Source organism: Nyctereutes procyonoides, unplaced genomic scaffold, assembly GCF_905146905.1.
Source record: "Nyctereutes procyonoides isolate TBG_1078 unplaced genomic scaffold, NYPRO_anot_genome, whole genome shotgun sequence".
Lineage (NCBI taxonomy): Eukaryota > Metazoa > Chordata > Mammalia > Carnivora > Canidae > Nyctereutes > Nyctereutes procyonoides.
The window spans coordinates 34,496,554-34,568,642 of record NW_026575126.1 but is presented as its reverse complement, the minus strand read 5'-3'; the positions used below and the strand labels follow the sequence as shown (position 1 = coordinate 34,568,642).

Here is a 72,089-nt window from a genome sequence, read left to right as displayed (position 1 = left end):
TGTTTAACCATTGAGCCACCAGGCATCCTTATTATTCTTTAATTTTCTTAAAAATATAACTTTAATCTCTGCTTACTTGTTTATATTTTAATTTCAGTATGTTTAACATACAGTGTTATATTAATTTCAGGTATACAATATAGTGATTCAATAATTCTACATTCTCAGAACTGATCAATGATAAGTGTACTCTTAATCCCCATCACCTATTTCACCCATTTCTCCACCCACCTCCTGTCTGGTAACCATCAGTTTGTTTTCTATAGTTAAGAGTCTGTTTCTTGGTTTGTCTCTTCCCCTACCCCTTTGTTCGTTTATTTCTTAAATTCCACATGTGAGTGAAATCATGTGGTATGCAAATGGAAAGATTTCATTATTTTTTATTGCTGAGTAATATTATTGTATATATATATGCTACTTTTTCTTTATCCATTCATCTCTATATGGACACTTGGACTGCTTCCATAATTTGGCTATTATAAATAATGCCGCAATAAATATAGGAATGTATATATCCTTTCCAATTAATGTTTTTGTATTCTTTGGGTAAATACCCAGAAAAGAAATTACTAGATCATATGGTAGTTCTACTTCTACTTTTTTTTTACTTTTAATTTTTTGAAGAATCTCATCACTGTTTTGCACAGTGGCTTGTACCAATTTGCATGAGAGTTCCTTTTTCTCCACATCCTTGCCAACACTTGTTATTTCTTGCGTTTTTGATCTTAGCCATTCTGACAGCTGTGAGGTGCTATCTCATTGTATATTTTTTAAAATATGCAGTAGAGGGTATTATGTTGAGTGAAATTAGTCAATTGGAAAAGGACAAACATTATATGGTCTCATTCATTTGGGAAATATAAAAATTAGTGAAAGGGAATAAAGGGAAAGGAGAGAAAATGAGTGAAAATATCAGTGAGGATGACAAAACACGAGAGACACCTAACTCTGGGAAATGAACAAGGGGGAGTGGAAGGGGAAATGGGCGGGGGGGCGGTTTGGGGTGACTGGGTGATGGGCAATGAGGGGGGCACTTGGCAGGATGATCACTGGGTGTTATGCTATATGTTGGCAAATTGAACTCCAATAAAATAATTAAAAAAATTATTTATTTAAGAAATCTCTACCCTTAATGTGGGAATTGAACTCACATCCCCAAGATCAAGATTCACATGCTTTTCTGACTGAGCCAGCCAAGCAACCTTCTCATTGCAGTTTTGATTTGAATTTTCTTGATGATGATGATGTTGAGGATCTTTTCCTCTTTTGGCCATCTGTGGTCATTTGTATGTGTTCTTTACATATACAAGAATAACCCCTTTGAGTACTAACCCTTTACTGGATATGTCATAAGCAAATATCTTCTCCTATTCAGTAGGTTGTCTTTTTGTTTTGTTGATTGTTTCCTTTGCTGTGTAGAAACTTTTGATGTAATCCCTATAGTTTATTTTTGTTTTTGTTTCTGTTGCCCCGAGAGCCATATCTAAAAAACGTTGCTACAGTTGATGTCAGAGAAATTATTGCCTATGCTTTCTTTTATGATTTTTTAATGGTTTCAGGTCTCACATTTAGATCTTTACTCCATTTGCATTTATTTTTTGTATGGTGTGAGAGAGTGGTCCAGTTTCATTCATTTTCATGTAGCTATCCAATTTCCCCAAAACCACTAGTTGAAAGAGACTGCCTTTTTCCCATTGATTATTCTTGTCTCCTTTATTGAAGATTGGTTGACTGTAATATCATGGATTTCTGGGTTCTCTATTCTGTTCCATTGATTTATCTATTTTTGTGCCAGTACCATACTATTCTGATTACTAGAGCTTAATAGTATATCTTGATATCTGGGATTGTGCTACCTCCAGTTTTGTTCCTCTTTTCAAGATTATTTTGGTTATCTAGGGTCTTCTCTGGCTTTATACAAATTTTAGGATTACTCATTCTATACTCATTCTAGTTCTGTGAAAAATGCTGTTGGTATTTTGATAAGGATTGCATTAAATCTATCAACTGCTTTGTATGGTATGGACATTTCAACTATTTTTTCCTCTCAATCTGTGAACCTGGATTTTTTTTCCATTTGTTTGTATCATCTTCAATTTCTTTCAATAATATTTTATAGTTTTCAGAGTACAGGCCTTTTACCTCCTTGGTTAAGTTCATTCCTAAGTATTTTATTATTTTTAGTGCAATTTTAAATGGGATTATTTTCTTAATTTCTCTTTCTGCTGCTTCATTATTAGTGTATAAAAGTGCAACAGATTTCTGTATATTGATTTTTGTATCTAGTAGTGTTTTTGGTGGCATCCTTAGGGTTTTCTATAGATAGTATCATGTCATCTGCATATCGTGACAATTTCACTTCTTTCTTACCAATTTCAATGATCTTTCTTTCTTTCTTTCTTTCTTTCTTTCTTTGATTTATTTATTTTAGAGACAGAGAACATGAGCAAGCAAGAGTAGGGGCTGGGCAGGGGTAGAGTGAGGGAGAGAGAAACCTAAGCAGACTCCCTGCTAAGCATGGAGCCCAATATCGGGCTTGATCTTAGACCCTGAGATCATGATCTGAGCTGAAACCAAGAGTCAGAACCTTAACTGACTGGGCCACCCAGGTGCCCCTTTTTCTTTTTCTTATCTGATTGCTGTGGTTAGGACTTCCAATACTATGTTGAATAAAAGTAGTGAGAGTGGATATCCTTATGTTATTCCTGATCTTAGGGGGAAAGCTCTCAGTTTTTCACCACTGAATATAATTTTAGTAGAATTTTTCTTAGATGGCTTTTGTTGTGTTATGTTCTCACTAAACCTACTTTGCTGAGGGTTTTTTTTAATCATAAATGGATGTTGTACTTTGTCAAATGCTCTTTTTGCATCTATTGAAATGATCATATGGTTTTTAAAATCCTTTCTCTTGTTGATGTGATGTATCACATTGATTGATTTACAAGTATCAAGCCATGCTTGCATGCCCAGAATAAATTCCACTTGATCACGGAGAATGATTTTTTTATGTATTGTTGGGTTCAGTTTGCTAGTATTTGGTTGAGGGTTTTGCATCTATGTTCACCAGATATTTTGCCCTCTAGTTCTCTTTTTTGTAGTGTCTTTGTCTCGTTTTAGTAACAGGATAAAGCAGGCCTCACAGAATTAATTTGGAAGCTTTCCTTCCTCTTCTAGTATTTGGAATAATTTGAGAAGAATAGATGTTAATTCTTTTTAAAAATTTTTGATAGCATTCACTTCTGAATCTATCTGGTCCTGAACTTTTATTAGTTGGGAGCTTTTTGATTACTAATTCAATTTCATTGCTGGTTTGTTCAAATTTTCTATTTCTTCCTGATTCAGTTTTAGGAGGTTATATGTTTCTAGGAATTTATCCATTTCTTCTAGATTGTCTAATTTATTGGCATATAATTGCTCATAATATTCTCTTATAGTTGTATTTCTGTGGTGTTTTTGTTATTTCTCCTCTTTCATTTCCAATATTATGAGCTCTTTTTCCATTTTTTCTTTTCTTTTTCCTTTTTGTTTTTGTTGGATGGTCTAGCTTAAGGTCAATCAATTCTGTTGATCTTTTCAAAGAACCAGCTCCTGGCTTCATTGACTTGTTCCATTATTTCTTTAATTTCTTTGTTTATTTCTGCTCTAATCTTTATTATTTCCTTCCTACTACTGTTTTTTTTTCCTACTACTGTTTTTGGGTTTTATTTGTTATTCTTTTTCTAGCTCCTGTAGGTGTAAGGTTAGATTGTTATTTAATATTTTTCATGCCTGTTAAGGAAGGCCTGTATATTTATAAAATTCCCTCTTAGAACAGCTTTTGCTGTATCCCAAAGATTTTGGATCATTTTGTTTTCATTTTTGTTTGTTCCTGTGTATTTTTTGATTTCCTCCTTGATTTCCTGGTTGACCCATTCATTGTTTAGTAACATGGTGTTTAACCTCCATGTATTTGTGTTCTTTCCTGATTTTTTCTTTTTCTTTTTTTTTAAATAAATATTTTATTTATCTTTTCATGACACACACACACACACACACACAGAGAGAGAGAGAGAGAGAGAGAGAGAGAGAGAGGCAGAGCATGGGCAGAGGGAGAAGCAGGCTCCTCATGGGAAGCCTGATGCAGCACTCAATCCTGGGACTCCAGACTCCGGGATCATGCTCTGAGCCAAAGGCAGACACTCAACTGCTGAGCCACTCAGGTGTCCCTCCAGATTTTTTCTTATGGTTGATTTCTAGTTTCATAGTGCTATGGTTGGAAAAGATGTAGGATGTGCCTTTGATCTTTTTGAGTTTGTTGAGAAAAACTTTAGTTTGGGAAATTCATTATCTCTCTTTCTAGTCTAAATATTAGTTTTGGCTGTGGTTTTCTTCTTTCTATTTTAAAGATTTAATTAATTAATTAATTAATTAATTAATTAATTAATTTGAGAGGGAGAGGGAGACAACATGAGTGAAAGAAGGGGAGAGAGAGGGACAGCAGACTCTGTACTGAGCACAGAGCTTAATACAGGGCTCAATCCCATGACCCCGAGATGATGACTTTAGCCAAACTCAAGAGTCAGATGCTCAACTCTGAGCCACCCAGGTGCCCCTGCAGGTTGTTTTCTTTCAGTACTTTCAATATATCATGCCGCTTCTTTCTGGCCTGCAAAGTTTAGCTGAAAAATCAGCTGGTAGTCTTATGGGATTTCCTTTGTATCTAACTGTTTTCTGTCCTCTTGCTTCTTTTAAAATTCTCTATCACTTTATCTCTTTATCACTTTTAACCATTTTAATTACTGTATGTCTTGGTGTGGACCTTCTTGGATGATTTTGTTCAGGGCTCCTGCCTCCTGGATCTAGATTTCTGTTTCCTTTCCCAGATTCAAGAAGTTTTCAACTATTATTTCTTTAGGAAAAATTTCCCCCCTTTTTTCTCTCTTCTACTTCTGGGATCCCTATAATGTGAATGTTATTATATTTTATGGTGTTACTGAATTCTCTTAGTCTATTTTCATTTATTATTATTATTATTTTTCTTTCTCTAGTTTAGCTGGATTGCTTTTATTACTCTGTCCTTCAAGTTGCTAATCTGTTCTACTTCCTCTAGTCTACTATTTTTCAGTGTAGTTTTAATTGAGTTTTTCATCTCTGATTGGTTCTTTTTTATGTTTTCTATCTCTTTTTAAAGGTCGCGCTGATGTCCTCCACCCTTTTCTCAAGTCCAGTGAGTATCTTTGTGAACATTACTTTATATTCTCTATCAGGCATATTACTTATCTCCATTTCATTTAGGTCTCTTGGTGTGATTTTGTCCTGTTATTTCATTTGGGACATATTCCTCTGTCTCTTCTAACTTTCTGTGTCTGTATATTAGGAACATCAACTACATCTCCTGCTCTTAAAGGTAGTGGCCTTATGGAAAAGAAGAGCTGTAGTGCCCTGCAGTGCAATGTCCCCTGTTCACCAGAACCTGATGCTTCAGGGATATCTTCCATGTTTGTGTGTGACTTGCTGTTGTGGCTGAGCCACTTTGTCCTTCAGTCCAGTCATCTGCAATAGTTTACTTTGCTTGTTGGGGGTAGGGTTTGGTCCTTGTGTTGTCAATGGGTCAGTCTGGCGCCACCTTGGACTTGTGTGGAGTCATAGCCAGTACTTCCCTGAGATGCAGTAGCACAAATTCCAGGGTGCTTTCCTGTGTTGTCCCCCTGAGAACCTTTCATTGGTGGGAAGGGCCTGCATTTAGACCAGATTGTCTGCTTCTAGCTGGGTTCACAGTTGAAGTGGAGTATGTAGTTATCTTCCCCTCTCCCTGGGACAGCAGTCATTTTCAAGTGGTGCTGGCCCCTGTCAGAACTGCTTTCACACTGCCAGGGTTGTGGCACAACTTCGATGAGGCTCAGGCCAAGAAAATATTGGAGGGCAGGTCTGCAGGAGAAAGTAGGGGCAGGGCATGTGGTGCTAGCAAGGTCTACAGTAGTCTGCTCAGAAGGAGCCATGCAGCTTCCTGGGAAAACTGCCCAGGCCTGGTTGGAGGTGATGCATTGCTGAGGCTTTTGGGGGCAGGGCTAGCTGTTAGCAAGCTAGGTGGAGAGCATTGGTGCTGTGCTGGTTCCCACAGGTGTCTATATATCTAGGCTGAGGGACAGAGAAGGGAAACGGTGTCTGTCAGTTCTAATTCTCAGAGAAATCTCCCAAAGATCCCTGCCCCTCCAGCATGTGCTCTGAGATTAGTTAATAAATCTTCTGTTATAGTTTGGGCATTTTCTTCTAGGTTATATCTCAGCAGGGCTGCTTATTATGCTGTCTCTTTATGGATGGGGACTCCACTCTCTTGGCTCTCCCAGAGCCAAGCCTGCTGATTTTTAAATTTCCAGGTGTTAAATCCCACTTCTCATATTCCGAGCCAAAGGCTATGGGGATTTCTCTTCCTTGTGCAGATCCCCTATACCTGGGGTGCCTTCTATGGGGTCTGGTCCTCTCCACTTTCTGCGCCTGCCATGTCCATCTCTCCTATGGGCAGTCCCACGTGTCTGCTTGACTCCCCATCATGTCTCTACCCTTTCTACTTTCTTTGATGCAGCTTCTCGTATATATTTAACTATGGAAAGTCTGTTCTGCCAGTGTTTGGGTCATTTTCTGAGTTATTTACAGGGATGTGGTATTATTTAGTTGTGGTGAGCTTAGGCTCCTCCTACTCTGCCATCTTTCCCAGAAGTCCTCCATTTATTTGTTTTTTAAAAAAATGTCTAAGTCTAGCAGCTCAGAATATTAGCTTCTTGGAGTCCCATCAGTGAGTACAAGCTGGAAGAATCTTCCACTGCACACCTCTCAAAAAGCCAGGTGGGGGAGTAATATTTGGGGAGGTTTTTTGAAGGATATTTGTTTCACTCTTCCAGTTACTTTAGCTTCTGTCCTTGGAATAAGCTGCTACAATTATTGGGGTTGTGTTGTCTTCCCCATCCCCAAAACTGCCTTGGCTGAGTTGTGTTTTAGTGTTATGACCTCCATTTTAACAAAACTGTTGACAAGCGGCCTTTCCTGTTGTTGCAATTGCTTTAGAAATTTTTGAAGGACATTATTTTCTTTCATTGCTCAAGGAGACATTTTTTTTTTTAGCAACTCATTGCTAAACAAAATTTTGGTTCTCCCAGGGAGCTGACGTGCTGTCTCCTGTCTAGCACAATGAGAGTTGTGCTACTGACCATGTTTCCCCTTATCATCTGTAGTGTAGCATTCTCTGGTCTTGATTTTCTAGTCTAAAAATTGTGATAATGTCTTTGACATGATATTAATTCAGATAGAACCCAATTGGCAATTGGCTCCCATCCTCCACCTGGCTGCAATGCTCAACTAAGGACCAGTTAAAAGTATTATCCTCTGCAGGGTAGAGTGTTAGAAAATGACTTTGTGATTATCTGGGGCTTTCTCAATTCAATGTATGATGCACATTTTGTAATGGTCTATTTTTTACACATCTCATAAATAAAAACCAATAAATTAAAACACATAGTAACAATTAACTGAAAAAGGTTGTTTTCTTCAACATTGCAATAATGAGACTATGAATTTTATGTAATGGAATTTTGGGGATTGCATTTTATAGAGACGGTTTTATCTTCATTTATTACTGGATCTCTAATTTCACTGGGTCTCAACAAAAATTATACTCTATTTATTGACAGTGAGCCACATAAATTTTTATGTGTGCACATTACTAAATGTTTTTATTATAAGATAACTCAAAGCCATTATAGAACAAGGTAAGGTATATACACATGAATGTGAAATTAAAGTAGAATAAAAAGACTCAGTTGAGTACACTTTGGTATTTGTCTATTCTGAGTATGATACATTCAGTTTTCATATTATTTCCATAAATGAGAACCAGCTGATTTTTTCTCTTTTAAGATTTTAAGATATACAAAATAGCATTACTACTTGTACTGAATAAGTATTCCAATCAAAATTCATGGCCACCCAGAACCTCAGAATGTGATTTTATTTGGAAATAGAGTACTTTACAGATGTAATTTGTTAAGATGAGATCATACCAGGGCCCATATTAGTTGGTCCTAAATCCAATATCTGGTGTCCTTTTAAGAAGGCCATGTAAATATACGGAGAGACACATAGAAGGCCATGTGATGATGGAAGCAGAGATTGAAATGATGCAGCTAAAAGTCAAGGATTGCTGGCAACCACTAGAAATTAGGGAAGAGACAAAGAAAATATTCCCCTTTAGAGCCTCCAGAAGAAAGTGATCTTATTTACATCTTGATTTCAGACTTTCAACCTGAATTGTGAGAGTAAATTTCTGTTGGGTCAAGCTACTAGTTTTTAAAAATTTTTTTTTATAATTTGTAAATTATTTAAAACATAAATTGGGCGTCTAGTAGCTGTTCCATAAATAACTCCATCTAGCAGATGTTCCATAAATTGATATCCTTCATAAAGGAGAATTAATTAAGCCTATAATAATCTGGACAAGAGTGGCACTTCTACAATAATTTTAAATGAAATACATTCTGATGAGGAAAAGCTTCTTTCTTTCTTTCTTTCTTTCTTTCTTTCTTTCTTTCTTTCTTTCCTTCTTTCTTTCTTTCCAAAGCACACTGTGGTATCATAAAATGCTTTACTGCAATTGCATTTTGAAAAGTTTTGATTTCATTAGTATTTCAGAATATGAACCATAGCCAAAGAAACTGACATAAATGAAAGGGATCAAATTTTATGCTTCAGAATGTTGCTACCCACAGACAACATAAAGATTTTATCATTTACCTTTTGTTAACAGTTGTAAGTGGCTCAGTGAACCAATTACATTGGGTTTCATTAACTTGACCATTCTTGGAAAGATATTGATAAAACAAATAAACTATATTTGCAACTCTTATAGGAAAAAATGATGTGATATATTTCCTTAACTGGTGAAATTTCATGATATTGTAGTACAGAGAAAAAATGTAAAAAGGAATGATAAATAAAAGGAATAATGAAAATAGTTATTTTTCTTACCAACTGTTTCCAGGAGATGAACCATGCATTTTATTCAGAGTGGATTTATATAATTTGTATGATCATAGTTTAATATGTCAATGAGTGGGGGAAAATATTAATTGGATGAATTATAGAAAAATGTTTATAACATGGTCCATAAAGTCATTCTTAAACTGTCATTCTGATGTTTTATCACCCTCTACTGATCAGTGAGCCAAATTACATTTAGTTTTTTTTCCTGGCCAAAGCTGTTTTCTTTTTGGAAGACCAAAAACGTTTTGGCAGGAGACCAGAAATAATGGTGGCTTATGGTCTGTGTTTATTTCTGTTTCATATAAATGTAGTTCAGAGGCTGACATGATGGTTCTGTAGTCATCAGGATGCTTATTCTTTCTGTCTTAGTGCTCCATTATGCATAAGCTGTATATGCTGAGTGGAATAAATAGATGCAGAGCTTTTGGGAGAATAGACCACAAATTGGTACTCATGGTGCCCCAAAATCTTACCCAGCTTCTCTTATAGCATAGCCTTCCCACTCTGCACAATAACTATGCTATACCTTCTCCCATTTTAAAACATTTCTGGCCCTCATATCCTTTTTTTCTGACATTTAACATCCTCACATTTAATACCCTCATTTTCACCAGTTCTTCATTTTCCATTGAAAGAATGGAAGCCATTGCATGGGCATCCTTCATCTTTCCAGTATTGTACTTGCAAACTTTCAACTTTGCATCCATTTTTCCATTGCATTGGAGGAAGGGCATCTATAGCTATAGTCAGCCTATGCAGTAAGACCAATTAGGAAATTCTTGGAGTGGTCAGCTTGAACTAGAGTGGTGGCAATGGAGGGGAAGAGAAGCAGGACAGATTATGATATATTTTAGAGATAAAATTGAAAGAACTTTATGAGGGATCCCTGGGTGGTGCAGCGGTTTGGCGCCTGCTTTGGCCCAGGGCGCGATCCTGGAGACCCGGAATCGAATCCCACGTCAGGTTCCTGGTGCATGGAGCCTGCTTCTCCCTCTGCCTGTGTCTCTGCCTCTCTCTCTCTCTGTATGACTATCGTAAATAAATAAAAAAAAAATTAAAAAAAGAAAGAACTTTATGAAATATTGGATGAAGGATATGAGGGAGAAGTAGAGATGAAGTTGCAGAGAATATGATGAGTTTGATTTACTCAAGGTTTTATGGTTTTGCAAAATGAATAAGGCAAAGAAAGAAGGAGCAAATGTGTAAAGGGATATAGAAGGTAGTGATTAAGATGATGGATTATGGAATGTAAGTGGAAGGGAAGAGACAAATGAGAGCACAATGAAATGAGGACAGTGACAGTATGGAAACATGAATAGACTGTAGGTCTTAGTGAGATCCCGTTTATATTACTTGTCTGTTTCTTAGGTCAATCGTATTTTTCTTACTGATTTAGGATTCCTTATATATTCTTAATACTATTTTACGGAAGTCATAAGGTTGGATTTTCTATCTATGACTCTTTTTTACCTTTTAAATGATGTATCTTGATGCACAGATATTTTCAGTTTTATCAGATTTGTATTCTATGGTCATGCTTTTTTAATGTCTTATTTTGGAACTCCTTTTCTACACTGAGATCAGAAACGTTATGAAGAAAATATAGAAGAATATGTTTCTTTAAGACTTCACATTTTACCTTTAGGTCTCTACTTCACCTGGAATTTATTTTTGTACATAGTATGAGATAGGGATCAGTCTTTAACCTGCCTGGTTTCTGCTCCAGAAATGCTGATTCATTTTCTGGATTCACTGAAAATGCTGATGCATTTCTTGCCAAATCCAAAAGACTGTTATGGTCCTAGCTTTTAATTTTACTCAGTATTTGACACTGTTAGCAGCCTTTGACACACCCCCCTGCCTGTTAAGTCAGCCTCTTCTCATGCTTTCTTTAATAGCATACTTGCCTGTTTTCTCCTAATTCTGTGAAAGCTTTCTCAGTCTCCTTTAATAAAAATAATATTAACAATAACTACCATTTATCAAGTGCTTCCTATGTGCCAGGCCTCATGTTAAGTATTTTTTCTACTTAATCCTCACAACAGACAGAATGTTGAGACATAACTCATATTGATGAGGAAACTGAGGTTCAGGGAAATTATGTCATGTGCCCAGGATTTTTCAGTTGTAGGCAGTTTGAATTTGAGCATGAGCTCTTTATCACTATGCCATCCTGGCTCTGTTGCCTGCACTTGAAATGTACATTTTAGAGTTTTCCAGAGCTTAGTCTAGGGCTCTCTTCCTACACTCTACCTTCTAAGTGATATTCTTCTCTCCTACGGGGTTAAAAGTTATCCGTATGCCAGTGACTTCCAAATTTATATTTCTAGCTTGGACCTCTTTCCTGAGCTGTGCATGCCATTTTGCCACTTGGCATGACTCACCGTCATCTTGACAAGTCTAAATTTGAACTCTTGATCTTAATCCCAGTCAATCTCCTGCGCCTTGAGATCAACAACTCCATCTACATGATGCCTCATGCCAGAAACCTACAAGTTGTTTTTGATACTGTCTTAGTCCCTTCATGCTGCTGTAACGGAGTACCATAGACTAGGTGACTTATAAACCACAGAAATTTATTTCTCTCAGTTCTGAAGGCTATAAGTCCAAGATCAAGGCATCAGCAGATTTGGAGTCCAGTGGGGCCTACTTCTTGGTTTGTAGATGCCTACTTCCTGTGTCCTTACATGGTGGAATGGGCAAGGGTCTCTTTGGGGTGTCTTTTATCAGGGCACTTAGTCCCATTCAGGAGGCATTCCCTTCATGACCCCAACTGCCTCCCCAAAGCCCCACCTCCTAATACCATCACATTAGGGGTTAGGATTTCAACATACATTTTTCTAAAGATTGTATTTATTCATTCATGAGAGACACAGAGAGAGAGAGAGGCAGAGACAAAGGCAGAGAAAGAAGCAGGCTCCTCACAGGGAGCCCAATGCAGCTCGATCCCAGGACCCCGGGATCACAACCTGAGCTGAAAGCAAATGCTCAATCACTGAGTTTCAACATATTGATTTTGGAAGGACATAAGCATTCAGTCTATAGCAGGCACCATTTTCTCCGTCATTGCCTTCAATCCTTCATAAACTTCTTTCAATTTTACCTCTAAAATATATCATGATCTGTCCTGCTTCTCTTGCCCTCCACTGCTACCACTCTAGTTCAAGCTGACCACTCCTAATTGATCTCACTGCCCTGGCTCCTGACTTTCCCCCCATTCTCCATACAGTATCTAGCAGGATATTTACACTGTTAATTTTTTTTATTTAAAACTTTTTTTAAAAAAAGATTTTATTTATTTATTCATGAGAGACACACAGAGAGAGGCAAAGACACAGGCAGAGGGAGAAGCAGGCCCCATGCAGGGAGCCCCATGTGGGACTCGATTCAGGGACTCCAGGACCACACCCTGAGCCAAAGGCAAATGCTTAACTGCTGAGCCACTTAAGCGTCCTGACACTGTTAAACTAAACCATGTTATTCTGCTGCCAAAAATGCGTAAATGGCTCCTGGTGTGGGCTGTAATATTTCTCAACAATATTCAGCATTCTTCCCTGCAGGAGACTTGAAATCAAGAGAGTGTGTCACCTGTTTTGGCCAGTAGAATACACAGAGAAATTGAATATTGCACCTACAGGCAGAGGCTTTAAGATTCATAGCCTGCTTTTCTATACTCTTTTTGTCCCTTTGCCATGGCTACCGATGATGCTCCAGCCAGTGGCTGCTTCATCCCAGAGTAAGGATGAGGCATCCCAAGAGCAGAGCCTGTTGCTGACCTATGATGGTGTACAGACAAATGAGACATTCACTCTGTAGGTAACTGAGATTCTGGAGTTGTTTGTTGTCACAGCATAACCTGGATTATCCCGGCTGATATAACTCTATACTGCTCTTGAGATAAAAGCCGGGATCTTTGATGTGGCCTGTGTTTTTAATCTCAGCGTGTGCCATTCTTTCTGTTGTTTATTATTCTCTAGCGACAGTGGCCTTCTTTTACTTTTTTGAACTTTCTAAATTCTTTTCTTCTCAGGAATGTTAAAAATACAAGGAATGCTATTTTCCTCACTTTTAATGGGCAAACCTCTACGTATCTTTCAGATCTTGGCTTAAGTATTACCTAAACTAAGAGGCCTTCCTTCATCCCCCAACATATATTATGGTCCCTGCTATGTTCTCATAGAATAATTCCAAACTGAGATGAGTGCAATTTTCCTTCATTACATTCATCTCAGTTTGTAATTATTCCATGAGTAATGATTTTCTATAAATATGCTTTCAGCTGTGATGGAATGCCCAGGAGAAAGTGGCTTAAATAACAGAGGTTCGTTTGTTTTCTGTCCAAACAGGTCCAGTGGAAACTGGTTCCAGAGTTGGTTCACTGGCTCAGCAATGTGATCAAGAGCTTGGCCCCTTTCCATATTTCTGCTCTGCCATCCTTAGTTTTTTTTTTTTTTTAATCTTAAAAAAAATTTTTTTTAAAGATTTACTTATTTATTTGAGAGAGAGAGAGCACTCAAGGAGAAGGGGCAGAGGAAGAGGGAGAGTGAACATCTCAAGCTGACTCCCCACTGAGTGGGGAGCCCAACGTAGGGTTGGATCTCACAACCCTGAGATTATGACCTTAGTTCATGACCTGAGCCAAAATCAAGAGGTGGACACTCAACTGACTGAGCTACCTAGGCGCCCCCCTGCTATCCTTAGGTTTTGACTTTCACCTTGTTTTGTTGCCTCAACATCAGTAGAGATCATAAGGAAACAATCAGCTGTATCAGTTCACACAGAGGTAATTTAAAAACAGGGGTCCAGAATAATACTAATGGGACAAAGGCTCCTAAATTTCTGCTCATACTAAAAATCAGATATGTGCATAAAATGTATTTTACTTGCCTAACCTGGTGTTTCTGATCTTTTTCCTGAGTCCCACCTGCTGCATTAAAAAAAAAAATTGGGGGATCTCTGGGTGGCTCAGTGGTTTGGCCCCTGCCTTTGGCCTGGGGGAGCAATCCTGGAGTCTCGGGATCGAGTCCACATCGGGCTCCCGGCATGGAGCCTTCTTCTCCCTCCTCCTGTGTCTCTGCCTCTCTCTCTCTCTCTCTCTCTCTCTCTCTCTCTCTCTCTCTCTATGTCTATCATAAGTAAATAAATAAATCTTTAAAAAAATTTTTTAAGTTAACCAAATATCTAATTTGTTTCAATGCTTAGACAGTCTGATAATTGATTAGCCCCTTTATTTATTTATTTATTTATTTATTTATTTATTTATTAAAAGATTTTATTTATTTATTTGGGAGAGAATGAGAGTGTGAGAGAGTGCATGAGCAACAGGTGCGGCAGAGGGAGAGGGAGAAGAAGGCTCTCCACTGAGCAGGGAGCCTAGTGCAGGGCTCAATCTCAGGACTCTGGGATCATGACCTGAACTGAAGGCAGATGCTTCATCTACTAAGCCACCAGTAACCCCTGATTATCAGCTCCTTTAGATAGCATTTACTTTCTTTTGGATAAAAAGTGGTTGCTCACTAATTTTCTCCCTAGGAGAGAATCTGGGTGTCTGAGGTTATAATGTGGTTTACTTGTGACTTCTGTGCCACTGAGCTAAGAGCCAAAATGCCTTTTTAGATCCGTAGAGCATGCTGGTTGGCATCAGTTGGTCCTTTTGTTTATGTGTTCAATGCTGTTCTCCATTGCTCAACCACCATGGCTGATGTGTTCTCTTGACTTGAGCAGTGCTTCTGATGGCAATCCTTGGTGGCTGCTGGTTACAGGCTCCGGGATTTCTTTCTTTCTTTCTTTCTTTTTTTTTCTTTTTAGACTCCGGGATTTCTTAACTAATCTTTCATCTAGCCCACTGATGAGGTGGTCAATCCCATTACACAAGAGCAATGGGTTCCACATTTCTTTGTTCACTCACCCACAATTTGTGCACACTTAAGCATTATATATATATACATGCAGTTGTCAGTTTATGTTAAATATTAGAAAGTTTATTTTCCCCTTTTTCTTTTTTAAAATTTTATTTATTTATTTATGAAAGACACAGAGGGAGACAGGCAGAGACATAGACAGAGGGAGAAGCAGGCTCCCTGCAGGGAGTACCATATGGTACTCAATCCCAGGACCCCAGAATCATGCCTTGAGCTAAAGGCAAATTCTCAACCATTGAGACCCCCAGGTGCCCCTCCCCTTACTTTTATAAATATAAAAAGAAGTCTTAATATTTTCTCCCTTGGTTGCTAAGGGGTTTGGATTTCAACAACCCTATGGGAATAAGAGACCAATAAGAGGAAGAGAGAGGACTGGCTCAGGATGGCCCCATGGTGGTGGATCTGTGTCAACCTTGGCTCTGAGCACAAAACTGAAAAACAAGAAACAAAAACCAACAAAAAACAAAACAACAAAAATCCTCCTCTAATAGCTCATAATGAGGCCACCCTCAGCTGGGAGTTTGCATTAGAATGTGCTGTCTGGGAATCTTGGCCTAATAAGAGGAAGAGAGAGGACTGGCTCAGGATGGCCCCATGGTGGTGGATCTGTGTCAACCTTGGCTCTGAGCACAAAACTGAAAAACAAGAAACAAAAACCAACAAAAAACAAAACAACAAAAATCCTCCTCTAATAGCTCATAATGAGGCCACCCTCAGCTGGGAGTTTGCATTAGAATGTGCTGTCTGGGAATCCGTGGCCAAACATGAATCTGAACAACAAAACAGCAAAACAACAACAACAACAACAACAACAACAACAACAGTGCTCCCAAGCAGCTTTGCCCCCCACCAAGACTGGCAGAAGCAAATCCGGAGCAGGACTGTTGCCCAACAGGCAGGAAGGGTGGGCCTGCGGGCCTGGAACCCAGAGGCTCGGGAGGGAGCGCATGCGGCCCGGTCGGTTGCTGCACGGCGGCGGCCTGGCTGCTCCCGGCTGCTCCCGGGGCTCCCGACGCCCGGTACCCAGCGGGGGGCAGGGGGGCAGCTCCGGCTGACTGGGGGTGGCCTTCGCGCTCTGGGACCATGCTGCGCCGAGTGTGGGGCTTCCTGTTACCCACAGTGGCCGGCCAGGAAAACAAATCCGACCGCCTTTTCGAAGAGCTCTTCCGGAAGCTGGACCACCACGGGAACGGCATGGTGGACATCACAGAGCTGCAGAAAGAACTGGAAGCTATGGGCATCCCTGTGGGCCAGGAAGAAGAGGTGGGCCTTGGTGCGTTCAGGCCGCCCGCAGTGGGAGGTGCCGCAGGCCCGCTGGAGCCCTTAGGACTGGGGGATGGGGTTGAAACGCCGATGGAGGGTGGGGTACGGAGAAGACCCCCTCAGCCCTTCTTGAGCTCCTCTCTAGACTCAGAAATTCTTTCCGTGTGAGCTGCTTCACTTAAAGCAGCCCGCTGTCGGGACACCTTCCCTTAGTTTCTGTCCTGATAGTGGCCTGCCTTGGTCAAAACTGAAGGCTTCACCATCTTGCCTAAGTGGGGTCGAAGCCATCGAAACTCTTAAAGGGCCTCCTTGCACCACGTTGACCAAACGCCCCCAGTGACTAAACGCCTATGGCCTGTGTTGAAATTCCGTTAGCTTTGGGGAACTCCAAGGGTCTGCCTTGATGGCCTGTGACGGCTGGTCCTGCAAGGGCCTCCCATAGCCTGGGTGATGCAGCCCACACAGCGGTTTGCTCCAGAAAGCCCTGCATTATGCCCTTTGGGGCCTTCCTGTGTGTGCCTGGCTGCTACTAACGGATTAGTTACAACCCATGTTTTCAGTTTAACCTAATACTGTTGAAGTATTGATACTACAACAATATGCCATACACTATATAGTATAGAATTATTGTTAAGCTTAACAAATGATGATGTCAATACTGACTGCTGTGTTTCCAGAGACGCCCCACTTCCACAGCCCTACAGTTAACCAGCTGACCATCTAGAGTGAAAAAAAAAAAAAAGTTTTAACTTAAGCTTCTCTAAGAGACTATGAGGCCCAGCAGCATCATGAGCACATGTGTTTGAAAAGGGGAAGGGGACATCAGGTTTTGTAGAAATCTTTTTCTTGTGAAGAGACTTAAATTCAGTAAGAAAAAAATAACAGTATTTAATAAGTTTCCATATGGTAGGGTTGACTTGAAAAATGGATGTGAGGTCACACAACATGGAGTCCAGAAAATACAACAGTATATGTTACTGTTAAGTCCATAATTCTTTGGATTTATAAAATGCATGCCAGAGAAATGGGAGAGATAACCACATATCTTGGATGATGCTGGGTCACATTTTGTTACAGAAATTGATGATTTGTTCCCTGAGGACTACCCAAACACAGATGTCAGTCTTAGTTATAGACAATGTATATTGATTTCACTGGGTTCTGTGTGTCTAAGACTTTTTGCTGCATTCACTTTGCATTACACAGAAAACAAACTGATGACTTTATGCTTTCCTTCTGAATGTAGCCCTGGAATCATAATATTCCATTTTCCTTCTAATAAAGATCTGGGTCCTCCATTTCATCAGACTGTCCAGAGTCAGCCCTATCTTCATTCCATTTCTCCCAGTGATTCTCAACTAGGTTGATTTTGCCTCTCAGGGACATTTGACATTCTTGATACTTTTTATGGTTATGACAGCAATGGATATGTGTGTGTGTGTGTGTGTGTGTGTGTGTGTGTGTGTGTGTTATACTAGCACCTAATGAATGAAGGCCAGGGATGTTGCTAAACATCCTATAATGCACAGGACAACCAAAGATTATCTGGTCCTAAATATCAATAATGTTGATGCTGAGAAACTCTGACTTACCCCAATCCGAGCCCTTGTCATTCCTTGCTCCCCTTCCAGTAGCTGAACATTCCTTTTATTTACTTCCATGAGTAAATAGAGGTGAAATGCACTGAATTTGTTCAGATTTCTGGCCCTCTTGTAAATTTTCCTCAGCTGTAAAATAATAATAGTGCCTAGCTCTTATGATGATTAATGAGAAAATAGATGAAAAGTGCCTAAAACTGTTTACTGAGCTCAAAGCAGTTAGCAAGCCTCAATAAATTTGATACTCAGACTATAATCTTACCTTTATTTACATTCAGGCTTAGTTTATTGCCACTAGTCTCAAGAAATGAGGTGTCTTTTTATTTTTCTTCTCACAGTTGGTTCTACCAGTTACATTGTCAGCTTCACATCCTCTCTGCCTCCTTTAAAATAGGAAAAGTACAACATCTGTTGCTCCCTTTCTTTCTCCTGTATTTTCGGACTCTTCCTGTCTAATAACAGTGATCCTCCCATGGCCCTGGCTTGCCACCTAGATAGAAACTGTGCTATCATTTTCCTCTGTATGTAGTCTGGTCTTTGATAAAGCTCTGTCTACACTTCTGCCTTTTCTTGTTTGCAGTGAAGCTTCTGTCTCCATTCTTTCCCTCTGGGAAAGGTCACTAGGGACTTCTTTGTGCACTTTGGCTCTTGGGTTCTTTCTGCGGCATGGGACACCAATGATACTCCTGTATTTCCCCTTTTGGGACTTTATCTTGGCTTTCTGGCTCTTGTTTTCAGATCTCTTTATGGACTCTCTCTTTTGGCTCACCCCTCAAATGCAGGTGGGCTTCAGGATTACTTTTCAAGGTTCCAAGTACCATCTTAGGGTGGGTGACTTCCAGATGGGTAGCTGTCCCCAGTTCTGAGTCTCTCCACTTCCCTCTGTGATCATAGTCTTAGGTAAATGCTCCGCCACCGAGTCATTCTACAGCCCTCCTCTTCCCTTGCCCAACATGCAGTTCACCACAGGTCCTATGTCATCCCTGTAGATCTTGTAGCCAGTTCCCTTCGTCTCCACACCTGTTATTCCTGGGAAGCCCGGGCCCCCACCATATCTCACCTAAGTTACTGTAACCAGTCTTCTTGCCTCCCCCTCAGCATTTCTTCCTCCACGTTGCCACCATATGCCACCTTTTAAAAGGTATATCTGATTCTATCATGACCCTGCTTAAAATTCTTCAGGGGCTGGACAATGTCAGTGGGAAAACTCCAAGCCTTTTAGCATGTTATACAAGATGATCTCTTGGTAGGTGTTGAGGCTGGTGGAACAGTTCTCCACCTTGTATTCAGAGATCTGGATTCCTTTCTTCTTGTGGCTCTACCACCCTCAACGGGCTCATCATTACCTGCACTCAGCTGGTGGAAGTGGAATGAGCATGCAGGGTGTTGTTAGCTAGGCCTAGGAGCAGTACACATTACTTTCACTCTTACTTCATTGCTGAGACCTTGCTCACATGACCATTTTTAACTGCAAGGGAAACTGAGAAATGTAATCTAGTAGTGTGCCCAAAGAAGGCAAGAGCGAATTTTGGTGGACAGCTAGTGGTCTCTTCTACATCCCTCACACTCTTGATCTTTGTTTACTTTTTTGCTACTCATTTAAAAAATAGCCAGGTGCAGCCACTTTTTTTTAATAAAGATTTTATTTATTTATTCATGAGAGACACGGAGAGGCAGAGACAGGCAGAGGGAGAAGCAGGCTCCATGCAGGGAGCCCGATGTGGGACTTGATCCTGGGACTCCAGGGTCACGTCCTGAACTGAAGGCAGATGCCCAACCACTGAGCCACTCAGGTGTCCCAGGTGAAGCCAGTTCTATGAAGAGTTCCCTCACATCTTTATTTCTCACTGAACCTTGAACATTTTCTTTTGATATATTTTAGTTTATGATGTATTTAGTATTTCTGTTCTTCAATAAAACCTTTATTATTGTGAGAATTTTATAAAATGGGGGCCCTGGGTGGTTCAGTGGTTGAGCATCTGCCTTCAGCTCAGGGCATGATCCTGGGGTCCTGGGATCCAGTCCTGCATTGGGCTCCCCGAGGAGAGCCTGCTTCTCCCTCTGCCTATGTCTCTGCCTCTCTGTGTCTCTCACAAATGAATAAATAAAATATTTTTTAAAAAGAATTTTATGATGTATGTAGACATATTTCACAAGAGTTCTAGTTGTTTTGATGTACAGTGTCATACTAGTTTCAGGTGTGCAATATAGTGCTTTGACAATGCTCTACATTATTCAGTGCTCATCAAGATAACCGTATTCTTAATCCCCTTCATGTATTTAACCCATCTTTCCACCCACCTCCCTTCTGTTCTCTATAGTTAAGAGTGTGTGTGTTTTTTTAAATTTGTCTCTTTTTTGTTTGTTTGGTTTCTTAAATTCCACATATGAGTGAAATCATATACTTGTCTTTCTCTGACTGATCTATTTCACTTAGCATTATATTCTCTGGATCCATCCATGTTGCTGCAAAGGGCAAGATTTCCTTCTTTTTTATGGCTGAGTAATATTATTGTATATATGTATGTCACTTCTTTATCCGTTCATCTATTAAAGGAAACTTAGGGTGCTTCCATAATTCGGCTATTGAATCTTGAATTTTTAAAAAAGATTTTGTTTATTTATTCATGAGAGACACAGAGAGGCAGAGACACAGAGGCAGAGGGAGAAGCAGGCTCCCCACAGGGACCCCGATGCAGGACTTGATCCCAGGACCCCAGGGTCACGACTTGAGCTAAAGGCAGATGCTCAACCACTGAGCCCCCCAGGTGCCCCTGAATATTTTCTATCAGAGTGGCTTTGGTGTCTTCCCTGTTAGCCTGTAAACCTCTTGAGGGCAGAGGCTATATATGATTCATTTCTTTTTCTCAAGCATTTACTGGGTGAGCAAATACTTGCATGATGATTGAGTAGACGAGTAGACTAGTCAGTTGCTAAACTCCTCTAAATCTCCAATACTCAAGATTCTGTTTTTAGTGCACCAATTTTATTCTAAACCTAAGGTACCGATAATTTATAGCAGAATATCTAATTTATAGAAGATAAATGTACAAATGTTTAAATACTATAATTTGTAATTTACCTTGTCTGAATCCCATATCTCTAATATCATTCTTCTCTTTTATAGATACTATTAAAATCTGTTGATATTAATGCCTGCAATCTGCTGAACCTCAGCACATTTATGCAGTACCTTAAAGATAATGAGAAGACGATGAGGTGGACTTTTAAGAGTTTGGACACGAATAATGATGGTTTGTCTTTATACAGTGAGCAAACATGTATAGCCAAGAATTGGCCGTGTTTTAGTAAAGGTTTATTACTTGATATTTGGCTTCTGTGAAAGGTTATTAAAAATTCATTTATTTAATCCTGTCATTTGTTTGACTGTTACTACTTCCGAGGAATATTTTTTTTAATAAATTAATTTTTATTGGTGTTCAATTTACCAACATACAGAATAACACCCAGTGCTCATCCCGTCAAGTGTCCCCCTCAGTGCCCGTCACCCATTCACCCCCACCCCCCGCCCTCCTCCCCTTCCACCACCCCTAGTTCATTTCCCAGAGTTAGAAGTCTTTATGTTCTGTCTCCCTTTCTGATATTTCTCACACATTTCTTCTCCCTTCCCTTATATTCCCTTTCACTATTATTCATATTCCCCAAATGAATGAGAACATACACTGTTTGTCCTTCTCCGATTGACTTACTTCACTCAGCATAATACCCTCCAGTTCCATCCACGTTGAAGCAAATGGTGGGTATTTGTTGTTTCTAATGGCTGAGTAATATTCCATTGTATACATAAACCACATCTTCTTTATCCATTCATCTTTCGTTGGACACCGAGGCTCCTTCCACAGTTTGGCTACTGTGGACATTGCTGCTAGAAACATCGGGATGCAGGTGTCCTGGCGTTTCATTACATCTGAATCTCTGGGGTAAATCCCCAACAGTACAATTGCTGGATTGTAGGGCAGGTCTATTTTTAACTCTTTGAGGAACCTCCACACAGTTTTCCAGAGTGGCTGCACCAGTTCACATTCCCACCAACAGTGTAAGAGTGTTCCCTTTTCTCCACATCCTCTCCAACATTTGTTGTTTCCTGCCTTGTTAATTTTCCCCATTCTCACTGGTGTGAGGTGGTATCTCATTGTGGTTTGGATTTGTATTTCCCTGATAGCAAGTGATGCAGAGCATTTTCTCATGTGCATGTTGGCCAAGGAATATTTTTAAATGATTGAATTTTTGTTTGCATACTGTCTTTCAAAAATAACAACCATCAACAAAAAGCCTGTGCCCTTTGAACAATATGCTTTTTCCTTTTGAACAATATAAAATCTTTATAACATTTTGATAAGGTTTTTACATGAGGCTCCATGTAGAAATGGTAGTTAAGCCAAATCTGGAAAGATGACTGGAAGGTAGCCTAGTGAGGAGCAGGGAAGTGCTCCAGGCAGGGAAAAGGCTTGCTGGGAGACTCATTGTACCAGGAGCGCAGGTCATGGCTGAGGAACTGGAGGCAGACCAGCGAGGCGGAGGCTGAGAGCAAGGGGAAGTTTCAGAGATGAGCCTAAGAAGCAGGCTACAGCAGGATCATGGAAGGCCTTGAGGCCTGTGAAGGTTTCTGGACTTGATCCCCAGGGGAATGAGGTGGGAGGCCACTGAAGAGTTTTCAGTAAGAGGAGTAGCACCACCATATTTGTGTGGAGCATGGATTGGTGTCTAAGCTAAAATGGGATCAGTAGTGTTGGGAATGAATACTTTGGGAGCTGTTCATGCATAGAACAGATCACGTTTGGTGATTGAAATTGATGAAGGAAAGTAAAGAGGCAAGAACAATTGGTTTGAGCAACATTGAGGGTAGTAGTGTCATTTATTGATATAGGAAATATCATATGAGCTCTCCAGTCTCTTCTTTTTAGCTTGACAAGCAAAAGAGATAATTGAGATATTAATGTCTTATGAAATGTTGCAACAATGCAGTGAATACTGATTAACTCTTTGCATCTGTATCTTTTCAAAACTTCCAGTTAATCTTTATTTTCTTTGTTCCTTTAAAGGAGTGATTGATGCTTCAGAAATTATTGATGCTCTTGACTTAATAGATATACATATTTCTGAAGAAGAGGCAGTGAAGATTCTTGAAAGGTTAGCCCTTATATGTGTGTAGTATACATTTTAAAATTATTTATTTACTTTAAAGCCCTTTTCATTATAAAAATGACAACTACGGAAACTTTAGAGAAGCATGAATAATAGCTTATAATTATTAAGCATCTATTTGCTAGCATTCTTCGGAGTACCTCACATATATTATCTCCTTTAATCCTTACAGGACTTTATAATCAAAATATTATTATTATTATTATTATTATTTAAGATTTTATTCATGAAAGGTGCAGAGAGAGGCAGAGACATAGGCAGAGGGAGAAGCAGTCTCCCTGTGGGGAGCCAGATGTGGGACTCCATCCCAGGAGCCTGGGATCACGCCCTGAGCCGAAGGCAGATGCTCAACCATTGAGTCATCCAGGCGTCCCTATAGTCAAAGTATTAGTTTTTCATTTCACAGATTAGGCAGTTTTTGAATAGTGAGGTTAAGTAAATTGCCCAATGTCAACATAATCTATCACCCAAATATTAACCCACTGATATCATTTTAGTGCATAGATCTCTTGCTTTTGGTAAGACTTTTACATTATTAGTCAGTCAATCAATCAAGTTAGCCATCAATTGGATATTGTTTGGTACTTTTTGCCAGGCACAAAACAGCCAATGGGGATTCAATGGTAAGTAGAATGCTCTTGGTGCCTACCCTGACAGAGCTAATGGTTCATGGGGGTGGGGAGTGCAAACAGTGAGTAGGGAGTTGCACTGGAAAACAACACAAAAAGATATCTCTTATCAATGAAAAGTACCTTATTTTATCAAACTATACTGCTTTTTTAATTTGACCTATTTATATTATAAATTATGTATATATATAAATCTATATGGTAGATTTTCTGGCATTAAACATTTCTAGAATAAAGCTAACTTGTTATGACTATTTCATACAGGAAAATGTATAGAACGATAGAGGTAAAAATTTAACAGACAACCATGCCATCCCTGGATTTGTCATAGTTAACATTTTGCTGCATTTGGCTCAAATATTTTTGAATAAATAAAATATTACACAGAGGTGAAGTTTTCAACGTATTCTTAATGTTCATTTTCTCCCCTGCTGCCAGAAGTAACTACCGTCCTGAATGTATTCCATTCAGATTTTTCTCTCTCTATTTTACTGTAGGGATACCCTTAAAATATATGGCATTGTTTCTCATGTTTTAAGACCTTACTTAAGTGATGTCATACCACATATTTTTTTTAATTACTTTTTTCTAAGCCTTCTATTTTTGAGATTTGTTGCTGCTGGTGCATACAGCCCTAGTTAATCATTTTAGCCACAATAAGAGTCCTGTTTAATAAATGTAATTCAATTTACTTATGAAGTCTTCTAATGATGGTCATTTAGGATCACTTAGGATGATCATTTAGGTCACTTTAGGATCCATCTTGATGTCAACTTTCCTCATTTTCAACAGTGTCAGTGCTCTTCTTGGCCCTTTGCTCTTCCATATTAATTTCAGAATTGACTTATTTAATTACATACACACGTGTGCACATACACACTCCTTTTGGAATGTTAATTGGAATTGCATTGAATTTATAAATTAGTTAAGGAGAGAATTGTATATTTATGATGTTAAATTTACTGTTCCATGAACATTATATATGTTTATTTAAATCTTCTTTTATGTCTTTTAATAAAGTTTTATACAGTTTCTATAATGGTTTTGTATAACTTTAGCTGGATTTATGTTCAACTATGGTTTTGTGGTTTTATAAGTGTAAGCTGAATAAGAATTGTTTTCACTTCATTAGATCATTTGTTTCCATACTGATAAGTGATGCTATACCAAGGGCTTAGATGGAACATGGAATTTCTTCTGTGATCTGGCCCCTGTCTGCCTTTCTAGCTGCATCATCTCTCCAACTCTCCTTCTACTCTGTGCTCCAGGCTGACTGAGCTTATTTCAACTTTTAAAAAACCATGATGTTTCTTTCATCCAGAACTTGTACAAACTGATCTTTCTGCATGGAAGACACTTTCCAACTCCTTCACTTGAATATCTCCTACTTACTCCTTAGGTCTCAGTTTAGAGACCTAAGTCTCTAAGTGAGTCACATCTCAGTTTAGATGTGACTTTAACCTGTGAAATTTTTTTAATCTTCCTAGTGCTGGCTTTTAGAGCAGCTTTACAGAGGCTTGTTTGTTATACTCCCTGTTGCCAGTAGACTGTAAGCTTCGTGAAACAGGGACCAGGGTATGTTATCCATTATTCTGTAGTCAGTGCCTACCACAGTGCTTGGTACGTGCTAGCAAATCAATACATGTTTTCTAGTTGATTTAATGGTGTCACAAGAGCCAAGAGTGAAATATGTCATATTTAACAGAAAGGGCCAGCAACATTAATATTGAAAACTATCCATTGGATCTAGAACTTGGGAGATTCCTGGGGATCCCAGTGAAAGCATTTTTGGCAGGGAGCTAGAGACTTGAGTCAGGCTGTTATGGAGTGAATGGGAGGTGAGGATATGGGGAATGTGAATGTGGTTTACTGATTTGGGATATTTGGATAAGAAGGAAAGACAACTAGGCAAGTCTTTTTACTTTCATTATTTTTTTTGAGGATAGGAGAGATTTGAGGGGAAGTAACCATCAGAGAGGAAACTGTTAGATAGGTTGCAGAGAGAGGAGATAAGTGATTGGGGGGAATGAGACCAACAGCTTGAGAAAGAAATAGAGAGACAGAGACAGAGAATCATTCAGTAGGGGTTAACATTTCATCCTCTAGGTCTAGAGCACAGGAGGTAAGGATGAAAGTGGGTAGGGAGAAATTTATTCATTTACTCAACAAATATTTATTGAGTAGTTGACATTCAAGGGATATAGCCGTGAGGGAAACAGGCAAAAATCCCTGCTCTTATGGAACTCACAATAAATAAGAGAAGAAAACAGTAAAAGAGTAAACTAGATAAACAATATGTTAGATGGTCATTAGTGAGAAGGGGAAATATAGAGCAGGGGAGGGAAATAGTATGTGTGTGTGCGAGTGGTGCAGGGGGCTGCAGTTTTGGACATGGTGAGTTGGGAAGGTCTTGAAAGTGACATTTGAATAGAGATCTGAAGAAGGTGAGAGAAGGAGCCATGATAATCTTTGGGGGGCGAGGAAGCCTTCCAGGTAAAGGAAAGAGCAAGAGCAAAGTTGGGCAGTGTATTTACAGGATTAGGGCACTGAGAGAAGGCTGGTGTGTTTAGAACAGAGTGAATGAGGAAGAAGGTGGTAGGAAATGTTAACAGGAGATCAGATCACATCAGCTCTTGAGAGGGAAATTATAAGGACTTTGGCTTTTTACTCTTAAGTCAATGGATGGTTTAAACAGGTGTGTGCCATGATCTAACTTAGCTTTTGCAGTCTCATTCTGTCTCAAGTATTGAAAATAGTTTGTAGGCAGCAAGGGGGAAAGCAGGTAGGCAAATCATGACAGTTTTGCAATAATACAGACAAAATTTGAAGGCAGCTTGTACCAGGATGGAGGAAGTTGGATTCTGGATACATTTTGAAATGTTGACATGATTTACTTCTGGATAATGTATGGGATAAAAAGGAAAAAAAATAGTCAAGGTTAATGCCAAGATTTTTGGCCTGAACATCTCGAATAGGGGAGTGGTTATGCATGATTTGGATAAGACTGAGAAAAGCAGGTTTGGGATGGGGTGATTATCAGAGCCCAGGTTTGTTCTTGTTATCTTCTAGATGCTAAGCAGACATACAGGTAGGCATGTCAAATAGGCAGCTTGAAACAGGAGTCTAGAGTTCAGAGGAACACTCTGACAGAGATTTGGGAATCATGGGCTTATAGATCTTTAAAGCCATGAGACTGGAAGAGATGACCAGGGAGAGAGCATAGTACTCTGCCTTAAGAGGTGGGGGATTGAGGAGAAACCAGTAAAAGAGAGTGAGAAGGAGCCATGAAGAGTAAAAGGACAAGAACCAGCAGAATACTCTGTTTTGGAAGCCAAATGGAGAATTTGGCTAACTGAGAATTCTTTAAAATTCTTAAAATTGGCTTATATTATTCCATATTAATGGATGTTTTATTTCTATGGGTATTTGGATTACTTATTTTTTTATATTGGAATTTCATACCCACAAAAAGTGGAAATTGGCTTTTAAGAGATGAATTACCAAAAAAGTAATGTTCAGTCATTATTCTGTTGCTAGAGAAGTTACAAGGTAAGGTTTACCAGATGGAAAGAAGGAAAATGTGAGAAGAAATGTGAGAAGATTGGGATACAAGAATACTGACTTATAGTTTTGTGGGTTTTTTTTACAGTTTACAAGGCCATAGTATATATAATCCCATTTAATACTCTAAAGGTGCCTGTCTGGCTCAATTGGGGGAGCATGCAACTCTTGATCTCCAGGTTGTGAGGTGGAGCCCCATGTAGGGTGTAGAGATTATTTAAAAATAAATTCTTAAAAAATACTCTAATAACCCTATGTTGTAGGACTTATTCCCATAGAAACTGAAGTTTGGAGATGTAGGATGCACTCTACATCACAGAAGAGCAAGGGACAGAGTTCAACTATAACCCGAATATTCTGACATTGAGAATATGAGATGTCATTTTGATAATACTTTTTGAACTTTATGAATCATGATTTATATTTGAGCATATTCTTTTAAAAATCAATCTACAGGATGGATATTGCTGGGTCAATGACAGTGGACTGGGACGAATGGAGGAAGTATTTTTTATTTAAACCTGCAAGAAATGTTAGGGAAATTGCCCATCACTGGAACTATATTACTGTAAGTGGTCTCTTCTTTAATATCTGTATATTTTAAACCATGAGCCATGGGCATAAAAATGTAATGCATTATAAACCATTAGAAAATGATGGAGTCAGAGTATTAGCTAGTGAGGTTTTGCTTGAATAAACAAGTGATAATATAGAATATTATTTCCTTGCAAATTTGTATAATGCCAAATATCTGAAGTGTCATAGAATATTTACTTCAAAGTTTCAACTTGCAAAAGGTACCCATTTGTTGGGAATAATTATGCACTTAACAGTTAATTACTCCTACAGAACAACATTATTCTGTATTATAGTTGCTTATTTTCTTGCCTGAAAGTAGAGACTGTGAATTGCTGATTGCTGTGTCACACAGTATATTCCCAATAAATATTTGTTGGATAAACAAATAAACTATAACTGGATTCTTTTGAAAGAGTGCTAAAGTTCGAGGTTTTTTTACATTCATATTCGTCTTATAGTCTGCATGGCTCTTGTCTCTCAGAGCACTTGAAATCTCTGCTTCAAAATTTCTTAAAATTCTCAAAAAATTAAAAAGTTTTTGTTCAGTAATTCCAAATTAGAATCTACACTGTTCCTCTATAACTCTTTGAGGTAGGGATTATTATTCTGTGTTAGGATAAGGAAACCAAGACAGAGAGAAGTCAAGTAATTAGCCTCCTTGTAGGTAGAGAGGGGAGTATAGTGTTAAAGATCATGAATTCTAGAATCATGTTATCCAGGTGTGCTTCTTAAGTGCCCCTACTAGTAGCTTTGTGAGTTTGGGGATATCATTTAAACTTTCTAAGCCAAAATTTTTCAGTTATAAAGTAAAGATGATAGTATTACCTACCACACAGAATGAGGATGTGAGGATTAATGAGACAATCCATGTAAAATACTTAGCACAATGCCTGGCAAACCGAAGTCATCAATAAATGCTCATAGATGGTCAAGGACAAGAGCTCTAGAGCTAGTTGCTTTGGTTTCAGATGCTGGCTCGACCTTTATAAGCAAAGAGACTTCGCTCTAATTCAGTTTCCCAATGTTTGTAAAATGAAGCTAAAGATAGTACTCATTAGGTTATTGTGAGGATTAAACTAGTTAATACACATATAGCACGGAGAACAGTGTCTGACACTTGTTAAGCACCATCTGCATTAGCTGTTATCATTTTTAATGGTAAAAAATAAAGGACTTTGAACTAGTATTTCTTTTTTTTAAGATTTATTTATTTATTTATTTATTTATTTATTTATTCATGAGCAACACACAGAGTAGTATTTCAAAACTTAGGACTTCTCTTGTTTCTTTATGAAATCTGTATTTTTTCTTTCATTTTTAACATTTGAACTTTCTTTAGTCGTCTATGTGTTTAAGAGAAAGTTATAGTAAATAGCAATCTGCTCCATTCTTTCTCCTACTACTTCCTCAATCTTAAGATGACAAAAATAAATATACAAAAGCTCAATCTAACCTCCCTGCTTTGAATTGCCTTCTGAAGAAGTTGAACTAAGTGAAAAGGAGTTTCGTATGATGCTCTGCAGTATATCTAGAAAAGATTCCTCTGAGAAAGGGCGATGGCCAGTAGTAGCACATTGCTACTGACATTCTGCTGTTGCTGTAAGTGTGCCTTCCTTCCTTTTACCATGATGCTTATATAAAACTCTTCAGTTACCAACAGTCTCTTAATAAATATATAATCATTAAGAGAAGATTTTATCCTTGTTTTTTCTTCTTGGGTGTCCAAATAGGGACAAGATTTTTATCCTTTTTGGTAGTGTTCACTTTCAATGCTAAAGGCAATTCAAGTCAATGAAAAATACATTTATTGTATGCCTACTATAGGATAAGTTTCTGTTTCATAATGAAGGTAAAGAACAAACAGGCATGGGAAATAAATAGCTCTTTTGAAAATTGAATGACAGTATTTGTGATAACCTAATAAAATAATAGAAGTTGAACTCAACTCTTTTGGGGTAGTGCTAACAAAGAGTGCTTCATTAGTCCCAGAGGCAGGCCTATTATTTGGCTTATAGCAATTTCACAAGAGACAAATATGCTTGGCGCTGTAATTTTACTCCACAGTGGTAGAAAGCAGCCAGTTTTCCTGGGTGGAATAGAGTACAGGCTCTAGATTCAGGGTTCGTTGGTTCAAATCCCAGCGATGCCACTTACTGTCTGGGTGAGTTGGGGTAAATTATTTGATCTCTCCATGCTCAGTTATCTTAACTGTCAAATTAGGGAAATAATACTTACTTCTCTCAGGTTGGTTATTATGAAAACTAAAGATGACACATATAACTGCTATTACCTTTCTGACTTTGCTCTGTAAATGTTAGTTTTTGTTTATTAAACAGATATTGAGCTGTTTCCTAGTCACATTATTGCTAGTGACTATGCACAGCCAAGCACTTGGAGGCCTAAATTGCTCTCAGTTTTTGTTCTACAATAAATATTAACAGTAATTAATGGTTACTGAGTGTCTTTTAGTGTCAAGCATTGTGCTCAGTGTTATACATATTTTAAGGTATTTAATCTTAACAATCCTACGAAGTTAAGTATTAGTATTGTCTCTATTTTGCATTTGAGGAAACTAAGTCCCAGAGAGTTCACTCAATTAGGAAATTAGGAGGTTGGGATGTCAAGATTTGACAATTCCATCTGATTCCTGAGCCCAGATCCTTAATCATGACATCTGCGATCAGCCTTCTAGGTCCTCAAAAATCTCCTACTTTGGGATGCCTGGGTGGCTCTGCAGTTTAGCACTGCCTTCAGCTCAGGGCATGATCCTGGAGACCCGGGATCGAGTCCCCACATCAGGCTCCCTGCATGGAGCCTGCTTCTCCCTCTGCCTGTGTCTCTGCCTCTCTCTCTCTCTCTCTCTCTCTCTCTCTCTCTCTCTCTTTCTGTATCTCTCATGAATAAATGAATAAAATCTTTAAAAAAATCTTCTACTTCATGATACATGCACAGCAGAGCTTGTTATCTGCTTTGGGCACTACATGGGAAGGCCCAGGGTTTTTTTGCTTTGTTTTTTGCCAATTCCACAGTAGGTAAAGATATAAAAGGAAACTGCTTCCAAATGTGTGCTTATATTTCATATTTGTTTTGTTAAAGAGTCTGACTGAACATAACATGGGGATCCACTAGATCTTGAACACTGGTTACTTTTATGTTATTGCCCATTAAATAGCTACCTCACTACTAGTTTATTAGCCTATGTCTCATCACAGCTACAAATATTTAGTAGAACCCTATGGGTTTTTATTTTTGTGTTCAATCTTAGACAAATAATTCTGAATTGAAAAATGGTAACAGACTTAAAAATGGCAACGTAAAGATTATCTTAGACATGGTAAAATATTACTAGTTTATTTATTTTATTATTATTATTTTAAATATTACTAGCTTATAATGGTAGTAATTCAAGCTAATTTATAACTTACTTAAAATACACTGGTTGGTTGGTGAAGTACAACATTCTAGGAAAGGTTGACCTTAATTTATTGTGGAGCTGAGATATATAAAACATTGTTTAGATCTTATAAAGAGAGAACATACTCATTTGAGATCTAATTATAATGTATTTTTTCAATAGGGAATTGATATGGGAGAAAGATGGACTTTTCATGAATTAACTGATGAAGAAAGAAGCTCTGGTCTGTTAGGGAGGTATCTGTTGGCTGGAGGCATAGCTGGTACTTGCTCTAGAACATGCACAGCACCGTTGGAGCGTCTAAAAACCCTACTGCAGGTGTGTTACATAGTTCACGTGCATATTTTTGAGTAATGTGAATAATATTTGATGCTTTTCAAAAGAAGAGTTTCAGAGATCTTATCATGATTCCTTGATATTCTCATGTGCAAATTACTTCTTTGCCAGTAATCTCCTTGACTCATCCAATAGGCTGCCAGGCACGCAAGTCCACTTGAGGGTGCAAACAACAAATAATACACCCTTTTCATCCATATGCATCTTGGAGTTTAGTGATGGAGGCAGATATGTAAATAAATAACTAAATACAAACTAACAATTTAGTACTGGTATTCTAGGGAGGTAAAAATTAGGGAAATCTTTTCTTCTTCTTCTTCTTCTTCTTCTTCTTCTTCTTCTTCTTCTTCTTCTTCTTCTTCTTCTTCTTCTTCTTTCTTTTGTGGACTAGGGAAAAGCCTGGACAATACTCTGATTCTCTCCATGGGTTAGAAGTTGTGACACAAAGAATCAGGCTGGCCAAAGAGTTGCTCTCCCTCTTCATTCCTTACCAAATACATGGCTCTATAGGTAGAATTCTTTAATTGTCTGAAAAGCTTGGGGGTCCTAGAGCTGTTGTGGCCTCCTTAAAGATGGTGCAGGCAATGGAGGGATTGCCCAACCCTGGCAGCCTCTGTGGTTTTGGCTGCACAACTGAAACAAAGAGGAAAAGAGTTTCCAATCTTTTCATAGCTCTACTCAGGGCAGAAATTATGAGCCTATGACAACATTCAGCTACTATCTCTATTTTGGATCAGCAAGTAACAAGTTTCCCTATAATTTTTATATAAAATATTCAAAACAAGGAGGCCCACCTGGCTGCTAGTGTTCTGGGCTAAAGGCAGGGGAAAGGGGCAGGAGGCTTCCTGTCACTGTGCATCTGTTTTTCAGTTCTATGCCTCCCTGAATTCTAGAATTCTTTATTTCTGAGTCAAGAGCTTCTTCACTTTTTCCCGAGAATAAAGCCTCAAGGTTTATTTTTTTTTTATTTAAGATTTTATTTATTTATTCATGAGAGACACAGAAAGAGAGGCAGAGGCACAGGCAGAGGGAGAAGCAGGCTCCCTGTGGGGAGCCCCATACGGGACTCAATCCCAGGACCCCAGGATCATGACCTGAGTTGAAGGCAGAGGCTCACCACTGAGCCACTCAGGTGCTCTTAGCCTCAGGGGTTTTTAAGGGCAAATGGACTTTATATGCATTCTCTTCCACAGACACTTAAATTGTAACTTTTATTCTGTTAAATCAGTTATTACTTTCCCCCTTTGCTTTCTACCTCTTCTAAATCTGCTGAAATCACTGGTGTTCCTTTCCCATGGAGATTAGTAGTGGGGTGACCATATAATTTTCATTTGAACCAAGACATTTTTAAAAGTGAGAGGAGGAACTGAATAATCATGGAGGAACAAAATTTGGGAGAAGTATGATATTTGGCCATTCTTGTTACTGCCTTCTTTTTTACTTTACTATCATTTTGGTTTTGGAGTAAGAGGGAATTAAAAAAAATACCATTTTTACTGAAAGTTAATTTCTTGAATGCCTAAAAATTATTTTATTTTGCTTTTCCCCTTGATGGGCAATTTGGCTGAGCATGGACACCAAGGTTAAAAATGCTTTCCTGGGGGGGAGGGGCAAGATGGCGGAAGAGCAGGGTCCCCAAATCACCTGTCCCCACCAAGTTACCTAGATAACCTTCAAACCATCCTGAAAATCTACGAATTCGGCCTGAGATGTAAAGAGAGACCAGCTGGAACGCTACAGTGAGAAGAGTTCGTGCTTCTATCAAGGTAGGAAGACGGGGAAAAAGAAATAAAGAAACAAAAGGCCTCCGAGGGGGAGGGGCCCCGCGAGGAGCCGGGCTAGGGCCGGGGCGAGTGTCCCCAGGACAGGAGAGCCCCGTCCCGGAGGAGCAGGAGCTGCACCAACCTTCCCGGGCGGAAAGGGGCTCGCAGGGAGTTGGAGCAGGACCCAGGAGGGCGGGGATGCCCTCGGGCTCCCGGGGACACTAACAGACACCTGCGAGCGCAGGAGAGTGCTCCGAGCTCCCTAAGGGCTGCAGCGCGCACCGGAGCAGTTCGGAGGGGCTCGGGCAGCGGCTCCGCGGAGGGGGCTGCGGGGCGGGAGCGCGAATCCCACAGCGCAGGCCCCGGAGCACAGGGCGCCGGGACACAGCCCAGGATCCGGCCTCCTCCGGGACAGGCAGAGGCCGGGAGAGCCCAGGACAGCAAGGACGCTCCTGCCCGAGCTGAGCAGATCAGCGGCCCCGCCCCGGAGCCTCCAGGCCCTGCGGACGGAGAGCCGAGAGCCCGAGCCCCGTAGTTCCTGCGGAGGCTGAATCCAGGCTTCCAGAGTTGCCATAGCAACTGCTGCTGTTCCTCCCTGGGTCCCACGGGGTAAACAACCCCCGCTGAGCCCGGCAGCAGGCAGGGGCAGAGCAGCTCCCCCAAGTGCTAACACCTGAAAACCAGCACAGCAGGCCCCTCCCCCAGAAGACCAGCTGGACGGACCAGTGATACTCCCCCGTGTTCCAATACAACTTGTTTTTGGCCACTCTGCACTGAGCAAAATGACTAGAAGGAAAACCTCACCTCAAAAGAAAGAATCAGAAACAGCCCTCTTTCCCACAGAGTTACAAAATCTGGATTACACTTCAATGTCAGAAAGCCAATTCAGAAGCACCATTATACAGCTACTGGTGGCTCTAGAAAAAAGCATTAAGGCCTCACGAGACTTCATGACTGCAGAATTTAGATCCAATCAGGCAGAAATTAAAAATCAATTGAATGAGATGCAATCCAAACTAGAAGTCCTAACGACGAGGGTTAACGAGGTGGAAGAACGAGTGAGTGACATAGAAGACAAGTTAATGGCAAAGAGGGAAACTGAGGAAAAAAGAGATAAACAATTAAAGAACCATGAAGACAGATTAAGGCAAATGAACGACACTCTGAGGAAGAAAAACCTACGTTTAATTGGGGTTCCCGAGGGCGCCGAAAGGGACAGAGGGCCAGAATATGTATTTGAACAAATCCTAGCTGAAAACTTTCCCAATCTGGGAAGGGAAACAGGCATTCAGATCCAGGAAATAGAGAGATCCCCCCCTAAAATCAATAAAAACCGTTCAACACCTCGACATCTAATAGTGAAGCTTGCAAATTCCAAAGATAAAGAGAAGATCCTTAAGGCAGCAAGAGACAAGAAGTCCCTGACTTTCATGGGGAGGAATATTAGGGTAACAGCAGACCTCTCCACAGAGACCTGGCAGGCCAGAAAGGGCTGGCAGGATATATTCAGGGTCCTAAATGAGAAGAACATGCAACCAAGAATACTTTATCCAGCAAGGCTCTCATTCAAAATGGAAGGAGAGATAAAGAGCTTCCAAGACAGGCAGGAACTGAAAGAATATGTGACCTCCAAACCAGCTCTGCAAGAAATTTTAAGGGGGACTCTTAAAACTCCCCTTTAAGAAGAAGTTCAAGTAACTCTGAACATGAATGGGCTTAATGACCCCATCAAAAGGCGCAGAGTTTCAGACTGGATAAAAAAACAGGACCCATCTATTTGCTGTCTACAAGAGACTCATTTTAGACAGAAGGACACCTACAACCTGAAAATAAAAGGTTGGAGAACCATTTACCATTCAAATGGTTCTCAAAATATACCCTAAAAACTACAGAACACTTCTGAAAGAAATTGAGGAAGACACAAAGAGATGGAAAAATATTCCATGCTCATGGATTGGCAGAATTAATATTGTGAAAATGTCAATGTTACCCAGGGCAATTTACACATATAATGCAATCCCTATCAAAATACCATGGACTTTCTTCAGAGACTTAGAACAAATTATTTTAAGATTTGTGTGGAATCAGAAAAGACCCCAAACAGCCAGGGGAATTTTAAAAAAAAGAAAACCATATCTGGGGGCATCACAATGCCAGATTTCAGGTTGTACTACAAAGCTGTGTTCATCAAGACAGTGTGGTACTGGCACAAAAACAGACATATAGATCAATGGAACAGAACAGAGAACCCAGAAGTGGACCCTGAACTTTATGGTCAACTAATATACGATAAAGGAGGAAAGACGATCCACTGGAAGAAAGACAGTCTCTTCAATAAATGGTGCTGGGAAAATTGGACATCCACATGCAGAAGAATGAAACTGGACCACTCTCATGCACCATACACAAAGATAAACTCAAAATGGATGAAAGATCTAAATGTGAGACAAGATTCCATCAAAATCCCAGAGAAGAACTCAGGCAACACCCTTTTTGAACTTGGCCACAGTAACCGGAGAAGGACAAACAGTGTATGTTCTCATTCATTTGGGGAATATGAATAATAGTGAAAGGGAATATAAGGGAAGGGAGAAGAAATGTGTGAGAAATATCAGAAAGGGAGACAGAACATAAAGACTTCTAACTCTGGGAAATGAACTAGGGGTGGTGGAGGGGGAGGAGGGTGGGGGGTGGGGGTGAATGGGTGACGGGCACTGAGGGGTACACTTGACGGGATGAGCACTGGGTGTTATTCTGTATGTTGGTAAATTGAACACCAATAAAAATTAATTTATAAAAAAAAAATGCTTTCCTTCAGAATTTCTAAGGCATTACCCTATTATTTTCTAGCATCTAGTGTAACTTTAGAAATCTGATGCCACTCTGATGTTTTGGTAGATAATCTGTTTTTTCTCTCTGGAAGCTTTTAGTCATGCCTCTGTCCTGGATGTTTTGAAATTGTACAATGTTTTAAGTAGGTTCTTTTATCATCCATTGTGTTTGACACTTGGTAGGCTCTTCCTCACTGTAAACTTATGTCTTCCCTCTGCATTAGTATATTTTATTATTTCTTTCCTAATTTTATTCCCTCCATTTTATCTCTCAGGAATTCTTATTAGTTGGATGTTGTACTTCCTGGATTGACCTACCTTTTCATAAATATATTCTATCATATATCTATTTTCTGTTTCTATTATATATCTATATTTTCATAAATATATTTGGTCATATATCTATCACATATCTATATCATTTTACTCAACATTCTGGGAAATTTCTTCCATCCTATTTTTTTTCCCATCCTATTTTTTAACCCTTCTATTGAACTTCTTATTTTGGCAATCACATTTTAAATTTCTAAGATTTTCCAAAATTTTAGAAATATTTCTAATATCCTTTCAATTGTTCCTTTTTCATAGTATTTTTCTTTGCTTTCTTTTTTTTTTTATTGATTCAGCTTCATCTTGATTCTTTCTGAGGATATTAGAGTCCTTTATGTTGTTTGTTTTAGTTAACTGTAGTTTCTTGAATTGTCACTATTTTTCTCTGGAATTAGTTTGATTAATCTTAGTTTTAGGTTTTTTTTGCTGCCATTACTTCTCCATATATACTGTGATCCTATATTGTTCTTCAATATTAAAAATGAAGGATCAGATATTTTAAGTAGCTGGTATAGATTTCTTCTGCAATTGGTTGTGTTTTCTAGTTATGTTTCTCCTACAGGATTTTTATTTTTTTTATTTTATTTTATTTTTTTTTTTAAATGTTTTTTTTATTTTTTTTTTTATTATTTATGATAGGCACACAGTGAGAGAGAGAGAGGCAGAGACACAGGCAGAGGGAGAAGCAGGCTCCATGCACCGGGAGCCCGATGTGGGATTCGATCCCGGGTCTCCAGGATCGCGCCCTGGGCCAAAGGCAGGCGCCAAACCGCTGCGCCACCCAGGGATCCCTCCTACAGGATTTTTAAAAAATTAGATATAATATATAATTGACAGATAACATTATATTAGCTTCAGGTGTACAACACAATGATTTATTATATGTATATATTGAAAAACAATTACCATGGTAAGTCTAGTTAACATCCATCACCACACAGTTGCAAATTTTTGTGTGTGTGTGATGATAACATTTAAGATCTAGTCCCTTAGCAACTCAGATTTTTTTGGTATAAAAGGAGTTTACACATCCTGTTTATTTGCATTCTTTCCCTGTCACCAAGAGAACCAAGGAATGATCATAAGTAATGTCCCTATAGATCAGTTTCTTGAAAACTCCACTGTTTTTTGTGGCCTTGTTGTTTCTTTTGCCAGCTGTTCTTTCCCTCCATGCATGCCAGGCTCAAATGTCTACACTGCACCATACTCCCTCAGATTTCTCTCATTGAGTCTGGAGTACTAGGAGCCCCTCCCAGGCCTTGCCTTCTCCTTGTAGGCCTATCACTTTTTCCCTTATATATCTTGAGGCCTAAAGTTTGTATGCTTCTAGTGAATTGAACTTTTTATCATTGTGAAGCACCCTCTTGATCTCTATAAATACTTTTAGTTCTATTTTGTCTGATATAAATATAGTCACAGTCCCTTCTCCTGTTTGGGATTTGTGTGATGTATTCATTGTCATTCTTTTAAACTTTCTGTATTTGTATGTTTAAGATAAGTCACTTAAAACAGCATATGGTTGGATTTTGTTATATTTTTAGCTGGAAGATTTATTCCATTTACAGTTAATATATTTATTGATATTTTTGTTTAAACCTACCATCTTATTTTATGCTTTCTATTTGCCGTGCTTATTTTAAATTCCTCTCTTTTTCCTTTCTTGCCTTCTGTTGTATTTTAAAAAATCGTTCTGCTTCCCCTCCTCCATTAGTTTTGTTAATGTTTTTTAAAATATTACTTGTAGCAGTAATTTGAGGAAAAGGATGATGATATCCAACTTCAGACTAGATTTTTGTTTATTTCTGTCAGGTGCCTGGGAATGCTGTCAATTCTCACTTTAATTCAAGTTCGAGTCTTAAAGTTCCCTGGACCACCCAGGTGATACAAAGCCATGCTGCAGGTCCTTGCAGAGGCTGGGTTCTTCTGGTTTACCCTTACCATGAGGGTATAGCCCTGCAAATCCCAATTTAAAGTGGCGGTGGTATGTGAGAGACAGATGGGCTCTGGGATTTACCTTTTGTTCTTTGTTAATCCCCTGAGGCCACCAAAATAACTTCTGCATTCAGAAATACACTTGAATGCTATTCCTACCTTTCTGTGTTTCCTCCTACATACTGGTCCTGAAATATGTCTCTGTCTTGTTAGCTCATGGATACCTTTAAGAAAACTTTATATATTTTATCAACTTTTTCAGTTATCCTTAGTGGCAATTTCATTCCTAATTACTAGTTTGCCATTACCACAAGTGGAATTCTAAACATATCCTAAGGTTTTCGATAGATTGTCATATTTCCTCCTAGAAAGATAATATCAATTTGCATTTTTCCTAGCAATGTGTGATGTTACTTGTTTCCCTGTATCCTTACCAACATCAGGTAATATTATTTTAAAAAGATTTGCTTGTAAGAGAGATAATAATCAGACTTTCCAGAGGATCTAAATACTGGAATGAATCCTGTCACTTATGTATTTTCTTATTATACTAATGGCTTACTAATGGCATTTCTGGCAACATAGGAGAGAGTTGAATTATATCCCTTTCAACACTATAAAGGTTGTTAACATAACATTCTGATCTACAATCATATTTACATCCGCACAGTTTTGTCATAGGGTGATTTTAAATGTTTAAAATTAATAAATAGCATTTACATTCTTATGATGATATAAATATTATTTATTGTAAAGCCAGCTGGTATGTTAGAGCTATATTTCTTTCTCTATGGATCTAGTGCCATACCTCCTTGTGGCAGATTGTTTGCAAAGACAGAGTCCATAATTCTTCCCATCCTTTGCAATATGACTTTGCTACTCCTCCCATCAAGAGGTGGAGTTTATTTTTACCATTCCTTGAATCTGGACCAGTTTTATTGAGGGATGTTGTGGGATTTGGAAGCCTAAACTTCAAGAGGTCTTGCAGCTTTTGTTCATGACTGCTTAGTGCCCTAAGACCATCAGGTAAAGAAGTCTGGACTAGCCTTGTTGAAAATAAGAAACTGCATAGAGAGAGAGGTTCAGCTAGTAATATCAACCACCAGCCATATGCCTGCAGCTATCTTGGACCAACCAGTCCTTGTCAAACTGCCAGATGACTATAGATACACAGTAGCTCAGGGAAGAATAGCAAAAGAAACGCTAGCTGAACCCAGTCCAATTTGCTAATCCATGGAATCATAAGCAAATGAAATGTTCATTGTTTCAAGCCGCTGAGTTTTGTAGAGTGTTTTGTTACATAGCACTCCTTAATTGATACACCATTTTATGTTACTTACAGGAGGATACTTGAGAAATCCCAAATTACATTATGATTTATAGGAAGAATGATTTAAAAAATATTTAACAATCTGTATAGATGAAGTAATGTCACAGAGGCTACAGTACCAGTAAAGATGAGAGTATGAGAGGTAACTTTTGGAGTGCACCCGCTGGTGGTGGGCTGTCATAGCCTTTGGGGTCAAATGGATACCTAGCATTTGCCCGTCAAGGTGGAAATGCCATCAGTAGGGGTGCTGTCTCTTCTGTCTTGGTCTGAACTTGCTTTTCACAAAGGGGCCCAGGGATGACACAAGAGAAGGCAGATATGTAGACTGGTTAGTGGTCCCTGGGGCATGTACCTCTTCAAAGTAGAGCCCACCTTGGACTCCTTGGAGTCAGAGTGACTGGTGGTGTAGGTGGTGGGTATACACAAGGGCTTAGCTTAGTGCTTGTGAATCAGCCAGTGCAGAATTATTTCCTTATTTTATATATTGGCTATTAGGCCTCCTAATACAGATTTATTGTACAATTAAAGCAAATATACTTATTATTGTGACTGTATAATACAGTTATCATTTTGAGTTTAAATGTCTGTCTCTCCTCAATAGAGAGTTGGCAGTTGTCTTCTAACTGCAAGTGACTTGGTGATTATCCTCATTCTGGTTCTTCTTTTTCAAAATTAAAAAAAAAATTTAGTCAGTCCCCCCTGCCCCTTCCTTTCTTCTTCATATATGTATTGCAGGAATCCTGCTGATTCCCTACACATTTATTAAATATTCACTATTATACTGCAAGGGCTGCCTGCCCAGTCCCCTAAAAACAAAGACCCCCTTATTATTTTTTAACACTTTTATTTATTAAGTAACTTCTACCCCCAGCATGGGTCTTGAACTCACAACCCTGAGATCAAGGGTCTTATGCTCCACTGACTGAGCCAGCCAGGTGCCTCTAAATTCCTCTTTAACACCTCTTATTTGAAGACCACTTTTGCATCTTCTTTTACTAAACTATATTTGTTGAATTTGTCTTTTTTTTTCTTCTGTTATTTTTACTCACATACCAAATTGCATTGTTCTAGGCTTAATCTTTCTTATGCTATATGCAATATATTCAATGTACAGGACATACTCTCTGTTGTTCTCTGAAGGCTAAATTGAGTATTTGTCTTCCAGTGTATGCCTTGGAGAAAGTTCTCAGGTCTTTTGGCCGCAAAATTAGTCAGATTCTATTCTTCCTCTGATCACACTGACCTTACTGATCACACTTGTTAAAGGCTTCATAGCCCCTTCTTAGCAATAAATTCTCTGAGTTTCGGTGGTTTAACTTCTCAGGAATGTTATTTCTCTGATTCTTCTGATTCAATCTTTTCATGATGGAAGAGCCATTTGTCCATCCCCTTGAGGAACAGGAAACAAAGCAATCATGTCTATGGCATGTTTATCTGTGTTCCATGTGTAAAGTATCCCCCTTCATAAGCTATAGTGCAAGGATCGAAGTAAACCTGCTTCCAAAGCTGTCTAATCACCAGAACAGCTGCTGCTTCCCCAATAGGAGAGACTTTCAATAGCTGGGGAATCTTAACTCTTTCCTGCCCACATGAAAATTACAATATACAGTTTTCAAAGTTCTTCAAATCATATTGTCCATTTTCAGAATCCCTCCTTTCCTTTTCAAGGCTCAGAGTTTAGAAGCAAAGAATGTGAAGATAATAAACCATTTCATAGAGATGGTCAAAGAGGGTGGAGTCATTTCTCTGTGGAGAGGAAATGGTGTGCATGTTCTCAGGATTGCTCCTGAAACAGCTGTTAAGGTCTGGTCATATGAACAGGTAAAGCTATAACTATGACATTTATTAACAAGGAAAAGTTATTCAATTTTATTTTTGAAAAATTGACTTCATATTATTATAAAACAAAGGCAAACAGTTGTTTGTATATATTAAAAGATTATTTTAATTTATATTATTTTATTTTATATATTTTTTTAGATTATATTTATTTATTTGAGAGAGAGAAAGCATGATTGGGAGAGGGGCAGAGAGAGAGAGAGAGAGAAAGAATCTTTGGCACATTGAGCACAGAACCTGATGTGGGGCTCTATCCCATGACCCCAAGATCATGACTTGAGCCAAAACCAAGAGTCAGATGCTTGACTGACTGAGCCACCCAGGTACCCTGTTATTATTATTTTAAAATTATAATGCTGTTATTTTAATGTTTTTTTTTAAGATTTTATTTATTTATTCATGAGAGACAGAGAGAGAGAGAAAGGCAGAGACAAAGGCAGAGGGAGAAGCAGGCTCCATGCAGGGAGCCTGACGTGGGACTCGATCCCAGGTCTCCAGGATCACACCCTGTGCTGAAAGCAGCACTAAACTGCTGAGCCACCTGGGCTGCCCTTTAATGCTGTTTTTAAAACAAATTTCTTCTTTTAATATTCCGTCAATAGAAGCTAGTTTAGGTAATTGGTTTGGGCTTCTACATGGAAACTTAACAGTAGTATATTAAGTTCACTGACTTCCAACAGAAATATGGTTGAATTGAGGGAGAACAAATGAAGCAATGGACAGCGGCAGGCTTTAGAGACCACAGACTTGTGTTTGCCCCATTCTAACTGTGTGGACTTGGATAAGTTCCCATAACATCTCTGAACTTCATTTGGCTCATCTGTAAAATGTAGAAACTACAATATCTACTCTGCAAATAGCTTGGCACATCATAAGCATCCAAGAAACAGTGGTCCCAAGCACTACATAAAGCATAATACAGGGTACTGTGGGAAAGTTCTACAGAGGAATTCAAACTAGGTTGGGGGGCTAGGGATGGCCTCCTCAAGGAGGTAACATTTAGGCTGAAACCCAAAGGGTAAGTGAAAAATTTCCAATTGAAAGACAGAGAAAAGAATATTTCACACAGGGGGAACGACATGTTTAAAGCCCTGGAGGCAAAAGAGCAAGGTGTGTTTGAGGTGTTAAAAGAAGCCCCCTAAGACTAGTGTGGTGATTGTGGTTGAAGATGAGATTGAAGAGGCAGACAGGCAAAGGAAGAGAGGCAAAAGTATATGCAGGGAGTCTGGTTGAGACAATATGCAGTAACCCAGGTGAGAGGTGAGAGTGATGTCAGTCAGTGGGGAGAGACAAGTGGACAGATTCCACAGATATTTAAGAAGTAGGTAAGATTTTGTTATAATTGTTTGTGGAGTGTAAGAGAGAGAGGGATGTCACAGATGATACTGAAATTTCTAGTTTGTTCAACTGGGGCCATTTATTACAATGGGGACACTTGGGCAGGACTGCCACATCACAAATCCCCGGGGGAACCATTCACGGTCTACTTTTTTAGTAAATAACATTTGCCCTTTAGGAAGATCACACGATTTTGGAGTAGGGGGCACCCGGTGTGTATATTTAGTTTTGAGCATGTGAAGCTTGAGGTGTCCATATCAGCTAGGAATCTTTAAAAGGTCATAAATAATAGAAAGTGTGACCCAAGCTGGTACATATAATAAATCGAATTTATTTTCTCACATTTAGAAATAGGGTAGACTTCCAATGAAGTTTTATCTCTCAGCTTAACAGTGTTACCAAAGACTCCTTCCCACCCCCATCTCTTCTCTCTGACTTCCACTGAGTTCTTTATTTTAAGACTCTTTTTGGAATTGAAAGATGACTGCCAGAGGCTTTCAGGGGTTCATGTTTCTTTGTGAGTAGTGGGAAGACATCTGACTCTCCTTGTAGTTCTCTCAGAAGAACAAGGAAGCTTCTTTTGGGAGGTCTTCCTGAAACATTTCTTTGGGTCTCACTGGTCCAGGTTGTGTCATTTATCAGTCCTTGAACTACTCAATATCAAGTAATGGGATGTACTGACTGGCTTGGAACAACAAGCTAATATACGGACCAAAGTAAAAATCAAGGAAATACTCTACTGAAATCCATTCCTTAAGGAAAATTTTATTATCATTATGCAGTAATAATGACTGTTTCCTCAGTTGCTATGTGGCAAGCATGTTACATGTGTGCATTATTGTGTTTAATATTCACAAGAATCCTACAAAGTAGGGACTGCAGATATAATGGTGACTGGTTTGGACAAGGCATTTAACTTCATTTTCCAGATGAAAAAACTGAGTTATAGAGAATAATTTGTCCTGGATTACTCAGTAAGTGACCTAGCCAAGATCAAGTCCTAGGTTTGTTTGTGGTATTATGTTGCTTCATGACATCACAAATTAAATAAAGTTCCACTAGAATTTACTGCATAGGATGCTCGCTTGTTTCTATCTCAGTGGTTTGCATTCCATTATATGAATTCCTTATCATAATCAACACTTATTGGATGTCTGCTAGATACCAGATTTTATTCTAGACAAAGACATACAAGCTGAAGTCTGTACTGTTAAGGTAGGAGCCTCCTATTTAAAGGGCATGACTATATATACGTCCTTGGTAATGTGCATTATGGTTTTTAATTATGGAGTAAATGCCCACGTATTCATTGATACTAAATAAATTTGTATGCCCTCTTGGACTTCTGAGTATTAACATACCTTTGAACTCTTATTAATACAGTACAAGAGGTTTCTTTCTTCTGAAAGAACCAAATTAGAAACTTTTGAGCAATTTGCTTCTGCTTCTTTGGCTGGTGCTACTGCACAATCTTTTATTTACCCCTTGGAGGTAAGTGTGGTTGAAAGAAGGTGATTTAATTGCTAACTTTAATGAAAATTATGGCTATTTTTTTCAAATGAACCACAATCCTCTTACAATTAGTAGTAATGACATTGAGTAGGGAAAACTTATTGCCAGGGCAATATCACCAGAGCTGTGATGTTTTGTTTTTGTTTTTTTTAAAGTTTCTTTTTTTTTTTTTAAGATTTTATTTATTTATTTATTCATGAGAGACAGAGAGAGAGAGAGAGAGAGAGGCAGAGACACAGGCAGAGGGAGAAGTAGGCCCCATGCAGGGAGCCTGATGTGGGACTTGATCCTGGGTCTCCAGGATCAGGCCCTGGGCTGAAGGCGGTGCTAAACCGCTGAGCCACCGGGGCTGCCCCAGAGCTGTGATGTTTAAGCTGATGTTTCTATTACTGTTCTTTTTTTGCATTTTCCCTTCCATCTGAACATGTTTCTTTAAAAACAAAAGATGAAAAAAAAACCAGTTGAGATTTTTGACTCTAATTGTACTGAATGAATTTGGGAAGAAATGGCAATTGTGATACTGAATCTTTTTGTTCAGGGAGGAGGTATCTCTCTCTATTTAGATCTTCTGTTATATTCTTTGATAAAGTTTATAATTTTCTTATAGAGGTCTTACACATTATGAGGCTTTTATATTACTAGATACTTTGTGATATTTGTTGCCATTAATGTATTCCATTACATTTTGCTAATATTTATTGCTAGTATACATGAAAACTCTTGGATTTTCACTTCTGTCCAATGACTCTACATTACTCTTATTAATTCTAATAATCTGGAAGCTTTTAAGATTTTCTCTTAATCATTATTCTTCTGAAATTGCACCCATGACTTGTACAGATTTGGATTCTTTTCTTTGTATTAGTTCATTTTGTTTTTTTCCAGTGAAAAAGTTGGCATTTTTGTGGTCCTGGAAAATTTTTTACTATTAAATTTTGGATGATATTTTTTCTTTTTTTATCCTGCAACTTTATGAATTCATTTATCAGTTCGAGTAGTTTTTTAGTGGTGTCGTTAGGGTTTTCTGTATATAGTATCATGTCATCCGCAAATAGTGAAGGTTTTACTTCTTCCTTACTGCTTTGGATGACTTTTACTTCCTTTTCTTATCTGATTGCTTGGTTAGGACTTCCAATACTATGTTGAATAAAAGTGATGATAGTGGATATCCTTATGTTGTTCTTGATCTTAGGGGAAAAGCCCTCAGTTTTTCCATAATTGAGTATAATTTTAGTGAAAATTTTCATAGATGGCCTTTGTTATTTTGAGATATATTCCTTGTAAACCGACTTCGTTGAGGGTTTTTATCATAAATGGATGTTGTACTTTGTCAAATGCTTTGTTTGTGTCTATTGAAATGATCATACAGTTATTTTTATCCTTTCTCTTGATGTGATGTATCACATTGATTTACAAGTATCAAACCATGCTTGCACCCCCAGAATAAATTCCACTTGATCACAGTGAATGATTTTTTATGTATTGTTGGATTCAGTTTGCTAATATTTGGTTGAGGATTTTGCATCTATGTTCATCAGAGATGTTGGCCTGTAGTTTTCTTTTTTGTCGTGTCTTTGTCTTGTTTTGGTAACAGGGTAATGTAGGCCTCACAGAATTAATTTGGAAGCTTTCTTTCCTCTTTAATATTTGGAATAGTTTGAGAAGATTAGATGTTAATTCTTTTTTAAATGTTTGGTAGCATTCACTTCTGAAGCCATATGGTCCTAGACTTTGTTTGTTGGGATTTTTTGATTACTGATTCAGTTTCATTGCTGGTAATGGGTCTGTTCAATTTTTTATTTCTTCCTGATTTAGTTTTGGGAGGTTATACGTTTCTAGGAATTTATCTATTTCTTCTAGGTTGTCTAGTTTATTGGCATATAATTGCTCATAATATTCTCTTATAGTTACATTTCTGTGGTATTGGTTGTTATTTCTCCTCTTTCATTTCTGATATTTTTATTTGAGCTCTCTCTCCATTTTCTTTTTTTATGAGTCTGGCTAAGGGTTTATAATTTCTCTGCAAGAACCAACTTCTGGTTTTATTGACCTGTTCCATTATTTCTTTAGTTTCTAATTTGTCTATTTCTGTCCTAATCTTTATTATTTCCTTCCTACTATTGTTTTTAGGTTTTGTTTGTTACTCCTTTTCTAACTCCTGTAGGTATAAGGTTAGGTTGTTTATTTAATACTTTTCTTGCTCGTTGAGGTAGGCCTGTAAATGTATAAAATTCCTTCTTTTTAAAAAAAGATTGTATTTATTTATTTGTCAGAGAGAGACACATCACAAGGGGGGGGGGTTGGGGGGAGTGGCAGGCAGAGGGAGAAGCAGGCTCCCCACTCAGCAAGGAGCCTGACACTGGACTTAACCCAGGATCCTGGGATCATGGCCTGAGCTGAAGGCAAAAGCCTAACTGACTGAGCCATTTATTCATGAGAGCCACACAGGCACCCCTAAAATTTCCTCTTCGCACAGCTTTTGCTGTATCCCTAGAATTTTGGATCATTTTTTTTTTCATTTTGGTTTGTCTCCATGTATTTTTGGTTTCCTCCTTGATTTCTCTGGTTGATCCATTCATTGTTTAATAGCATATTGTTTAACCTCCATGTATTTATATTCTTTCCAGATTTTTTCTTGTGGTTGACTTCTAGTTTCATAGTGCTATGGTAGGAAAAGATATAGGGTATGTCTTTGATCTTTTTGAATTTGTTGAGCCTTGTTTTGGGCCTAATCTATTTTGGAGAATGCTTCATGTGCACTTGAAAAGAATGTGTATTCCATTGTTCTAGGATGGAATGTTCTGAATATCTGTTAGATCCATCTGGTCCAATGTGTCATTCAACCCCACTGTTTTCACGTTAATTTTCTGTTTGGATGACCTATCCATTGATGTAAGTGGGGTGCTAAAGTCCCCTATATTATTGTATTACTATTGATTAGCTCCTTTATGTTTGTTAATAGCTGCTTCATGTATTTGGTTGCTCCCATGTTGGGTGCATAAATATATACAATTGTGATGTCTTCTTGTAGGATTATTTCCCTGCATGGTGTCTTTCTTTGTCTCTTGTTACAGTCTTTGTTTTAATGTTTATTTTGTCCAATATAAATACTGCTATCCTGGGTTTCTTCTCACTTCCATTTTCATGATAAATGTTTTTCCATCCCTTCTCTTTCAATCTGCATGTGTCTTTAGGTCTGAATTGTAATCAGCATATAGACGAGTCTTGCTTTCTTATTCCATAACCCTGTGTTCTTTTGACTGGAGCATTTAGTCCATTTACATTCAAAGTAATTATTGATAGATGAGAACTTAATGTCATTTTGTTACTTGTTTTATGATTGTTTTTGTAGTTCTCTGTTTTTTTCTTCTCTTGCTCTCTTGTCTCATGATTTTGTTTGGTTTCTTTAGTGATATATTTGGATTTGTTTCTCTATTTTTTTACTTCTTTATTTCCAGTTTTTGATTAGTGGTTAGGTTTGTGTATAACATCTTCTGCATATAGCAGTCTATATTAAGATGATGGTCCCTTAAGTTTAAGCCCTTTCTGTACTCCTCTCCCCCCATATTTTAGGTATATGGTGTCATACTTTACACCCTTTTTTTTATGTGAATCCCTTGACTGATTTTTTTTAAAGATTTTTTTTTATTTATTCATGAGAGACACAGAGAGAGAAAGAAGCAGAGACACAGGCAGAGGGAGAAGCAGAGTTCATGCAGGGAGCCCCATGCGAGACTCGATCCCAGAACCCCAGGATCATGCCCTGAGCCCAAGGCAGATGCTTAACCGCTGAGCCAGGTGTCCCTTCCCTTGACTGATTTTTATAGATATACTTACTTTTACTACTTTTGTCTGTCCTGCCTTTTGTACTCCTGCTTATGGTCTTTCCTTTCCAGTCAGGGTCCCCTTTAACATTTCTCATAAGACTGATTTAGTGGTGATGAATTTCTTTAACCTTTGTCTGGGAAACTCTTAATGTCTCCTTTTATTCTGAACAATAGCTTTGCTAGATTAAGTATTCTTTTGATTTTTTTGGATTGAGTATTCTTAGCTGCAGGTTTTGTCTTTTAGCATTTTGAATATATAATACTACCCCCTTCTCGCCCACAAAGTTTTTGCTGAAAAATCAGCTGATAGTCTTATGGGGCTTCTCTTGTATATGACTGTTTTTTTTCTCTTGCCGTTTTTAAAATTCTCTTTTTAATTTTAATTACTATGTGCCTTGGTGTGGACCTCCTCTGGTTGATTTTGCTGGATCTCTCTGTGCTTCCTGATCTGGATTTGTTTCCTTCCTCAGATTCAGGAAGTTTTCAGCCTTTATTTCATCAAGTAAATTTTCTGACCCCCATTTTTTTTCTTTTTCTGGGATCCTTATAATGTGAATGTTATTATGCTTGATGGTATTGCTAAACTCCCTTAGTCTACTTTCATTTTTTATTGTTATTTTTCTCTGTTCTTTTCAGTTTGACTGATTTCTATTACTTTGTCCTTCAGGTTGCTGATCTCTTCTTCTTCCTTTTATCTACTATTTATCCCACCTAGTGTATTTTTAATTTCATATATTAAGTTCTTCATCTCTGTTTTTTTTAAATGTTTTCTATCTCTTTGTTAATAGTCTCACTGAGGTCTTCTACTCTTTTCTTAAGTCCAATGAATATCTTTATGATCATTTCTTTAATGTCTTTTTTTTTTTAAAGATTTTATTTATTTATTCATGAGAGACAGAGAAAGAGAAAGGCAGAGACATAGGCAGTAGAGTGAGCCCTATGTGGGACTCGGTCCCAGGGTCCTGAAATCATGACCTGAGCCAAGGCAGATGCTCAACCACTGAGCCACCCAGGTGCCCCTCTTTAAGGTCTTTTTTTAAAATTATTTTTAAAAGATTTATTTATTTATTCATTCAGAGAAAGCGAGAGAGGCAGAGACACAGGCAGAGGGAGAAGCAGGCCCCGTGCAGGAAGCCCGATGTGGGACTCGATCCCGGGTCTCCAGGATCACACCCCAGGCTGCAGGCGGCACTAAACCGCTGCGCCACCGGGGCTGCGCCACCGGGGCTGCCCCTCTTTAAGGTCTTTATCAGGCCTATTATCTCCATTTCATATAGCTCTCTTGCTGTGATTTTTGTCTCATTCTTTCATTTGGGACGTATTCTTGTCTCCTCATTTTGACTTACTGTCTGTGTCTATTTCTGTATGTTAAGAAATTCAGCTATGTCTCCTGCTCTTGAAAGTAGTGGCCTTCAATAAGATGGCCACTATGAAGATGTCCTACAATATCCTGTAGTGCAATGTCCCCTGTTCCCCAGAACCTGGTGCTTCAGAGCTATCTTCCCTGTGTATTACATTTTCTCTGCTGTTATGGCTGAGCAACTTTTTTCTTCAGTCTGGTCATCTGCAATGGCTCTCTTTGCCTGTTGTGAGCAGGGTTTGGTCCCTGTTTTGTTATTGGGCCAGTCCAGGGCCACCTTGGTCTTAAGTTGAGTCAGTCAAGGTGTTTCCCAGAGATGCAGCAATACTGAACTGCTGCTTCACTCCCTGTGTTGTCCTCTGTGAAGCTTTTGTTGGTGGGCAGGGCCTGCAGTCAGACCAGATGTCTGCCCCCGGCCTACTGCTGTGGCCATAATTGGTCCCATATGTGTGGCTATCTTCCCCTCTCCGCAGGATATAGGTCACTTTGGAGTGCTGCTGGCTTCTATTGGGGCTGTGGGCTGCCAGGCTTATGGCACTGCATTGGATGGGCTTGGATCAAGGGACAATTGGAGCGGGCAAGTCCACAGAAGAATATGGTGCTGAGGTCTATGGTTCCAGCAAGGTCTGAGCAGGCCCACTGTGGGAGGCGACCTGCAGCCTCAGGAGACTGAGGCAGGCCTGGTTGTGGGGGCAGGTAACGCAGGAGTCCATGGGAGTGAGATGCACAGTGTTAGCAAGGTTTGCACAGGTCGGCGTGGTAGGGGCCTGGGGCTGAGGCCCGCCTCCAGGGGGTGTGTCTGCAGGATGACGCCGGGGCGGGGCACCCGCGAGCAAGTCCACACTCCGTAGTGTTGGCGCTGTGTTGGTTTCTGCCTGTGTCTGCGTCTAAATAGGGGGTAATGGGGGGAAATGGTGTCTACCAGCATCTTTGATCCTGAAGAAGTCTTGCAACATTCCCTGCCCCTCTAGCACATAATCTGATTTAGTAAACAAATTTCCCTCCCATATGCCCCAGGCGGTTTTTCAAACTGCGGGTTCTGTGCTGTATCTCCTTGGGGTTGTCTGCGGTGTTGTCTCTCTAAGGGCGGAGACGCAGCTTCCTGTGGCTCTCTGGGATCACCTTTTTTTTTTTTTTTTAAGATTTATTTATTTATTCATTCAGAGAGAGTGAGAGAGAGAGGCAGAGACACAGGCAGAGGGAGAAGCAGGCTCCATGCAGGAAGCCTGATGTGGGACTCAATCCGGGGTCTCCAGGATCACACCCCGGGCTGCAGGCGGCGCTAAACCGCTGCGCCACCAGGGCTACCCTCTCCGGGATCTCCTAAACCGAGCCCGCTGCCCTGCTGATTGTAAGAACTACAAAATTTGACCCCTCTGATTTTCAAAGCCAAATATGGGAATTTGTCTTCTTGTGTGGGATGCCTATGCCTGGGATGCTTTCCCTCTACTGCCCACCTTGCCCCCTGGCCCTTGAACAGTCTCTTGATGTCTCTTCTCTCCACTTACTTGTGGAGAGTCTGTTCTGCTGGTCTTCTGGTGTTTTCTGAGTTATTTACACTGATGTGGGTGTTTTCCAGTTTTATTTGTGGGACAAGGTGAGCTTAAGATCCTCCTGCTCCTCCGTCTCCCCTGGAGGTCTCCCTCCTTCTATAACTCTTATTTGATAGATATTGCAATTCCTGATGATACCATCTAAAATTCTGTTGATCTTTTCTTATACTTTCCTTGTGTACGTATATATATATGTGTGTGTGTGTGTAGCTGTTTGTGAAATCCTAATATAGGTTTCTTAGGACACTAAATTTGGGGGTGAGGGGTTGTGAGAGCTTCTTTTTTTATTTTGGGTTCCTTATCTAAGTTACAGTATAATAGCTGCAGGTATGATCTTATAATTTGGACAAAAAGAAAACATAGCTGAATTCACTCTATCTTTCTATGAAGTTAAATTAAGAAATTTAGTAAAAGCACTTAAACACTGCATTTGTAAAATATTCCTATGGAAAACTAAAATATTCCAGGAAACAGTAGGAAAATATATACATATACTGTCATTAAAAATATAATATAACCTAAGATTCTTTTCTTTTTTAATTCCATAATAATGGGTCAATTTATGGTAATGCTCTGGGTTAGATAACTGATCAATGACCTTACAATATTATCTTATTTCACATTCAGGTTTTAAAAACTAATTTGGCCGTGAGTAGAACTGGGCAGTACTCTGGGATTTTGGATTGTGCCAGGAAGATTTGGAAATTTGAAACGGTTACAGGCTTTTACAAAGGCTATGTCCCTAGTCTTCTGGCTGTCATACCATATGTAGGCATAGATTTTACTATTTATGAGGTGAGTTTGTTTTCATGATGGACTTAAAAACAGGTTTATTGGGATCCCTGGGTGGCGCCTGCCTTTGGCCCAGGGCGCGATCCTGGAGACCCGGGATCGAATCCCACGTCGGGCTCCCGGTGCATGGAGCCTGCTTCTCCCTCTGCCTGTGTGTCTGCCTCTCTCTCTCTCTCTCTCTCTCTCTCTCTGTGACTATCATAAATAAAAAATAAAAAAAACAGATTTATTCGTTCTGAAATTATAGTACAACTTAAAAAATTTTTATCAAATTATAAATTTAAGGCAGAGTTATTAGAAACACAACTTTTACAGTTTGTTTTGCTGGCTCCTCTTCTTCAGGATTACATAGTAGTTTTCTCTGAGTGTTGATCTCAACCTCCCCTCTTCTCTCCCTGCACACTACCCACTGTCCTTTGATGATTCCATCTATTGCTGGGTTTCAAGATAGCTGGTATACCACTTACTTGCAGATCTGTTTTTTAACCTCTCTTCTGACCTCTAGACTACCAAGGAGATTGCATGACATTATTTTGCTTTTTTTTGCTTTCTGGCATCAGAAGTCTGATTTGTCTCTGTCAGACTTCAGGGAGAAACACAGCACCTCCAGTGGAGTCTGGATTCCCTTACAACAAACCCCAGGCCCCTGTGCCTGGCAGGAGCATCTTTATAAGGGAAGTTCTGACTGCCCAACTTGGGAGCAGCCAAATATGTAAACCTATTACTAACAAATTTAAAATGCATTGATAATAATACAATAATAGTAGGGGCCATTCACACCTCATCACAGCAGTGAACAGATTACCTAAGCAGAAAATCAATAAGGAAACAATGGCTTTGAATGACACACTGGGCCACGTGGATTTCACAGACATATTCAGAGCATTTCGTCCTAAAGCAGCAGAATACACATTCTTTTTGAGTGCATGTGGAACATTCTCCAGAACAGATCACACACTGGCTCACAAATCAAGCCTCAATGAGTACAAAAAGACTAAGGTCATACCATGCATATTTTCAGACCACAACGCCATGAAACTTGAAGTCAACCACAAGAGCAAATTTGGAAAGACCACAAATACATGGAAGTTAAAGGACATTCTACTAAAGAATGAATCGGTTAACCAGAAAATTAAAGAAGAAATAAAAAATACATGAAAGCAAATGAAAAGAAAATAGGACAGTCCAAACCTTTGGGATGCAGCAAAGGCAGTCAAAAGATAGAAATATATAGCAATATAGGCCTTCCTCAAAAAGCAAGAAAAGTCTCAAATATATAACCTAGCCTTACAACTAAAGGAGCCAAAAAAAGAATAGGAAATAAAGCTGAAAACCAGCAGAAGAAGGGAAATAATTAAGATTGGAGCAGAAATAAATGATATAGAAATTAAAAAAAAAAACAACAGTAAAACAGATCAACTAAAGGAGGGGCTGGTTCTTTGAAAGAATTAACCAAATTGATAAATCCCTAGCCAGACTTATCAAAAAAGTGAAGAGAAAGGACACAAATAAATCAAATCACAAATGAAAGAGGAGAGATCACAACCAACACCACAGAAATACAAACAATTAGAATATTATGAGTAATATGCCAACAAATTGGGCAGTCTGGAAGAAATGGATAATTCCTAGAAATATATAAACTGCTGAAATTGAAACAGGAATAGACAATTTGAACAGACTCATAGCCAGCAAAGAAATGAAATCACTAATCAAAAATCTCCCAACAAACCAGTCGAGGGCCAATGGTTTCCCAGGGGAATTCTACCAAACATCTGAAGAATGAGTACCTATTCTTCTGAAGCTGTTCCAAAAAAATAGAAATGGAAGGGAAATTTCCAAACTCATTCTATGAGGCCAGCATTACCTTGATTCTGAAACCAAAGACCCCATTAAAAAGGAGAATTATAGACCAATATCCTTGATGAACATGTATGAAAAAATTCTCAACAAGATAATTGAATCCAACAGTATATTAAAAGGATTATCCACTATGATCAAGTGGGATTTATTCCTGGGCTACAGGAGTGGTTCAACATCTGCAAATCATCAATGTGATGCACTACATTAATAAAAAAAGCATAAGAACCATGTGATCCTCTCAGTAGATGCAGAAAAAGCATTTGACAAAATACAGCATCCTTTCTTGATAAAAACCCTCAAAGTAGGGATAGAAGTAACATACCTCAACATCATAAAGGCCATACAAAAGGTCCACAGCTAATATCATTCTCAATAGGAAAAACTGACAGCTTTTTCCCTAAAGTCAAAAACACAGGGATGTCCACTCTCACCACTTGTTCCACATTGTACTGGAAGTCCATTGTACTGGAAGCAATCAGACAACAAAAAGGAATAAAAGGTATCCAAATCCATAAGGAAAAAGACAAAATTTCACTCTTTGCAGATGACATGATACTCTATGTAGAAAACCCAAAAGACTCCACTAGAAAGTTGCTAGAACTGATATATGAATTCAGCAAAGTTGTAGGATATAAAATCGATGTACAGAAATTTGTTGCATTTCTATATACAAATAATGAAGCAGCAGAAAGAGAAATCAAGGAATGAGTCCCATTTATAATTACACCAAAAACCATAAGATACCTAGGAATAAACCTAACTAAAGAGGTAAAAGATCTGTAAGGTGAAAACCATTGAACACTTATGAAAGAAGCTGAGGAAGACACAAAGAAATGGAAAAACATTTCATGCTGGAGGTTCCTCGAGTTAAAAATAGAACCCTATGACCCAGCAATTGCACTAGTAGGTATGTATCCACTGGGTAAAAAAATGCTGATTTGAAGGGGCACATGCACCCCAAAGGTTTAAAGCAGCACTATCAACAATAGCCAAATTATGGAAAGAGCCCAAATAGCCATTGACAGATCAATGGATAAAGAAGATGTGGTATAGGGGAGCCTGGGTGCTTCAGTTGGTTAAACATCAGCCTTCAGCTCAAGTCATGATGTCAGGGTCCTGGGATTGACTCCCATGTTGGGCTCCCTGCTCAGTGGGAAGCCTGCTTCTCCATTTCCTTCTGCCCCTCCCCCCTCTTGTGCTCTTTCCTTCTCTTTCAAATAATAAATAAAATATTTTTAAAAAGAAGATGTGATATATATATATATATATATATATATATATATATCACACAAATATATACAATGGAATATTACTCAGTGACCAAAAAGAATGAAATCTTGCCATCAGCAACAATGTGGATGGAACTAGGGTGTAGTATGCTAAGCAAAGGAAATCCATCAGAGAAAAACAAATGCCATATGATTTCACTCATATTTGAAATTTAAGAAACAAAACATGAACATAGGTGAAGGGAAGAAAAAAATAAAATAGGATAAAAACAAAGAGGGAGGCAAACCATAAAAGATTCTTAACTATAGAGAGCAAAATGGGAGTTGCTGGAGGGGAGGTGAATGGGGGGACAGGATAAAAGGGTGATGGGCATTAAGGAGGGCAATTACTGGGATGAGCACTGGGGGTATATGTAAGTGATGAATCACTAAATTCTACTCCTGAAAGTATTACTACACTGTATGTTAACTAACATGAATTTAAATAAAAAATATAAATACAATTAATTAACTACAGCTTTAAAAAAAAGTAGGAGGAGAATGTAAGTTTTTGGGGGGCTACGTATGAGAAATAATGACTTTTTTTCTAGGTTAATATTGTCCAGTTTCACTTTGGTCATTCTCTATAGCTGATTCTGATAGACCATCAGGCATGAACTTTCTTACCCAAATCCCTCTCTATTTGGTAATTCCTGGGACCTTCCACCCCCAGCAAACTTTTTAATTCTCATCAGCGGTTAGGATAGCAATTAGAATTGCGGACTTGGACTGCTTGAGTTCTAATTCTGGCTCCACGGTTTTCTTAACCTATCTGGGCCTGGATTCTCTCACCTTAAAAATGAGGATTTATTCAGTAAACAAATAATGATTGAGTTGCATGTACGAGGCTCTGTTCTAGGTGCACCAAACAAGAGAGACAGAAAGTCCTGTCACTGGGGATCTCAACATTCTTCAACTGGGAGACAGACAATAAATTATTTAAACATATAATGCCTTAGTGATAAGGGTTATAGAGAAAAACAGAACAGGAAAGCAGAATAGGTAGAGTTAGGGACTGAAATTTTCAATATCGTGGTCTGGGAAGGTCCTCCTGAGAAGGTGAATTTTGAGCAAAGAACAGAAGAAATGGAGAGGGTGAGCCATGTATAAATCTACAGAGAGAACAGGGTGGGAGTGTGCCTGTGTAGCTGCAGTGGAGGAAACCGAGGGTTAGTAGGAGGTGAGTTCAGAGAATGAGATTTAGCAGAGCCTTGCAGGCCGTGGAAAGTACTTGGCACCCTTGTTGAATCAGTTGGCCATCATGAAAGAGTTTATTTCTGGACTCCTGAATTTTACTTCATTGATCTGTATGTCTATGCTTATGTATCACACTGGCTTGGTTGGTGGAGGTCTGTAGTAAGTTTTAAAATCAGAAAGTGTAAATTATTTAACCTTGTTCTTTCCTAAGCATTGCTTTGGCTATGCTGGATCTCTTACATTTTCATATGAATTTTAAGATCAGCTAGTGTCGGAAGTTCTAGGACAATGGAGAATGTAGTTGTTCACTTGAAAGAATGATGCTGATAATGTTGGGAGAGTAAATGGTCAAGGAAAATACGGTATCATTTCAGTGAAAAACCATGGATCCACTTAAGATTTTATGATCATGAATTTAAAATGAGACCAATCAGCATGGGTGTGTGTTTTCTCAGTCATGTTTAGCTATATTCTAAACTATTTTCATAGCATATGAAATCACCATTTACTCTTGTCACTCTTATTCTCTTATGAGAGTTTTCCAAAGGCTATATGGTTTGTGATGACATCAGTGCTCTTATGGCTATTTAATATGTTTCTTGTGTTTATAATTTTTCTGTTTTAATATCTAACACAATAGATAATATTGATAGATATAACCCATAGAAACAAAAACTTTTTGGTGCTCTCAACAACTTTTAAGAGTATAGAGGAGTCCTGAAACAAAAATATTGCTGTTAAAGGGATATTGTGCAGTTTGACACAATAAACCTCCCTAAAGATTAGGTGATCAGGGCTCTCATAGTTGAGTGGATAGTGAGTTCCCATCACTAAGGTTCTCTGATCTCTGGTTTGTTTGTACACCTCTGAGTAATTCTAGTTGCTAGGATGGCACTTAGGAAAAGAGGTAATATTTAGATAATTTGAGCCCTGGAAATATTGGGGGTAAGGCTTTACTAACTATAACTGAATTACACTAAAAATTGGCAGCTCAAAAATGTCCTATAGATCTTATTACTTTGTCATGGATGACTGCATTTTATATTCTTTTCTATAATGTAGGAGTCTATGCCTATTGTGAGAAAAGATATTAGCATTTTATTATTTTGGTTCTTCTTTAATAGTTGTTAAAGCATATTATTACTTTGTTCTCTGTCAGCTTTTGAAGACTCATTTACTAAACACTGATACAGAAGGCCCTGGGTTGCTGACTTTGATTGGATATAATGCCTTCTCTAACTTTTGTGGTCAGTTTATCAGCTACCCCCTGCACCTAGTGAGAACTCGCATGCAGGTTCAAGGTGAGTTTTTGTGAGGAGGATGGCAGTGTAAAAAGCTCTATGTGATTTAGGAACTTTTTTTTTTTTTTAACTTTCTGTTCTGAAGAATGTCTAAGAACCCTTCTCATTTCCATCATTCAGTGCTGCCTCTTTTAAAAAGACGAAATTAGGAAATTGTTCTTATATGAGTGGGAATGGTGCTATTTATTTACCACCTTGGGTGATACAATGAATGTTTTCACACTGGAGGGGTCCAGTCTTTTTGTGAACTAGAGTTCATAAGACTGTGATAATGAGGGATTCAAAATTTAGATACCTATCTAAATGACTGTTAAAAGTCTTTTGCAAGCTGAGATGCAGTGATTCTGTTTCACTTAAAAATAACTTAAAGTGGGCAGCCCAGGTGGCTCAGCGGTTTAGTGCCACCTTCAGTCCAGGGCGTGATCCTGGAGACCCGGAATCGAGTCCCACATCAGGCTCCCGCCATGGAGCCTGTTTCTCTCTCTGTCTGTGCCTCTGCCTCTCTCTCTCTCTCTCTCTCTGTGTGTGTCTCTCATGAATAAATAAAATCTTAAAAAAATAACTCAAAGTATTTGCTGATTATTAGGAAAAATTATCTATTGAACTCAGAAAAGAAAGATTATATATATGTACATATATTATATATAATTATATATATATTATACATATCATATATATCTCCATTATATATATATATATATTATATATATATCATATATATCTCCATAAAACTACCACCAATGTCAAGACATAGACATTTCCAGTGCTCCAGAAGGCTCCTTCATACCTTTCCCAATCAATAAACACCCTCACCCCAAGATAACTATTATTTTGACTTTAATCACCATTTATTAGTTTGCCTATTTTTTTTCTTTCTTTCTTTCTTTTTATTTATTTTTTCTTTAAAGAGAGTATGTGAGCAGGGAGGAGGGGCAGAGAGAGGGAGAGAGAAAATCTTAAGCAAGCTCAACACTCAGTGCAGTGCCCGAGGCATAGCGCAATCTCACTACCCTGAGTTCATGACCTGAACTGAAGTCGAGAGTTAGATACTGAGCCAACTGAGCTGCCCAGGTGCCCCTAGTTTGGCTATTCTTGAAAACTATGTACTGTTTTGGAAAGTCATCTTTGTTTATTGCATGTAATTATCTTCTTTGGTGTATAGTATTTCTTTACACAAATACCACACTTAATCCATTGCAATATTTTAAAATTTATTTTTTAAATTGAAGTATAGTATATTAGTTTCAGGTGCAACATAGTGATTTGACATTTATATGCATTATAAAATGCTCAGCACAATACTGTGGAAAATAAGCACTTATTTCTTTCTTATTTCACTCATATCTATATCAAGAAAAGAATTTTTGGATTATAGGGTAAATGCACATCTAGTTTTAGTAGATACTGCCAAATTGGTTTTCCAAAGTGTTTATTTCAGTTTGTACTATAATGACAATGTGTAAGAGTTCCAGTTGCTCTGCATCTTTGTTAACACTTGTTATTGTCAGTCTTTTAATTTAGACATTCTGATAATTGTGCAATAAAATTTCACTGTGGCTTTATATTTATCAATGACTAATAATATTGAACACTTTTAATGCTCATTTTAAATATTTTATTTATTTATTTTAGAAAGAGCAAGCATGAATGGGGGGAGGGGCAAAAGGAGAGGGAGAGAGAGAATCCCAAACCAACTGTGCTGAGCCCAAAGCCTAACACAGGGCTCAATCCCCCGACCCTGAGTTCATGACCAGAGCTGAAATCAAGAGTTGAGTGCTCAACCGACTGAGCCACCCAGGCAATTTTTTTCCTTTTGATTTGATATGTACACAGCCATGGCTTCTGTGAATAGGAAAAAGTTTCTTCCTTTCCAGCTTTATACTTTTTACCTCCTTTTCTTGCTTCATATCACTCATTAGGAGCTTCTGTACAATGCTATAATGATAATGGTAAGAGTAGACATCTTTATCTCATTCCTACTCCGAAGAAAACTGTTCCAATATTTTACCATTGAGTATGATGTTGTAGGTTTTTGGAATATACTCTTTGTGTGACTAAGGGAGTTCTCCTCTATTCCTAGTTTGTGCAAAGTGTTTAAAAAAATCATGAATAGGTGTTGAATTTTATTAAATGCTTTTTCTGCCTCAAAATAATACTACTATTTTCTCCTTTTTTTTTTTCTGTGAGTGAATGATTTTCAAGTGTTAAAACAACTTTGAAATCATGGAATAAGTTTCACTTGGTCATGTTGCATTACCATTTTGTATAATGTTGGATTTGCTTGATAATATTCTGAATAGGATTTTTATATTATATTCATGAGAATTTTGTTGCTTGTAATGTTCCTTCCTGTAATGTTTCTGTCAAGTTTTTGTATTAATGTTACATTTGCTCCATAAAGATAGTTCGAAAATGTTCCCTCTTTTTCTAGTCTTCGGATGAATTTGTGTATAGCTAGAATTTTTTTTTCCTTAAATATTCGGGAGAACTCACCAGTGAAGCTAATTTTGCCTGGATATTTTTTATGGAAGGTGTTTTTTTTCCCCTGTTCTATATTTTAATAACAGTTTCCAGTTCTTTAAAAGGTATGGATTGTTCAGGTTTCCTATTATTCCATCAATTTTGAGGTATTGTGCTTTTTAAAGAATCTATCCATTTCATCTAAATTGTTTAAGCCTAATAGCATAACATCATTAATAGTGTCCTTTTAATATGCCTTTAATAATGACTGTAGGTTTTACAGTGAAGTCCCCTTTTTATTTTCTGATATTAGCAATTTGTTATTTTTGTTTTTCTTAATCAGTTTATTTGGGGTTTATCGTTTTTATTCATCTTTTGGTTTTGTTGATTTTCCTATATTGTACATTCGTGTTCTGTTTCATTGCTTTATGTTCTTATTTTTGTTATTTTTACCCTCTTTTTTTGCTTGTTTTTTTGTTTAGTTTCTTAGGTTCAAAGTTTAAGATCTGGGGTTGCCAAACTATGCCTCACAGGCCAAATCTTACCCACCACCCACGTGTGTAAGTAACATGTAATTGGAACACAGGCTATTTATTTATGTACTATCTACAGCTATTTTCATGCTGCAATGGTAGACTTGAGTAGTTGCTAGAGACCATGTGGCCCACAAAGCTTAAAATATTTACTATCCGGCCTATTACAGCAAAAGTTTGCTGACTCCTGTTTAATATAATTGATTTAAAATATTTTTCTTTTTTGATATACCAATTCCAATTTCTGAATATTTCTCTAAGTACTGCTTTACTTATATTCCATAAACTGGTAATATTTGCATTATCATTCATTTCAAAATATCATCCAAATTTCTATTGTGATTTCTTTCTGACTCACTGGTTATTTAGAAATATATTGCTTAATTTACAAACATTTGGGGATTTTTCCAATGATCTTTCTGATATTGAACCTGTAGTCTAATTGCACTGCAAAAGAGAATATACTCTATAGGATTTCTATTCTTTGAAATTTATTGAGATCTGTCTTACTGGCCCAGATATGGTCAGTTTTGGTGAATGTTCACTGTATACTTGAAAAGAAAGAGGATTTTGAAGTTGTACTTAGTGTCTTATATATGTATTCTATAAAGTAAATTAGTGAAGTGTTAACCAAATGTTTTATATCCTTGCTGATTTTTTTAATCTGCTTTTTTCTATTAGTTACTGACAGAGGTGTGTTTAAATCTCTAACCCTGATGGTGGATTTATTTATTTAACTCTCTTTTAATTTAGTCTATTTTTCTTTCTATATTTGAAGCTATAGTATTATGTATATTAAAACAGTACTGATTTTTATTATGAAATGTGTCCTCTTTATTGCTGGTAATATTTGTTTTTGCTTTAAAAAGTCTACTTTGTCTGATATTAATGTAGTTACAGTAACTTTCTTTTGGTTAATATTTGCTTGGTATAATTTTTTAGAGAATCTTTTTACTTTCAATCTTTATATGTCCTTATATATAGTGTGTCCATTCTGAAAAGCACATAGTTAGATCTTTAAAAAAAATCCCATGTGATTATTTTGTCTTTTAATTAACATTTAGGACATTTATATTTTAAAGTAGTGTTACAGTTGCATTTAAGTGGAGACCATATATTAAAGTGCTACATCTTATTGCTTCCATTTTTCATTTTCTTTTATCTCTCTCTTTTTTTGGGTCTCCTTTTGAATTATGTATATTCATTATTTCAATATTTCTCATCTATTAGCTTGTTAGTTATATGTTCTTTTTCCTTTTGTTACCTTGGAGATTCCAATGTGAATCCTTTGTTAATTACAGACTAACCTTAAATTAGTATTTTTACCAATTTCTTTCTTTCTTCTTTCTTTTCTTCTTTCCTTCTTTCTGTTTTAAGATACTGTCTCCCCCCATACCCATGCTTTTTTAAGATTTTTCTTTCTGTCTTTGGTTTTCAGCACTTTGAATATGATGTGCCTAAAATGTGGTTTGCTTTCTGCTTTTCGTCTTCCTGTTTTTAAAATCTGTAGTGTGATGGCTTTTGTTAGTTTTTGGAAATTCTTAGCCAAAATTTCTTCAACTTTGCTCTATCCCATTGTCTCTCTCTTCTGACATTCCAGTTATATGTATGTTAGATCTTTTCTTCATGTCCTATTTACTGGTTATGTTCTTTTCTGTATTTTATATTCCTTTCTCCTCCCCCCTGCTTCAATCTGGATGTTTCTTTCTTACTGCACCAATCTTCTAGAGCTCACTAATCTTATGTTTTGCTTTGTCTAATTTGCTGTTGAACCCATACATTGATGTCTTAACTTTAGTATATTTTTGTTTGACTTTACATTTTATTCTTTTTAAAAAGATTTTATTTATTTATTTATTTATTTATTTATTTATTTATTTATTTGAGAGAGAGAGATAGAGAGCACAGGTGGTGGGATGGGGGAGAGAGAGGGGGAGAAGCAGACTCCTCACTGAGCAGAGAGCCTGATGATCATCAGGACCCTAGGATCATGATCTGAGTTGAAGGAGATGCTTAACTGACTGAGCCACCTAGGCGTCCCTACATTTTTATTCTTAAGAAAATAGATTCTAGGTGTCATGTGAAAGTCTCCATCTTTGTCTTTAATTTCTTAAACATATTAATAACAATTATTTTAAATTTAATTTATTAATACTTGTTTTCTTAATGTATATTTTTTTATTGGAGTTCGATTTGCCAACATAAAGTATAACACCCAGTGCTCATCCTGCCAAGTTCTCCCCTCAGTGCCTGTCACCCAGTCACCCCACCCCCTTGCCCACCTCCCCTTCCACTACCCCTTATTTGTTTCCCGGAGTTAGAGGAGTCTCTCATGTTTTGTCATCCTCTCTGATTTTTCCCTCTCAAACACTTATTTTTTTGTCTGCTTTTCTCTCTAGGTTTTCAGTTATTTGATCCTGTTTTTTATTTTATTTTTATCATGCCTCATTATTTTAGATTGAATAATGAGCATTTTGTGGGAAAAATTGTAAACTCTGGATGATGTTATTTTTCTCCAAATAGGGCTAACCTTTCTTCCTGTAGGTAGCTACAGTATAGGCAGACCAACTTAAATCTATTGAAGGTTGGTTTTAGATCTGTTAGGGATGTTTTATTTTAGCTCTGGCCTTTCCCCAAGGTACTTACTCGTAGAGTATGGCCCTCGCTGCTAGACATAACCTTTTGTGGGTTTTATCTGAAAGTCTAGAGTGGTTACCAAGGTGTCTCACTTCACCTTGTTGTGTCTGAACTTCACCTTCATGATCCAGCTAAAGTCTATCCCTAGATCTTTAGCCTTCCACCTGCTCTTTTCTGCTTGTTTTTGTGATATCTCTTTTGGTGCAGCGTTAGAGTTGGCAATACCTCAATGGAAAACTGCAGAGAGTCTTTTGGACTCATTTCATTAGTATTACCTCTATTTCAGATTTTGCTCAAGTATCTGGCACATTGGCATCCTTGAGTTCCAACTTTTGTCTTCAGTTCAGTAACACTCCTATTTTCTGGTTGGACCCTATTCTTTCATGCTGAAAATTGTCAAATGGCCTAAAGTTAAAAAAAAAATTAAACAAAACCAGAGTGAAATGTAGTGCTTATCTCTACACTTTTCTTCTCTCAGGGATCCTAGTCTTGTTTCCATTGATTACTCTCAAACAATGATTTCATGTATTTTATTCTTATTTTAATAGCTAATTTTATTTGTAGGGTGAGTCTGACAAACTACTCTGTTATAACTAGAATTGAAAATCCTCTTTTGTTCTTTTGACATCTCCGTATTTGTTTCTGAGCTCTTCTGTTTCTTTTCTTTTTTAAAAAATGATGTCCCATGGTCACTTGTACCTGCTCTCAAATCTGTAACCAACTGTATTTCCTTTTACTGCCTAGGGTAGTGATGTTTCAAAATCAGTATCTGAGTCCTGGGATCATCAGCTAATGTAGAAACTATTAAGTTAAAGGGATTTGGGGAATAGTATATTTACATGATGCCACAGTATCATCTATCAGAGTTATTGCTAATTGCAAAGAGGAAAACATGCCTTTACAATGGAGAGAAAGGGTGGTCATTATTGTAACCAGTCAACCAGCTTGGCAACCAGTATTGGCAACAGTAAAATAAAAAAACCTCTGACATAATGTGCCTCATGATGTAATGTAATATGAAGTGCATAGCATCTACTATGGAGTACTCTTGCCCAAAAAGTTTTACTCGCATATGGAAATGTTTTTGGACTTAAAAGAAATACAGGGGATCAAGGGATACATTAAATGATGCTATTAAGAATGAATCAGACAAATCTAGAATATAGTATATTCTATAAGACAACTGGCCTGGGCTATTCAAAAGCCATTGTTATAGAAAAAGTGGTGGTTGTGGGGGAATGACTGGTACTAGTCTTGATTAGGAAAGTGAAGAACTATAGCCAATGCAATGAGTGAATTTTGTTTAGATTTTAGTTTGGAAAAAAACAAACCCCGCTCTAAGTGACATTTTTGGGACAATTAGGAAAATTTTAATAAGGAGGTACTTGGTGAAATAGAGAATTATTTTTAATTTTCTCAGGCATAATTATGACTTGGGTTATGTAGATTAATGTCTTTGTGTTTAGAATATGTTGAAGTTTTTAGGGTTGCAAGTTTCATGGTGTTTGTAACTACTTTCAGAGTGCATACATTCACACACATTTATATATACATAGAGAGAGACAAAAATAAGTACAGCAAAATGTCAAAATTTGAAACTAGGTGGTGAGTATACAAATGTTCATTGTATTATTCTTTCTGTAGTTTATAGTTTTCACAATATGAAAGATGGAGTAAACCAATGGGGGGTGTAGGTTCAACATTAGAGAAAAAATAAGTATGTTCCATATTCTTTTACAAAATTATAGAAATTGATAGCAATGTTATTAGCATCTACTAAAAAATAAAAGGCCAAAATATGAATGTAGTAATAGAACATTCTCCAAGAAATTCCATGGTGAGTAAATATTTTCTAAAATTTCAAAATAATTTAATCTAGATTTCAAAGGAATTATTTTATCTTGGGTGGGGAAGTATGGAGGGAGGAAATGTTTAGATTAAAGCAAATAGCAGCAGACATTTTCAGTTCTTTACTGCTTTTTACTTAGTTATGTCAATTTTGGGAACATAGAATAATGATTAAGGAGAAAAATGCTAGCTAAAGAATTTGAGAATGTTGCCAGGTACTATGCAATATGCTAGGCATGTGGAATATGAGTAAGCAAAAACACATTGCTCATGGAATTGATGGTCTAGCAGGGAAGACAGTTATTAATTAAATATCGACACAAAGTACATAAACTGTGATGAGAACTACAAAGGAAAAGTGGAGTTCTCTAAATACTACTATGGGGCGGGAGTGCTGAGGCAGTTCTGGAAGACTATCTTGGGAAAGTATTGCTTGGACTGAGAACTAAAGGCTGAGATGGGGTTAAAAGCCAAAGGTTGGGGAGTGACTTTCAGGCAAAGGGAAAAGCATGTGCAACTAGCTTTAAGAGGGAGGAAGTTTGGGGACATTTGAGAAACTAACTGAAAAGTGGCCACTATGGCTGGAGTGCAGAAAACAAGGAAGTGGTACAAGTGAGGTGGGAGCAGGAAACAGAGGCTAGACCATACTGTATTTAAGTATAGTGGGGAATTACTGAAGTAAAAGAGTAACATAATCAGAGTTGCTTTATTAAAAGTTCTCTTTGGTTAAAGTATGGAGAAAAAAATGAAAGAGGTGATTATGGTAAATAAGGCAAAGCAAGAGATAATGGTAGATTGGAGAAAGGAGGCATGGCAGTGCACTTCTAGGTAAATGCATAGATTTGAGAGCTATTTAGAGAGTAAAACTGATGGGTAATGGTTTGGATATGTAAGATGAGGGAAACATTATAGATGGCCTTTCAATTTTCCTGTTTCCACACCTACATGAATGGTGGAGCCACTCCCTGAGAAAAGAAATAGTGAATGAGAAACATATTTGAGTTTTTTTCAGCATTTGAGTTGTTCTTAATATATAAGATGTTGAATAAAAGTACCTTTATATGTCTAGCTACTTCTAAAAATTATGTCCACAATAATTATAAGTAAATTTCACCACCAATGGACAGAATGTCTTCCTCAAGGAAAGAAAATTAAAAAGACATGAGCATCAAATAGTTCCATTAGTTTCCCTGATTATATAATTATGATGAACCACAGATGTTCCTTTGAAACTGCTTGTGAAAGAATTTATGTAATTATATATATTTTTTTCTGTCTTAACATGTGTTTTACCTTAGTGTTTGAAAATAGTAAATACCAAATTAATTAGGCTTTTTCCTTCCCTTTCATTTTCTAGGCATAATGAGAGGCCCACAGCTAAATATGATCAGCGTCTTTCGTCAAATTTATAAAAGCAGTGGAGTGATGAGGTTTTTCAGAGGCATGACTCCAAATTTCTTAAAGTTGCTTCCTTCAGTATGCATAAATTGTATGGTTTACGAATCAATAAAACCACTCTTGGAAATAGCATAGAAATGAAATCGTGAACTGCCATTTTATGTACATTTATTTATAAGCATAGAAATGTCTTGCCTTTCTTCTTAGCTTGCTAGAGGATTGCATGAATAGATGCTATATCCATCCTCCAAAAAGATAAACATACAAATCAGAATTAAATTCTGAATTTTAATTTTTTATAAGCCAGAATTATAGCTTATTAAGTTCTTTATGAATTAAAACTTTTAATATTCATAAAGTCTATTTAAGCTTCTCTAAAATTTAATGAATACCTACCAGAAATTTGCATTTAGATAGATTAAATTTATATTACCTAATTTATATTTTTATTTTATATTACCTAATATTACCTAATTATATTATTAACAATATATTTTTAAGTTAGAAAAATTGGAGTATTTTGGAATTTTTCAGCATTTTTTGTTTTCTATTTTAAAAACTTAACATTGTTTTGCATGCGTATTTTAAGTCCATTTGAAAACATTAAAAGAAAACGTATGCATTTAAAATTATAATTAAAAGGGAAACAGTGGTTTTCGAACCCCTTTTCTTTCTCTAAACTAAACAAAACAAAATAGTTTTGTCTTAAACAATTTCATGGCTCAGAATACCTCACTCTCCTACCGGTGCTGTTAATGGAATGCTGGTGGCTTATTGCTCGCTTCTTGGGCACTCTTATTTGTGGATGCAAACATTTTAAATTTACTTCTTAACATTGCTAAAAATTATAAGAAAATCACCAATGTGAACAAAGTAAATCAGAGAAATTGATAACTCTAGTTCTTAAATCTGTATTACAATAAGAGCTTCAAATGTTTTTATACTAATGAGTATATATATATATATATATATATATATATATATATATACATCTTTTATACTGTGCTTTTAAACTCCACTCTTTAAGAATAAAGAAAGGCTGACTAGACCTCTTCTTTGAAATCTTAAACTTATATGAAGGATAAATAGTATTCTTATTTGCCTTTAGAAGGTTGTTTTGTAGTTTGCCTCTATTTTTATTTTTTATTTATTTTTTTTCAAAGATTTTATTTATATATTCACGACAGAGAGAGAGAGAGAGAGAGAGAGAGAGAGAGGCAGAGACACAGGCAGAGGGAGAAGCAGGCTTCATGCAGGGAGCCCAATGCGGGACTTGATTCCGGGTCTCCAGGATCACGCCCTGAGCCGAAGGCAGATGCTCAACCGCTGAGCCACCGGGGCTGCCCATTTGCCTCTATTTTTAAAAAATTAATTTATTTTTTATTGAAGTATAGTTGACATACACTGTCACATTATGCTTACCACAAATGTAGCTACCATCTGTCCTCATACAATGCTACTACAATATTATTGACTATATTCCCTATGCTGTATCTTTTATTCCCATGTATCTTCTACTCCCCTTCACTCATTTGTGCCCATCCTTCCACCATCTCCCCTCTGGCAGCCATCAATTTATTCTCTGTTTTTATGGGTCTGCTTTTGCTTTTTATTTGCTTATTTATTGGTATTTTAGATTCCACATATGGAAAAATCAGATGATATTTGTCTTTCTCTGTCTGATATTTTACTTAGCATAATACCCTCTAGATCCATCCATGTTATTGCAAGTTTGCCTCTATCTTTTCAATCTACCTTAAGAGAGAATAGACCGAAGATATTTAAGATTGTGTATATATAGCTACATTTAAAAAACTGTGTTGGCTCTAAAATTGTGATTTAATGAGATATAAATATAAATTATATAATTTATCCTGAAGACTTAATGCACAGCATAGAGATTATAGTCAACAATATTGTATTATAAACTTCAAAGTTGCTAAGAGACTAGATCTTACTTGTACTCATCACAAAAAAGAAATGATAATTACATGATGCTATAGAGGTGGTAACTAATGCTATAGTGGTAATCATATTGCAATATATAAATGTATCAAATAAAAAGTGTATACCTTTAACTTATAAAATGTTATATGTAAATTATATCTCAATTAAATTTTATGAATTGTTTAATTTAAAAAAATGGAGGGACACCTGGGTGGCTCAGTGATTGAGTGACTGTCTGGCTCAGTAGTGATCCGGGGGTCAAGTCCTGCATTGGGCTCCCTGCGAGGAGCCTGCTTCTCCCCCTGCCTATGTCTCTGTCTCTCTCTGTGTTTTTCATGAATAAATAAATAAATAAATCTAACATAAATAAATAAATAAACAAACAAATAAATAAATGGAGATGTGAGATAATCAACGAGTTTGAAAATGTAAAAATAAATAAATAAATTATACAATTTATATTATAGCCAACAACTAGTAGCTGGATTGGACCAGCCCTCTTTTTAGGTGGTTTTTTAGGGCAAGATATTTCTGCCATTTGATAGATCATGTATTTTTAAGTTACTCTAATATTTGAAGTATGTCTTATTTATCAAGTTTATTAAAATTTAGTTAAAATCTGGCTCTCACTGTAAAGAGTGTTGAAATTCAAAGGAATAATCCATATAGTCTTTTTCTCTTGTTAAATGGCATGATTTAATTTGCTGTGGAATTAGATTAATTTAATTTCCTTAGGATAGGATAAGGAAAGGATTCTTGTGATACGGCACTTAATAAAATATTAATGATGGAATTAAGTTGTTAAGTTAAATTTCCTAAAAATTAAAATGAATATGAATATACAACATAAGTTTGAATGAGAAAACCAAGCCAAGTTTCTAGTTGGATTCCCATTTTTTTCTTAGTAGGATTTATTAATAGAAGGATTCTAATTAATTTATAACTCAGTTTCTAAAATTCACATAAAAGGAAGTTAAAATAAAACAAATGCTTCATGTGAAATTAGTGTATTACCATACTTTATTATTAAAAACAATGAGAAATTAAATTTTTTATCTGAACATTTATTCTACAATTGAGGGGGAAAATAAATGGCAAGCTAGACCCCTCAATAACTACAGATTATAAAGATCAAGTATTGTCTTAGGATAACTACATACTGGTGAAGTACTTTAAATGCTTCAGTGGATCTGAAACATTTTGCCAGTGGATCAGATCCAGTGAACTCATTTAAAGTATTTTGCCAATTTTTTTCTCTATTTTTTTAGAATTCAATTTCAATTTATGAATAGCAATGTGGCATTTAAATGGAACTGTTATGTGCTTTCCATACTCCTAGATTTGGAGAAATGTTCTAATCTGTGAGTTTATGTATTTTCTCTTTATTTTGTTTGTAAATAAAGACAGAAGTATTTCAGCATACAATTCAATTAATATATAAAAGTTTATGTATAGACATGAAAAGTCTAATCCCAGGGTGGCCCAAATGGGTTTGATCCCACCAAGTTGTCTTTGGGGCAAGAAGCAGTAATGGAGAAGAGTGCTTTGGTTTTTTGTTTTGCTTTGTTTTTGTTTTTTATAAATTAATTTTTTATTGGTGTTCAATTTGCCAACATATAGAATAACACTCAGTGCTCATCCCATCAAGTGCCCACCTCAGTGCCCGTCACCCAGCCACCCCCACCCCCAGGCCACCTCCCCCTCAACCACCCCTAATTCGTTGCCCAGAGTTAGGGGTCTCTCATGTTCTGTCTCCCTTTCTGAGAAGAGTGCTTTGAATTAGATTTGTGGATCTACCTTTCCTAGAATTCAGAAAATCCATATATTGGTTTCTAATAAGCTGAGAGAGTAAGAGAAAAAAAATTTTAACTCTCCTTTATGCACAATAAATGCTCAATAGGCAGGCATGTGTTTTATTACACCCAACCACAAAGTAAGACAATATTACATAGATATATGTATGTACATGTCAACATGCTATATATATACATACACATACATACGGACATATATGCATAAATATGATACATATACATACACACACACAAATAATCGCAATTTTTTTCAAGCATCAAAGTTGACAGAGGTCTAGATAGAGATGTAAAATGTTGATTGTAGTTTAAATAAGTCCCCATAATGTGATAGGTGTTATATAATATATATGCTATTTTCCTATTTAATATATAGAACATGAAATACTCCTCTTTATCCTATTACTAATAAGGTAAATTAGAAACACTTCCAAACCTGTCATTTAATTAAAGAATACCACAGCTATAAATTCCCTCAGAAATCTTGCCTTGTGTCTATGAATTTCCTTGATTTTCAGGAGGAGGTCTACGTTAAATAGAATTTTGGCTTGCTTTCTTTTCCTGGATACACGTATTCAAACATCATTTTAAATTGTGTACTATTTCTGAAAGTAATATCAAAACATGGGTATTTGGTATGTGAACAATTATTATTGACTTAGTCTCTGTCATTAAATGCTTCCTTGACCAGTTTTTGCCAGTTTGACTAAAAAAAGTAAATTGGTTCTATATATATTGTTAGTATATATATTCTAAAATTAAATTAAATTAAATATGTAGCATTTCACAAAGAAAATAATAAATGAATCATGCGCTCACCATACTCTTTGATTTCAAACACTACCTTTCTTTTTTTTTAATTTTATGATAGTCACAGAGAGAGAGAGAGAGGCAGAGACACAGGCAGAGGGAGAAGCAGGCTCCACGCACCGGGAGCCCGATATGGGATTCGATCCCGAGTCTCCAGGATCACGCCCTGGGCCACATGGAGGCGCCAAACCGCTGCGCCACCCAGGGATCCCCAAACACTACCTTTCTGCTTCAAACACTACCTTTCCTTCTCTCACCTCCTGAAAAGTAATCCTTATCCTGAAGGATTTCATTCCTATGCACATTTAAAATTTTGTCTACATATGAATGGTTCCATAAATATTTTTCATAACTATATATTGTATATATTTTGTAAAACTTGCTTTTTCACTCAGCATTGTGATATTGTGTTAATTTAAATGAGAAATAGATTATTAAACTATTTTAATAAATATTCAACCATGTTAGAGGTTTTTATACCTTTATAAGAAGGATGGAGGAAATTCCAAAGGTTTCTTCTGAATCATTAAAGAAACAAAAAACCTAGAACAAGTACTTTTACATTTCAGAAAACAGAGGAGTCAATTTAACTATTATAATTAGAGCAATAAATTGTTATTTAAGATTTACCATAACTGCAGACTTTCAAGAGTTGAAAACATAGGGCAGCCCCGGTGGCGCAGCGGTTTAGCGCCACCTGCAGCTCAGGGTATGATCCTGGAGACCCCGGATCGAGTCCCACATCAGGCTCCCTGCATGGTGCCTGCTTCTCCCTCCGCCTGTGTCTCTGCCTCTCTCTCTCTAGCTGTGTCTCTATGAATAAATAAATAAAATCTTTAAAAAAAAAAAAAGAGTTGAAAACATAGCAACAGCCTCTGGGATCCAGTTAACTTAAAAAAAAAAAACCCACCGTTGTTACACATAAATCAAGAAGCCATTGGATATTCTTTCTTGTGAAGTGCCTGTTCAAGTCTTTTTTTTCTAATTGTTAAATATTTAATTGGGTTGTTTGTCTTTTACTTATTGATCTGTAGGTGTTCTCAAAAATTCTACATAGGAGTCATTTTTTAACTATGTGTATTATAAATATCTCTTTTTCAGTCTGGAACTCGAATATCAACTATCTTAC

At 37.6% G+C, this 72,089-nt stretch overlaps 1 protein-coding gene across 1 annotated transcript; it reads left to right on the top strand.

Moving 5' to 3' along the window:
• Positions 1-16,016: 16,016 nt before the first annotated feature.
• On the top strand, positions 16,017-66,527 carry LOC129519808 (calcium-binding mitochondrial carrier protein SCaMC-1-like). The gene is made up of 10 exons (XM_055340645.1): positions 16,017-16,298; positions 20,922-21,048; positions 22,858-22,945; positions 23,556-23,583; positions 31,307-31,464; positions 41,343-41,487; positions 44,227-44,334; positions 51,723-51,890; positions 57,375-57,516; positions 66,352-66,527. The coding sequence occupies exons 1-10, from the start codon at positions 16,017-16,019 to the stop codon at positions 66,525-66,527; spliced, it is 1,422 nt and encodes a 473-aa protein (XP_055196620.1).
• The last annotated feature ends 5,562 nt before the right edge of the window (positions 66,528-72,089 follow it).

Coding starts and splice junctions, on each gene's coding strand:
- LOC129519808 (XM_055340645.1), top strand. CDS start 16,017: ATGCTGCGCCGAGTGTGGGGCTTCCTGTTACCCACAGTGGCCGGCCAG. Junction 16,299..20,921: donor AAACGCCGATGGAGGGTGGG/GTACGGAGAAGA, acceptor TCTCTTTTATAG/ATACTATTAAAATCTGTTGA. Junction 57,517..66,351: donor AACTCGCATGCAGGTTCAAG/GTGAGTTTTTGT, acceptor TTCATTTTCTAG/GCATAATGAGAGGCCCACAG.